We start from the raw sequence: 60,001 nt of genomic DNA on the forward strand, positions 1-60,001 counted from the left end.
AATAATAACTACTACTACTACTTGTGAGGTTACACAAAATACGTTTTAAAAAGCCTGCCCCCCTTAAGTCTGGTCATTATAGGCAAGTTGTTACTTAGGAAAGGGATTGCTCTGGGCTACTGAGGTGCCCTTGAGCGAGACACTCAACAGTCTCCTGCTCCAACTATGGCTGTAGGCCGTAACAGTGTGAGTCAGTGTCAGTATTCCTGTAAGGAGCAGTTGTGCCCAGCAATTTAGTATATAGGACACTGGACTTTAACTTAGTTTTTGACTGATGAACCAGCGTGTGCAAAAGGTTAACAAGTACTTGTCAACCCCCCGACATTTCACATACGCACTCTGTCATAAAGAGTGAGCGCATCATATTTTGAGATGAGTAATAACCCATTCGATCACCAGAGGGCAGCAAAGCTCAGCATTTATTGCCAAACTATAGGCTACGCTTTTCCAGGGTTGTAGGCCTACATATTTCATGAGGATACAAATTTGGGCCATTACCTAATAAGGATGTTTTGTGGCTTAACTCAGTGGTTAAGGGATAAATTAAAGACTAATAACGGCTAAAGAGACTTAGGCTACGTACAGGCTTATTATCGGCTCATGTATAAGCGACTGCCATTTGAATGTTGTGCTTGCCTAATACATCCACTTCGTGCTTTCATAATGAGGAGGTTGAAAAATATTGTATTTCCGGGTGAAATCACTGCTCAGAAGTTTTATGCCGGTGGTATGTGGTTGTTGGAAGAAAGCGACTGCCCTCCACGCCTCAACCGGAGAACTGCAACAAATTCCAATCAGCTTCAGATAGACAGAATAAAACCAGAGGGAAAGAGATGTGGCCTTCACAATAAAAGCCCCATGGGGTCACTTTGGAACGGCAGACCTGGTTTCAGTCAAGTGTTATCAGTTTTTTTGAAAACCGTAATAAATGCAATGTTATTTTATTGTGAATTTCCATGACTATATAGCCCTATGCTATGCTGATAGTAATTTATACGGGTAAAACACTGGACAAAAAAATAAAGACAAAACAGTAATTTGCTAATGCTGTTCTTTAATATTGTACAGTTCTGTTTTGATTTTTGATTGGAACGAGCAGACTGACAGGCTGCACTGCAGTGATGCTGTAATCTGGGAAAAAAAACCCTGGAGCGACTTCTTCTGATTCAAACACAGAAGTTGTATTTACATATAGTGCTAGAGTCAGCAAAACAAATTTGGGATTTGTATGGTGAAATGTACAGTGTTATGTAGCCTACATGGGCAGTGGAATGCGACACATAATAATTGCCTACTAGAAATACAGTCAGACAAAATCATATAGGAACTATTTTATATTGTGTTGACTTGTAGAATGTTTCAGTGTTGTACTCTCTAGATGACTATTTTAACTGTACTCAGAGTGGTGTGTATCTGTATGTGCAGTGTGCATCTGTAGCTGAAATATTACCACCTTATGACTTTAGTGTGTCATCTATTCTTGGCATGACTTTTATGTCTAAACTAAACTAAAGATCCCAGTCCAAACAATATCTACCTACAGAGTCACACCAATTCAGTGTCAATGAACCAACTCCAAAAATTGTAATGTGATGACATTATCATTTCACGTTTTTACGCTCTAACTCCCATACAGTAGTACTGACTTCGTTGTCAAAATTCTGCGTCAAAATTCTCATTCTCATTCTCATTATAGTCTCACGGAGACTATAATGAGGGTTTTTATTTTGAACATTCTGAGCGGAAGTCCTGTTTTTCTATTACTTTCTCAGACTCGACACTGGTGGGAGTGGAGGAAGAGCTGGCGGAGGAAAAAGCAGCGCTGGTGGTTCACCTTATGAAACAAACAGGAAGCAAGCAGGCAAGCGCTCCTGTCCACCTGCGTAGAGAGACTGCCGGGCTGTGGGTCGTATGTCACACAGATCTCTTGCGTGTGAAACTGCTCTGCCGTGAAGACATAACAGCAATATTAACTTTCAGCTGTTTGTTCGTCCGGTACATTTTTCAACGACCTCACACCAGAGAGTGACTAAAGGTAAGTCCCTACTTGTTCTTTTTATGTGATTGATTTCAGCCGCGTAGGCTACTTTTCAATTGCCTAATGAGGAGCTCACGCCAAACTCCGTTTAGCAATTTTGTCAATTGAATGTCGCATTGCTTAGACTGGTATCCATACAAAAATAATTCCTCTACCTCGGAGAACATAACGTTAACTTAAGAACTTCTGAGAATCTATAGCAACCACATTTTAATTCGACATTAAACCAGCAAACTAGTTTAGCAGCCATTATTTAGATAACATGAATCTGTTGGAATTGTTTTATCGGTTATTGCCATAAAGCAACGTTCACTAAAATGGATTGAGATGGGCGGCGGTAGCAACTACAGTTTTTAAGTTGTAGTTTCATGAATATCAAGTGTTGTTCCCGGGTAAAAGTAGGCTATATGCCGAATATAACAGGAGACCTTGTGGATGTGTTAAGGATAAAAAATTAGTTTGGAGAGTTGTTTACTTCAGCCGCCTACCGAGAGTCATTATACCTCAACCGAGGTGAATCTGATAAGTGCTTGCATTGTAACCGTATTGTTGCGTTTTTGGGAACTTGTATCACTCACTCTCTTAGGAGAGTGAGTGATATAAGTTCCCATTTGACAACAATGACAGAAGCACGTTTAGCTATTTTAGCCAGCTTCATCACAGGTCCCAGCCTCTAAACATGGACTTTGCTGTAGAGTCAAGTTAGTGTCATTGCATATTATGTCTCCTCTAAGAAGTTTTCATGTGACAAACGCCTAGCTACAATTAGGTAGTTTGCATTCTCTTTTTGCGATTATTTACTTTGAACTGTAGGGAGATCAACCTTTCAACTATTATTTTTCTCATTCTGATAGAGCTCCTTTTGATCATGTTCAGTGACCCCTGGGCATTGGTCCCCATTTCAGATCAACACTGATCTATGAAACCAAAAGTAGTCCAAGGGATCATTGGGACACACTACTTACTCTAAGCTGTCTCACAGATGTGTCTGTTTTATTGTTGGGAAATGTACAGACAACAGAGACAAATAAAGAGGATATGAAACTATGTAGAGTATTTCATTTAGTCAGCTTTTCTGCCATATCCATATTAAGCTTTTGGTTTTATTTCATTCAGAGACAGAAGTCAGTAGAGGCTAAATATCTTGGTTTGGTTATATGATCCCCCTGATGTAGTTTAACTCAAGCTGATTCATAAAAACCTTCATGAATCAACAGTTGTGCATTCATATTACTTAGTTTGGGCACAGTGTCTGTCCCAACCAGTCATATTAACTTTAATTGTTGTAGGCGAGCTTGGAATGGGCAATAAAGCATACCTGAAAGATGTATAAGGAGCCTGTTTTAAGTATTTGACAAATAATGGGTGACTTGACAGTTAGGCTACTTCTTTAGAATTGTCGTTATTTTGATTCAGGTTTCGGCATGTCTTGTAACGCAGCCATCTTCATAGTTCCCACGGGTCCATGAAATTGTGAATTTGAATTTGAGGGGGAAAAATAAAGGCCTTGAAAGTTTTTAAACATAAATAGACATGGGTCATTGAAAGTGCCCGAATTTAGGCTATATATTTTGTGCTTGAATAGAAATTGAAGTTCTTTTGATATGTTTTTACTTAACATCAGTAAATAGGTTACGTTCTGCCACATAATCAAGCCTCTCTCTCTTTAACTGTTGTCTGCGAGCTTCTGTAAAGCTAGTTCTCATTATGAAAAATCTCAGTGTTGTAAAAGTAATTAACCTTGATCCGTGTCTCAAACTATGCCGTGTTGGGTCCTTGAATTTGAGGTAATTGGGATTGGAAAGTCATTGAAAAGTCCTTGAATTTAATGTTTAAGAAGGTGTGGGAACCCTGCATACTCTTTCTCTGTAAACAAAAAAGATCGATGCCAACTGTATTGCACGTTTCATACCTGTACACGTGGAAATGACTGTGACTGCTTTTGTTTGCTTACATGTTTGTGTTACACAAGCGACAGTCCTTACACATCCTCAGGCTGAGTTTTCCTAAAAGGGCCCTTCTGCTCTTCATTCACGTTTAGTTTGAGCTTGTGTGTGTGTGTGTGTGTGTGTGTGTGTGTGTGTGTGTGTGTGTGTGTGTGTGTGTGTGTGTACACATGGGTGCCCTCATGTGCACTTACAGTATGTATTCAGCAAGCCTGAGCATTATAACGTTGTATGATGTGAGAGATCTTTCAACCAGTAGTAAAAAAACAGGTATTCCATCTGGTTATTTTATCTATAAATAGTTTATCAGTTTAATTTCCAAATTTGCTTTATCACAATATATATCACTATCATGATTATAAATTGAGATTAAACAGTACCATGACAGAGGACTTCATCCGTATCACCGAAACCTAACCTAGCCTGAGGCCCACGTGTTCCAGGTAGGCAGTGGGGCAGCAATTGTGGCTAGAGTCATGTCATGTGAGTCTCAATCAGACATTTCATGTTTGATCCACAAACATACATAACCTTAAAGATGATTTGACTGTTCAGTAGTCTTAATTTAAAAGCATCTTTACAACAGTTCATGCACATTTCCACCTGTGCTGTCCCACACAGTTGATTACTCAAACTTGGATTGATGCTTGCAGAGAGAAAATCTTAGCGCCACACAGCATGTTACAAAAGAGAAGAATTTCCCAAGAGAATTAGCCAATATTTGCTGTTAATTTAGTATGTATTGGTACAGCACTACCACTTTCTGAAATATTGTTGCCTAGTTGATGTGTTCAAGTATGTTATTTCGATCAGGCAATGGTCCTGTCTGCCCTTTGTTGGGTGGGGTCTGTTGTCAGGCCCCCTCTGAGGTAAAGTTAGGGAACACTGATAAGACTAACTGACGTCATGCACAGACATCAGCCAACAATGCAGCTATTTATTCCAAGCCAGATTTATTCCCAAAGCAGGCCTCTCCCGAGCAACTGGGCACAAAAGCAGAATTCTAAATAAGTGTGCCACAAAAAAAACGTTTTGCAACTGTGGTGACATCCATGTCCTGGATCACTGGCCTTACAGAGTTGAACAGTACTGTAAAGAGAGGTCATTTTCTGTGGGAGGCTTCTGATTTGTATTGTGGTTTAGGACTGAGCTACCTGAACGATACAGGGTGTTTGGGGCTGAATTAACAGAGAGAAAGAGAAAGGTGGACTGCAAATGAAGAAAAAGTGTGTTTCAGGTGAAAGAGGTGAAATTACAAGCTAAAGCTTAGAGCAAGAAGGTCTGTGGCTAATAGACTTACTTTATGTACAGCAGTGTGTTTGGTGTCAGTAATCAGAACAATAATACATTTTATTGGTGACGCATGCTTCACTGTGCTCAAAGAATCTTCATGTCTTACAATAAAGCACATCAAAACATCATGGTGTAATGGCATATTGCAGCATGGTATAACTAAACATACACTGCAGTCTGTAAGTATTTGGACAGTGATATGTTTTTCATTGTTTTGGATCTATTCCACCATGTTGGATTCCAAATGAAACAATGACTATGAGGTGAAAATGCTGACTTTGAACTTTAACTTTAAGGTTGTTCACATCCATACTGGGTGAACCTTGTGGTAAAGCTTTAAGTCAACACTTTAATGTTTTAGTCATTGTTTCATTTAGAATCCAGTGTGCTGGAATACACTGTCTTCATATTTACAGACTGCACTGTATATAAAACTAAAGATACTAAAATAACAGTAGTAAATCCGAATGTTTAGGCTATAAATCCAAATACAGGATAAGAGATGGAAAACAAATTAGACAAAGTGGATTTCAAAGGCTTAATATGGAGAATAATTACTAGCAATGTGTTTGTGTACAGTGTCAGACAGGTTCTGTGTGTTTTGAGCCAATAGTTCTTGACCAGCTGATTTTTGTCTGACAAGTATCATCCCTGCGTCTGAGCTTCTGTCTCACTGATGGCTTGCTGTGTTCGAATACTGTAAAATTTAGCTGGAGCTCTGAAAGGCAGCATTATTTAACTGCATAGAGAGTGAGCAGTGGAGTAGCATAAAAGAAAAGGCTGTGTTTTCCTATGGATTTGTTATAACGACACATTCATATGAAACTTCTTTTTTAAGAGACACACTTTTGCAACCTGTATTGTAAATTCTGTTGTCAGTGTCTTTGTTTGAAGTGAAACACCCGTGTATCTTGCAACTGCTGTCACTTATTATTTGTACTATCCCCATTATCTTTTTTCTCCCTCTCTGTCCCTGTATCTCTCCCCTCTTACTTCTTACACTCATTCACACTTCCTGCTGTGATACTTTTAAAGTAATCACCCCTCATGACAGTGAAAGGCTTGCGTAACATCCTCTCAAAGAGTAGTATGAAAGGGAGATGTTTGTTTTTTTTATATTTGAATGAGTGTGGGCAAGCTAGCTTTCACAATTTGCTTGCTAGCTTACATGATCACAATTGTCTTTTTTGAGCCCCACAATCTCAGTACTGACCAAGGAAAGGGAACAATCAGTTTTCACCTAAATTGAGTGAAAACTGTACCTTATTGCTTATTCTAAACTATACATGGCAATGGAAATTGCCATAGCAAGAAATGTGTGACTGTGAGAGGAGAGCTGCTGGAATTCTCCACTTTGCTGCTCAGCAGGCCAGGACCTGCCAAAGAATGCAGGGAAGACAGCAGGAGAGAGATAGAGGGAGACATAATGTACAGAGAGAGAAATGCCAGAGAAGATACAGTGTACAGTGGAAATCTTAAATGAGATGTCTAAAGTGAGAGTCTACACAGTAACATAATAAACTAATGGCTCCCTTTCATTCATTCTCAGTGATTAATTTCCACACAGAGCAGAGTCTTGTATGGTGTGGTGCTGGTGTGAAGGTGTGACATCTTTCCTGTCAGAAAATCAATGACAAACTATAAAAGGGAATGTTGAGAAAACAATAGTGTATTTTTAGTGTCTTCTTGCATTAAAAACGTTGCTGTTCAGCTGTCAGCTCCCGGTTTTAGCCCATTATCTTCTCCGACTTGCCCATTCTTTGACATCACAGTGAAAATGAGTCATGAAGCCATTCTGACAGTGAGACAATCAGTGATGATGATATTTAGATTATCAGCATTACAGATGATGAATATCTGAGAAGCATGTTATACAAGGTACAATGTCCAGTTAACCAACAAACACTCGTTCAGGCAGGAGAAGTCATTGAGTTAATTATACATAAAGACAACTACAGACATTGTTAAAACAATTACTGACTGTGCCTTAAACGATGTGCACTCATTCCTAACTTTCCTGTAAAAACAAGTTTGATATTGGGATAGTGTGTATGACAGCTGATCCCAGATCAGCTGTGGAGCACATTCTTGGCTAGACACTGCCTGTATTAAAACATGGGGGAATCTAGGCTATCACTCAGCTACATTTGATTTACACATCTGTGTCATGTGGGCTACTTGACCGCTAAATCAACAGAATTTACATGACTGTATTTTTATTGATTAATAGAAGTAAAACAAGTCATAGCTTTCATAATAAGGCTTCATTTTATTAACACAATTCACAAGCTGTATTTTCTCACGGTCTATATTTGCAGCACATCTAATAAGAGGAGCATCGATATTGTATATTCAAGTATCTGTTATCACATTTCATATTTCTATCTATAGGTGGGATACTGACTATAATATTGATTTTTGTCACATGAGACTACATATTGTCTGGGATTTTAGTCATGATAATGTGGGTATAAAGACAGGATTAATATATTTAAAGGTATATATGGGGCTATGGAGGTTTAGATTGTCCATTACGACAGCTTAGTGTCTTGGGTTGCTGTGATGTGTAAAGCAAAGATAAATAACCTTTTCTCAAAGAAAAGCATGAGCCTATATGATAATTCCCTGTTAATCAGAAATACTTCATTGATCCCCGAGGGGAAAATCCACATAAATCATCAAAGGCCAACAAATATTTATGTTTACCCTTTTTATATGTTCTATTTATTTGTAAGTGAATTTTTAAGAAACCAGAATATGATTATGATGTCCCATAATTCATAAAAATAATTGCGAAAGCATTTTGTAACAGGTGTAACCTACTTCAGGCCAGGGACATTAGAAAATGATGTTACAACTAAAGTGTTGTTGTCTGATGCACAATGGGGTTGTTGTTTTTTTTTTTTTTTTTACCCACATCACCTTCATCTACCCTTATTTCTATTGCCGGTGGCACAAGCTATGACGAATGGGAACTGACAACTTAAACACACAACACATGTTCCAGATAGTCTTTTAGTTGTTTTTTATATAGGTACTAGCTTACATGTTCAAATAAACACTCAAAATCCCAGTGTGTTAGTCTTATGTTATTCTGTATCTGAGCCAAGATGGACTTGGCTTTCCGGCTAATGAATAAGCACTTTAAATAAGAGAACAAAAAGTTGTAATGATTGGTTCATCATTCAGATTATTCTTAACATATCAAACAAAAATGTTAAAATAATCAGGCATCTATGGTACGACACCTGTGGTTGCTGTGGTTGGTTGTTGTCTCTTTTCAGATACAGTCGCTTGATGCGGTAACTGCAGCAGCCCTAGATGTATAGATAGCGTCGGGTTATACTGCCACCCTAGGGTGCTCCAGCCTCCACTCTGTAACCTGAGCGGACAAAACCTCAGCTTCATATTTCTATGGCAACGATTTCTCACGGCACAGGTCCCTGTCTGCAACTGCTGATGACACAAGCATACTCTGTCCCACACACACTCTGTTTATAGCACATGTAGCCCTATGTACACACATAGCCCTATGGTTAAATGTGCATGTTACATACATACATACATACATACATACATACATACATAACATACAGAGGTGGGTTCACATGCTGCCATCTTACCAACATTCCTCCACCCACATATCCACACTGAAATCCCAACTGGAAACTGGTTACATTTTTCTGTATATAAATATGTTGATTTGAGTGTTGAGTGTTTAGAGACTGCACAAGATGACTGGGATGTGATACGGTATAGTGAGCATTTGGAATAATAATAGTAAATTAAACTTTGTCTCTCTGAAAACTTTTCAGAAAATGAACTGAACAGGTGTAGATGTGTCCTCATAATAAGCTAGACAGCATTCAGTATGCACAGAGTTTAGCACCATTGCCCCCCTATTTCTGGCTTGTTTAGTGCAGAATACCTTTTGAGAAAGGGATGATCACATTTGTCTTGAACTGCATTAAATTGCAATTGTGTGTTGTCCAGCTTCACGCTGTCCTCATGATGTCACTGCGTCATTAAGTCCACAAGTCTGAACAGTGTTAAGAGTTTATCGCTCTCTCTCACTTCTATTGTACCTTCCTCCTGTAAAACTATATGACCTATAACTGATCTCAGCCAACTACATCATTGTGTGTCTGTCTGTGGTGTAATTATGGTGTGACAGTTTTGTCTTGGAGTGTGTGTCTTGTGAGCGATTAGCGGTGCTATACCCCAGGCTAAAACGGACCTTTGCTCAGTCAGGCAGCCGGAGGGTAACTGATTTACAGCATCCGAGGGGAACTTTTCAGAATACACACACTCACACTCCACCCACCTAAGGACAGCCTCACAATAGCACCTAAAAATAGAGATTGAAGCAAGTAGCTAAATAAAGGGAGATAGGGGGAAGAAGTGGGTAAAGGCCATGGGTAGACACAGATACCACAAAGTGATGCATTGATTGAAAGACTTCATACAAAATACTTCTAACTTTACTTTGATGATAGTAAAACCCATCTGTGTTTTTCTCATGTTTCTCTGTGAGATAGGGTTATAAACAACCCACTGTACTAATGAGTGGGTGTGTTTTGTTTTTAGAAATGGACAGTGCTCTTTTGTTTATGGTGAGGTAGTGATGACGCATGGTTAAATGTAATGGTCCTTCAGACCACACTTGTTTTGGGGAGTGCATGAAATGTGTGTAGGGTTGCCACTAACGACTATTTTTCTATCGATTTAATCTATCGACTATTTTACCGATTAAAAGCGTCCATGTCAGGCCACCAGTATTAATCTAAACATTTCATTTTCCTCCAAAACAATCTGATTTGAGTTCATTTTATTTTGACAGACTGCATGTCATTGTACAATGCAGTACAAATCTACATGTAAACAAAGGTTTACATATTAAAGTGCAAAACCGTAGGTTGCACTCCAACATTATAAAAAATACACAGCCACACTGGCACCATCATCAGCGTCAAATAAGCCCAGATTCTAACCTAAAAATTTTCTCAAACACTTTTTAGCATTCAGTGGAATTTCTAAGGTAGCAGGCAGACGACTTTATGGCTTTATATTAGTCAAGTTTATTCATATAGCACATTTCATATGACTGATGTGCTTCAAAATAAAAGAAAGCAAGCAAAATAGGCAAAAATCATGCATGACAAAAACATATAACAACATAAAATAAGGAGGTATTACATATAAGGAAACATAAGATAAAAAGGTATTACAATAAAAATGGAATAAGAAGCTATTATTATAATACTGATTCTATGATTAAAAAAATTTACCCGTTAATCACACACTTTGAACCTAACTAGAAATTGGCGAAAAAAAGATGTGTTTTTAGCCCGCTATTGAAGGAAGACACTGTTGTAGCAGGCCTTAGTTCATGTTGTAGAGAATTCCAGTGAGTAGGACCATATTAAACAGCTACAAGGACAAAAGATATTAAAAAGCTCTCCTTACTAATGAATAGACAACACTATGGTTTCAGAAACACAACCCAACATCATGCTGCGGTGGCCAATCCAGCGATCAGACCGGTCACACTGCTCCACAGTCAGTAAACCAGCTCATGGACCAAACTATGAAACACTCCCAGCCGTGTCCTCGCTTGGTTTATTTCGTGTACCCAGCTTCGACGTTTGTGTCTGGCTTGCAGTCTATGCTGAAAAATAGCGATACCAAGAAGCTTCCTTTCTTGTGTTCATTTGTTTGAGAGAGAGCGAGAGACAGCTGTGGTCGAACAACATAGCAATTGTATAAGGAGAGGGAGCGCCAGTAGGAGAGTGCCGTTGAGTCCGAAAAATAAAACGTTATTTTATAATTTCACATCAGTTACGTTCTAAAGCACAAATAAAGACGCCTACACCGCCACGCTGTCGTCATGATGCAGCAATTACTTAGTGATATTGAAGAAAAACATAGAAAAACCATGTGTTGGTTAAAAATATTGATGTCAACGCATTTTCAGCGTCGATGTCATCAATTACGTCGACTACTCGCGGCAGCCCTAAATGTGTGTACTGGTGCATTCCTCTTGCATTCCTTTTGAGCTCATTACCTAAATCGTCTTAACTTGACAATATCCAGAGACTTAAAACTTATTTGAGAACCATCACAGTGTGCATATTTCTCAATTGTTTTTAATAGTTTGTTGACATCTTGTGCTATATTTATAAGCTTGTCAAAAACAATTTCACTGTACAGGTGCTCTTTTTATTGTGTCCAGCTCTTATATATCCACGCTATATTTGCTTATGTTTAGGCCCCCGGGGTTAAGTCATTGCTGGGTACAGTAATAAGACAATGGTGCAGTCTCAGGACAGGGCCCTTCAGGAGATTTGGTTTATTATGCAACCCTTCAGGGCCAGAAAAAACACCTGTTCACAATAGGCACTCTCACTGCCCTCCATGGCCTAAGGGTTGTAAGAAAATTAAGGATATTTATGAGAATGGTAAGAAGTTAAAGCATGCTTCCCCAGTGACTGACCCACATGACCAACGCAATGAGAAATAGAGGGCAAATTGGCAGACAAGATGAGGGAGAGTGAGAGACTTGGCTGCTGATGAAGCCCAGTCATTTTGCATTTGCATTATTGCATTCCTCACATTCCTGTACCAGAGGATGGGTGGAGGAGAGGAAGGGTGGGTGTGTGTGTGTGTGTGTGGGGTGGGTTATGTGGGGAGAAAGAAAGTCATATCAACGGTAGATTCTCACTGTGGTGTTTGTACAATGATAAGAGTGACAACAATCTGAGGGGGAGGCTCTGAGTTTGTGTGTGTGATGTTGATCAGTTAGTCCTTCAGCACAGAGTAGAGTGTATGTACATTAGCCTAATTCCTTTTGCATTAGAAACCACAATAGATACACATAACACTTGAAGCTAACGTCACTATCCACTACTTTGTGCACTGTGCTGGAAATTGTTTTCCCTGTGCTATTATCCCTCAGAATAATTGGAATTTAGTGAATGGTCTTGCTGCTTTAACAAACTTGTTGTAGTGGTCATCCCTGGCTGCCTAGAGATTACTCTGAAGCTTACTCTGAATGTAGCTAACATAACCGATGATAACTTAATTCTTCACTTAGAGCAATGCTACCACTGAGCGCAAAGTAAGTTAACTCATTTAAGGCTACTTCAAACATACATTTAAACAAACATTTCAATAATTTAAAAATATGACTACAAGAACATTTAACTGCACAATAATAATTTCTTGTAAATAAAGAACAGGGCAGAAATGTCCAAGAATCTATCATTTTCAACACTAGTGCTCCTTTGCAATGGTTCAAGACTACAGTGTATACTTGAAGTGCTTTGCATTTTAATATGCCCTTAAAAACGTACAGTGACACCAGAAGTACTAATAATTTCTCATAACATGCTTGAGTTAGTCAGTTACTATAATGGAGGAAATCCTTTTTAGTCACAAATCTCAGAGGAGAGTTGGCTTTTTGAGCCAAGAATGTTTTTCATTTGTAAATTTTGAAATAAAGACTAAGAAACTTTAAGGCAGCTGTAAGTACGCTAGCTCTAACTTTAAATAAACTAGAACACAACACTTTCATGATTTTAAATAGTTAACAGATGGCCAATAGCCACAGAAACTGAGCTGCTGGGTTTGTCACAAAATGATTGAACCATTGAAGCCTCTAAACTCTTGCACTTGTGCTGTATTCAGTAATAATATTTCACAGGAGTGTAACATTTTTATAGTTTTCCTAATTGTAGCTTTTCAATTGCAATTTAAAATAGGCTTGTGTAGGAATACAATCTTTGTCGTACATCAGTGTAGCATTAGCTTTTCACAAGTTGCATTTATGCTTTTTGCAATTTGTAAAACTACCATTATGTCAAATTAATCTCACAAAACAAAGATATGAATACATGTTAAACTTATTCTGAATCAGATGCACTTCAATAAAAGCCAGTAGATTAAATATGAATATTTTCATATGAAGTTAGGATCATTCTAGCTATTGTCATGTGTTCTTGCTTGGAATTAAAATGATTGTCCATAAATGGGAAATTAAGGCTTAAATAGAAGAATACCGTATTTGGATTTTCTTGTTCTTGAAAAAGTAAGTAATGGAAAACCAAAACTTGAGTCTTCAAAGAAAGCCATTTAGAGATCTGTGGGGAATGTCACAGGCAATTTTTACAATCTATCATTAAACACAGGTTATTTTCTGCATCAGCCCAAAAGCAAACCCAAAAGCCATTGATGTTACAGTGAAGTTTTTTTCCAGAAAACGGATTGCCCTCCAGCAAAAATGTCATCACTGAACCACTCTATAGTGAACGCTGTGTCTGTCTTGCTCTCTTGTCTTTCTATGGATCATGTGATGCTTTGAGCTAAATCCAGTCGGGGAGTTAAACATTGACTGTCTCTGGCCTGAGATTTTATCATTTTGTTAAACAGTGCACTTCCTGGAACTTGTCGTCCCAGTTGGGTGTTGCGTGGGTTTTTACTGTAGTAGTGCATGGAGACAAAAAAAAAAAAAAATGTCACAGCCCATTTTCTCGGGAAACCCAGAGTCTTGCATCTTTCAAATTTAACCCCAACCACGTTGTAAGGGTAGAAATATTAAATTAAATACTGTGCTTGAACATAAAACATCTCCAACTCGCACACACGCTCACCACAGTTGTTTTTGTGAACCTCTCTGTGTCACACCCTGGTAAACAAGATAGAGCATCTCAACCACTGGGGAAAAACAGGAAGTTTACTGGCCCCAATCAGAGTGTGTGCATTGCGTGTCATCAGCGTGTATGGCCTCACTGTGTGTTTTTGCCCACAGTATGTTTGTCTACCATATCGCTCAGTTCACATCCATAGTCGCAGCTCTTTGACCTGTAGGCAGATGGTACTGATGGAGAGGCCTATGGTCATGTCCGTGGCTTCCTGTTTCATATCTTAACTCTTCAGTTTTTAGGTTTACTAGATAAGACTTTTGAGAAGCTCAATGCACCAAACCCAAATTTGAATGGGGTTACACTTAAAACCGCAAAAGTTCCCAATGAAATGACTCAACGACTAATGATGTTTTCACTGACTCTGTCAGAGTCAGAAATGGAAGTGAATACCTGACATTGTACAAGAGTAATTGCATTGCAGCTATGAAAAGGGCTGTATGCTGACTTGTTTTTCATTTTACTTTTTTAAAAACTTTTACTGCTAGACAATTAACAATAATTCTTAAAAAAAGATATTTTAATTTTGGTGTTATGGCTGCAACCAATATTTTCTTTATCAACCAATCTGATGATTATTTTCTTTGATTAATCGATACATTATATTTGTCTATAAAATGTCTGAAAATAGTGAAAAATGCCCAGGATGACGTCTTGAAATTCCTTGTTTTATCTCACCATCAGTCCAAAGATATTCAGTTTTCCATCATATATGACAAAAAGCAGCAAATTCTCACATTTGAGAGTGTTTTTGTTTGGAAAAAGACAATGAATAGATAATCAAAATGGGTGCCAATACATTTTCTTTAAGGTTCAGTTTGTTTCATGAGTTTAAGCTTGAGTTCATTTCATCTATACAGGTAACAGCTAGTGAAATATTAAAGCAGGGAAAGCATAAACATTAACATACAAATAGTAATAAATTGTTCTGATATATTTTGCTGAAGTTAATACATTAACAATAAATTCAGCTGGATGCTCATACTAGTTTGGATCCCAGATTTCCACTTGACTGCAACATTCATTGCAGGGAATTCCTTTTGCCACTACAGATTGTATCTGTAAGACGTATTTTGAGTGCTAAAAGTATTCAACACCTTTCAGATGTGACTCAGATTGGTAATTTGTTTTCACCAAGAGGCCTTTTGCTTCCACTCTCACTGAAAAATAAATTTTCTTTATTTGGCTTTTCAACCACTTCAGGCTACAGTGAATATGTCCCTGTCAGCGGTTGTTACATTCAGTAATTGTCCTTGTTAGAACTGATAAACATGACTAAAAATGGAAAATGTGGCTTTGAGTGCTCTGTACTTTCTCTTGTCTTATCTTGAATAACTGGGCAGCTGGAGCCTCTTTGAGTGTGTGGGAGTTTACATCAGTGATGCAAAACCCGTCTTGTTGTGTTTCTACCATTAAATCAATCACTCTTCACCACTTCGCATTTACGTACTCGCTCTTAAACTTGTTCTTTAAGATTCTCACCTTCTTACATACAGTATGAACACACACACACTTAAAGAAACAGTTCCCAGCCATCTGCCACATTTTGTGGTTTTCTCCCTCTCCTAACCATCAGTTTGTTCTGTCCTCTCGTCCATCAGATGCTGTGTCCCAGCTGCTATCCAGACACCCCCAGCAAGGAGCAGAGACACAGGAAATAAGATACTTTAGAAAACAGCAGGTAAAACCTCTGTCTGTGTGTGTGTGTGTGTGTGCTATATCTTGTAATTATCTTGACCTACTTTACCTGTGATGCTGCTCTGCGTGTGTGTGTGTGTGTGTGTGTGTGTGTGTGTGTGTGGGAGAGGAGGAATGGAGCGCTGACTTGGCTGGAATCTGGGAGAGTAGGCGTCGTCTTGACAGGCGGGGAATGCGTGGACATGGTTTGCTTTCATGTCAGAGATTAGTGTTACACCACCTCAGTACACTCTCAATGCATCATTTTTGATATATCCTCCTACATGGCAGAATTACTATGGAAGTTGTCTGGACAGTACAACAAAATAGGTCTTGTGTTTATTTATTTTTGGGTTTTTTTCCCCATGTCACTACAGCTAGGCTCCTGGCTTTAGTCAACATTGTAAAGTCTTAAGTGTTTCATCTGATTTGACTTGTTGCTGCACTTGGCAGTCATTTCCTCGTCACAAGTATTGGACCTTGTGCCATCTTTAGCCAGTCTTTGGATTGTTATATATGAGAGCTGCAACTAACAATTATTTTCATTATCAATTAATTTGCCAATTATTTTCATGATTAATTGTTTAGTGTTAACTACAATTGTGAAAAATATATAGCTGATGAGCAGGCCCTTTTTTAGAACAGATCTTGTGATTGGATGAATGGCAGTGTAAAATTAACCATTAAAACTGTGGCACTCTCAGTACTACTGACCCAATTTGTCGATCCAACCCTGGTTGTCACAAGTGGAGTGTAAGAATCTGATGCTTACCAAGTGCAGAATAGTTCAGTACAGTTTGGCTATCATCTGTGATAGTAAACTGAATACCTTTTGGGATTTGGACTGTTGGTTAGATAAAACAAGCAATGTTTCATTGTTTTCTAACACTTTATAGGCCAATTGATTAATAAAGAAAATAATCAACAGATTAATCTAATGGAAATAATCATTAGTTGCAGGTGTATGTATAGGCATATTGCAGTTTTATTTCTTGCTGTTCTTCACCATGATGGCATGTGTGCCAGCTGCAGAAACCCACAGAGTAAACACTGTCTTAACTTCCTCCTCCTCTCAGATGTAATGCTTTATAAATGCTGTAGTACAGGTGCAATTTTAACATCCATCGGCATAAAAATCACATTTCCTTCTGTCAATCAGTGCCGGTGGCCAATAATCAGTACAGAGGCCTCGCACCTGCGCTCTCTGTTTGTCTCCCCCTTTCCTTCACTCCTACACAAATGTGGAAAAATAGCTTGATCCAATTACTCATGCTATGTTCTGTCTCCGGCACTGGCACTGCAAGATCATCACATAACTTCTCATAAGACAAATGAGGAACTTCTGGGCTGACTGTTTTTTTCCCCAGAAATGATCCCTTGAGTGTTCTATTTCTTGCTTTTAGTATTAACATCAAGCAGTGTTTTGAAACCCTTTGACTCACACAATCCTAGGAAGCCCTGCCCTTGGGCTCAGTGTGTTTGGGTGGCATTATCCTTATGATACTGACCTTGCCACCCGAAGTATTACAGAAGTTGTGTATTGTTAGACTAGCCTGTGTTTTCAGCTGGACAATGAAACATGTACTGCTACAGTTAACTAATTATAGATGGAGAGTAGAAAAGGGCATTGCACTTGCATACTACATTATATTCTGCAGTAACAATATTATGTTATATTAACAATGTATTTGTCTGTCTCTGTAGATAACCAAAAATATGTGTGTGTGTGTGTATATATATATATATATATCTATTATTTTTTATTTATTTGGCATTGATCCTTGTGGATAACATTGGCTTGTGTGCGCTATATTATTAATAGTTAAGCAGAAAGGGATGCTGTGGCAGGGCAGTGTGTGTAGAGTCGGGCAGCTCAGACAGATGGATGGATATATTAACTGGAGAGGCGAACATCAGCGTGTCATTTACGACAGCTAAGTGTTCCCAGCAACCCAGTCACTTCTGTAGCGAGATGACAGCCGGAGCCAAGAAATGTCTCCCATTTCCAGGCTTGTCTGTGTGTGTGTCATTCAGTGCCAATGTGTGGCCCTTTTGTTTATGAGGGAGATAAATGGTGGTTTGGCAAGATGCTGGGAGACCAATACTGAAAAATCTGCAGTGTGTGTGGGAGCCATCCCCGCTACATTCACGGCAGCTCAGTGTTATTTTTGTCCATTTCTTTCCAGTCTGGCAATGACCTTAAACAACCTCTCAATCGGCTCTGTTGTTCTTTTGCTGAACTTGTTTTTCACATAGTTCTATCAGACTCCTCTTTTGTGATTGTAAATGGTGGTACTGCCTCTATGCAGAATAGTAGCCTTGTCATTAAAATATTGCCAAAATTGATTATTTTCTTGAGCTGAAACAATTAGACCAGTGAGGTGCGCCTCCCGGGGGGGGGGGGGTCTTATTCAAAGATACTCCCTGAGATTAAAGAGACAGGTGCATGCCAGTTTTCTAAAAACAACAGGAAGTTAGTTATTGTAGTTTGGCCCGATAATTTGGCATGCAGCTCATGGAGGCAGTTAAGGTACTTTAAACCTTTAGCGCAGATTCCCCCAATTTGCTTCAAAAATTTTACTTCTTGTAGTCATAATTCAGTCAAATATGAACACACAGACATGATACACATATTTTTAGATTCAGTGTGACTTATACTTTCCGAGAATATTATCATTATTACCGATGTCCATATAATAAATGAATAAACATCCATAAATCTGCTTAGAAAAAAGACACTCCTTATAACTCCAGGACTTGCCAGGAAATCATCACGTTTTTAACTTTTCTTCAGTATCAAAGTAATCCTGTTGTAGTTGTGTGTACATCTATGGGTATTTTGCAAACATGAACTGCTAATAGCTAACTCAGCATACTTTTAATGGTGCCAATTTGTCAAAAAATGTAAACAAATATAGACTAAAAATCCAGAGCCCAAACCTCCTCATCATCAGTACAAATGGCAGAAAATTCACTTGTTTCAGCTTATCAAATGTGAATCTTTCTGGTTTTCTAAGTCTTCTATGACAGTAAGCTGAATATGTTTGGGTTTCGGGCTGTTAGTAGAACAAAAAAGCAATATTAATATGTCTACTTGGGCTTTGGGAAATTGTGATGGGCATTTGTTTTACTATTTTCTGACATTTTGTGAATCAGTGGATTAATCAAGAAAATAATCTGTAGTTGCACCAGTAATCATAAATTTTTACTCTATTGTTGTCAGCTTTTTCAGTGTTTGTGACATCTTTTGATTGAACTGGTGACACATTTTATTTCCAGTTCTTAAGCAGCTGTAGTCATAATAAAGCTTAATGGAAAAATATTGACCTTGAGAAAACAAAAAACACATCCGCAACATGTTTACTCCTTAATGATAGCTGTTCATTGTTTCCTCTTTGTCAGAGTTTCCAATGAAGAAGCTGTTGTGTCAAATGGAACAAAAGCTAATCCTTTTGTCACCCTCATAGAGCAGCTGACGAACCATACTGGCCACCTCCGGTCAGCCTGCATATCATCTGTGATCATTGGATGCTGAGGCAAAGGAAGATGGAGTTCAGCCCCCAACTCTCCAGTTATTGAAAAATACCTTTTTATATAGAAGATTCAAGGAAGTATCTACTCTACTAATCTACTAATATACTACTCATAATAGATCTTCTGCTTTTGTTTTGATGACATCAAGTGTATTTATAGAAGAGTAGGATTTATTTTTGTAAAAATCTTCCAAGAAATTGTCTTGTCTATGTTTGATTCATTGTCAAGAGCAGACAAGTCAAGGAAGAAGACATTAGTAGTCTGTGTGTGGATATGCCTGTGCATTTATTTTCGTCATTTCCCATTTCACAGAATCAGATTGCCAAGTCAAACTTTGCATATGTGGGGTTTTTTCCCCTGCAAGGCGTCCTTGTGTGTGTGTGTGTGTGTGTGTGTGTGTGTGTGTGTTGGAGCTTGCTTTGAATAATGATTTGTGGTTGTGATTAGAGTTTGCATAGCCTTTTTAGCTTTTCAGTAAAGGTATGGTAAACATCAGCTGTGTTTGGGTGCTTTGTTTGCATGTCTGTCAAGAAAGCTGGTGTGTATTTAATGTAGCATGGGCTTTAATCAGTAGTGCTTAGACTAAAAAAGCAGCTTATTTACATGTGCTTAGGTACTGACCCTTGTGGTCGTGTGTATGGAAGGTACTGAAGGTGTGAGTAAGCTGCCTAATGCTACAGATCCCACACTGCAAAATACAGTAAATCATGTGAGTGTCATTGTTTATTGTAGGGGGGCACTGTGTGACCATCACCATGTGACCCTGTTGCCCCCACCCGGTTTTGTGTGTGTGTATATGTGTGTGAGAGAGAGAGAGAGAGAAATGTTGTAAGGGGGGGTTGGTTGTGAGGGTTGATCAGGGCAAGGGCAACACAAGGGCAGTGTTTGTGCAGGGCACGGGACTGTCCTCGCTGGCACGCACGTACACATACAAACATGCACACACACTTGCCAAAAACAGAGGCTTATTGTGGACACACAGCCAGTTTGGTCCACGCACTACAGTCACACATTGTATCCCACTTTGCTTCTCTTTCTTTCTCTTATCTTTCGCTCTCATTATCTATCACAAATTACTATCTCTGTCTGATTTTCTTCCTCTCGGTCACTTCCTGCCACACTATTTTCATTCTTGTTTCTTGTTTTTATTCATGACCTCACATTCATACTTCACCAGTATGTTAATTCATCAGTCTCTCATTTGCTTCCCTTGTTCGCTTCTTGAAGGCTGTCAATATCTTTCAACCACCCCTTCTTCATGACAGGCTCCTTCTTCAATCATCTTGAATGGTCCTCCCATTCCCTCTTTCATTCTCACCTCTGAGGGAGGTGTGAAAAGTCTGACAGTTGAGTCATGGAGAGATGCATGCTAGCGCTGCTTATATTTGTCTCTGTGTGTAGCCTCCTCACTGTGTCTGTGAAGTGAATCAGGCTCTGTGGAACATCACACTTGCACATCTGATTTAACCTCCACCCCCACCCCCACCCCCACTCTCTCAGCCCTCTCTACACATACACACTGACAGAGATGTAAGCTAATAAAATCTTTAGTCTTTATTATGCAGACTATCTGCATACCAATTAAAATCCTCATCATATCAAATTACTCTTGAATTATCAACACTGTGATTATGACTTCTTAATGCTAATCATTGTACTTGCGCCTTATATTTTGCAATATTTTACTGTAATTTTCTCTAGATGTGAGCTAATTTCTTATTCTTTATAAGAAATTAGGCACGTTACCATGGCCATTAATGCAACAGTATTGTTAACGTCTCATTTAGCCATTCACTCCTCTTTTGCTCCCTCAATTCCTAGCCCTCTCCTCACCTTAACTTGTAAATAACACACACTATGTTTTTGTTGCACCACTATCCCAATATGGTCTCTTGCGACACTGAGGCATCATTATATTCTTCCTTTACTACAGATGTAACTCTTACTGCTCTCTGGCAGTTCAGCATCTGCCAGTTTATCGCCTGCTGACACTTGATTGATGGCTCACGTGTACACATTGTTAGTGCGTGTGTATTAAATAGACAGATGAGTACACATACAGTATGCACATCAACAAAGTACAAGGCATATTCAGCTCAAAGAAAGTTGAAGAAGAGCCTGCACATCAAAAGTCCATTCACTTCTTTATTAAACATCAAACATTATTTCAATAATGGCTTTTCATGAGGTCAGACTTCACAATGTTATTTGATGTTCAAAATTATTTTTATTTAGCATACACTAAGTGATTTAAATTAGGTGGACAAAATAATAGAAGCCCCTGTCCGCATAACGCAGTACAATTCAACAGCACCACAAACTACATCCTCCAACATGATCATACAGTAGAATCAATACTTCTCTAAAACAGTTTCAAAAACTGAGCATTTTAACTTCCATGAAGGTAGGATTTATTGCAGGACTGTTGCATTAGTTTTAGCGAGGTGTACCTAATAAACTGGCAACTGAGTGTATATACCATGATTGAAGATTTTATTCATATAACCCAATGACTCTGTAACATGACTGCTGTTATTACCACACACTTCCGTTCAATGTGGACAATGTGTTTTAGTCAGGTTCAAACTAATGCGGCCTTTATGTGGAACTTGTGAGATCATGTTTTCGACATGGGAAGTTTGGTACATAATATGCTTGGTGTTCAAGTGGTTTCAATCAAGAGAACACAGTTGCTAGGCAACTGGTGTGAAAATGAATGTTGCTTAGTTCTCTTTTCAAAAGCGGTAAATTTTCTGCATTTCAATGCACCGTTGAATGCATATTCTGTTCACACCAGTCAGTGATGTCACAGCAGGTGTTTTCTATCAGCAGTGAGAGGCACAACTCCTGCTGTAACATAATTATGTGGGCTTCCCAGCCACAGAGATCAGCTTTGGGCAGTAGAACATACATCCATCCATCCATCCATCTTCTTCCGCTTATCCGGGGCCGGGTCGCGGGGGCAGCAGTCTAAGCAGGGACTCCCAGACTTCCTTCGCCCCAGACACTTCCTCCAGCTCCTCCGGGGGGATCCCGAGGCGTTCCCAGGCCAGCCGAGAGACATAGTCCCTCCAGCGTGTCCTGGGTCTTCCCCGGGGCCGCCTCCCGGTGGGACATGCCCAGAACACCTCCCGAGGGAGGCGTCCAGGAGGCATCCGGATCAGATGCCCTAGCCACCTCAGCTGGCTCCTCTCGGCGTGGAGGAGCAGCGGCTCTACTCCGAGCTCCCCGTGTGACTGAGCTCCTCACCCTATCTCTAAGGGAGCGCCCAGCCACTCAGCGGAGGAAGCCCATTTCGGCCGCTTGTATCCGCGATCTTGTCCTTTCGGTCACTACCCAAAGCTCATGACCATAGGTGAGGGCAGGAGCGTAGATTGACCGGTAAATCGAGAGCTTTGTCTTTGACTCAGCTCCTTCTTTACCACAACGGTCCGATACAGCGCCCGCATCACTGCAGGCGCTGCACCGATCCGCCTGTCAATCTCACGCTCCATCCGTCCCTCACTCGTGAACAAGACCCCGAGATACTTAAACTCCTCCACTTGGGGCAAGGACTCCCCACCCACGCGAAGAGAGCAAACCACCTTTTTCCGGTCAAGAACCATGGCCTCAGATTTGGAAGAGCTGATTCTCATCCCAGCTGCTTCACACTCGGCTGCAAACCGTCCCAGTGCATGCTGCAGGTCCTGGTTTGAAGAAGCCATCAGAACGACATCATCTGCAAACAGCAGAGATGAGATCCTGTGGTTCCCAAACCGGACACCCTCCGGCCCCTGACTGCGCCTAGAAATTCTGTCCATATAAATTATGAACAGAACCGGTGACAAAGGGCAGCCCTGGCGGAGTCCAACATGCACCGGGAACAGGTCTGACTTACTGCCGGCAATGCGAACACAGCTCCTGCTCCGGTTATACAGGGACCGGACAGCCCTTAGCAAAGGGCCCCGGACCCCATACTCCCAGAGCACTCCCCACAAAGCGCCCGGGGCACACGGTCGAATGCCTTCTCCAGATCCACAAAGCACATGTGGACTGGTTGGGCAAACTCCCATGAACCCTCGAGCACCCGATGGAGAGTATAGAGCTGGTCCAGTGTTCCACGACCGGGACGAAAACCACTCTGCTCCTCCTGAATCCGAGGTTCGACTATCGGACGAATTCTCCTCTCCAGTACCCTGGAATAGACCTTACCGGGAGGCTGAGAAGTGTGATCCCTCTGTGATTGGAACACACCCTCCGGTCCCCTTCTTATACAGAGGGACCACCACCCCGGTCTGCCAGTCCAGAGGCACTGTCCCAGACCGCCACGCGATGTTGCAGAGACGTGTCAGCCAAGACAGTCCCACAACATCCAGAGAGCTTAAGATACTCAGGGACGGATCTCATCCACCCCGAAGCCTTGCCACCAAGGAGCTTGCCAACAACCTCAGTGACTTGGCCAGGGTGATGGATGAGTCCGCCTCCGCTTCCTCTTCGGAAGACGTGACAGCGGGATTGAGGAGATCCTCAAAGTATTCCTTCCACCGTCCGACAACATCCCCAGTCGAGGTCAACAGCTCTCCACCCGCACCGCATACAAGGTGTTGGTGAAGCACTGCTTCCCCCTCCTGAGCCGTCGGACGGTTTGCCAGAATTTCTTTGAGGCCGACCGATAGTCCTCCTCCATGGCCTCTCCGAACCTCTCCCAGTCCTGAGTTTTTGCCTCTGTGACCGCACGGGCTGCAGCACGCTTAGCCTGCCGGTACCTGTCAGCTGCCTCGGGAGTCCCACGAGCCAACAAGGCCCGATAGGACTCCTTCTTCAGCCTGACGGCATCCCTTACTTCCGGCGTCCACCACCGTGTTCGGGATTGCCGCCGCGACAGGCACCAGAAACCTTGCGACCACAGCTACGAGCCGCCGCGATCGACAATGGAGGTGGAAAACATGGTCCACTCGGACTCAATGTCCCCAACCTCCCCGGGATCTGGGAGAAGCTCTCCGGAGGTGTGAGTTGTAGACCCTGCTGACAGAGGGCTCCGCCAGACGCGTTCCCAGCAGACCCTCACGATACGCTTGGGCCTGCCAAGTCTGTCCGGCTTCCTCCCCACCAGCGGATCCAACTCACCACCAGGTGGTGATCGGTTGACAGCTCCGCCCCTCTCTTCACCCGAGTGTCCAAGACACGCGGCGGAGGTCAGATGATACGACCACAAAGTCGATCATCGACCTCCCGCCTAGGGTGTCCTGGTGCCACGATGCACTGATGGACACCCTTGTGCTTGAACATGGTGTTAGTTATGGACAAACTGTAACTAGCACAGAAGTCCAACAACTGAACACCGCTCGGGTTCAGATCAGGGGGCCGTTCCTTCCGATTACCCCTCTCCAGCTGTCACTGTCGTTGCCCACGTGGGCGTTGAAGTCCCCAGTAGAACAACGGAGTCCCGGGTGGTGCACTGTCTAGTACCCCTCCCAGGGACTCCAAGAAGGCCTGGTACTCTGCACTGCTGTTCGGCCCGTAGGCCGCCACAACAGTGAGAGACCTGTCCCCACCCGGAGGCGGAGGGACGCGACCCTCTCGCTCGCTGGGGTAAACTCCAACATGTGACGGCTGAGCTGTGGGGCTATGAGCAGGCCCACACCAGCCCGCCGCCTCTCCCCGCCCGGCAACGCCAGAGAAATGGAGCGTCCAGCCCTCTCGAGGAGACGGGTTCCAGAGCCCAGGCTGTGCGTGGAGGCGAGGCCGACTATATCTAGCCGGTAACGCTCAACCTCCCGCACAAGCTCAGGCTCCTTTCCCCAGCGAAGTGACATTCCATGTCCCTAGAGCCAGTTTCTGTGTCCGGAGATCTGGTCGCGAAGCCCCTGCCTTCGACTGCCGCCCAGATCTCTCTGCACCGCCCCACGGATCCTCCTGCGGGTGGTGGGTCCACGGGAGGACGGCCCCACGCCGCTCCTTCGGGCTGTGCCCGGCCGGGCCCGTGGGGAAAGGCCCGGCCACCAGGCGCTCGCCGTCGGGCACCCACCCCAGGCCTGGCTCCAGGGTGGGGCCCCGGTAGCGCCAATCCGGGCGACGTAACTGGCCTTGATTTTAAATAATCCATAAGGGTCTTCTGAACCGCTCTTGGTCTGACCCGTCACCCTGGACCTGTTTGCCATGGGTGACCCTACCAGGGGCATACAGCCCCAGGCAACATAGCTCCCAGGGTCATTCGGGTACTCAAACCCCTCCACCACGTTAAGGTGGCGGTTCAAGTTTATCATTAAGTTTAGTGGTTTATCACACCTGAGTTCAATTTCTCTAGCCACACCCTTCCCAGGAGTGGCTGGCCAACCAAAATGACCCCAAGAGTGCAGCAACGACTCATCCAAGAGGTCACAAAAGGCCTCACAACAACATCCAAAAAACTGCAGGCCTCACTTGCCTCAGTTAAGGTCAGTGTTTATGACTCCACCATAAGAAAGAGACTAGGCAAAAATGACCTGCATGGCAGAGTTCCAAGACGAAAACCACTGCTGAGCAAAAATAACATTAAGGCTCTTCTCATTGTTGCCAGAAAACACCTTGATGATCCCCAAGACTTGCCAAGGCAATCACTATTTCACACAGGGCCATGTAGGTTTGGATTTTGTTTTCCCTTACTAATAACAACCTTCATTTAAAAACTGCATTTTGTGGTTACTTGTGTTATCTTTGACTAATATTTAAATTTGTTTGATGATCTGAAACATTTAAGTGTGATAAACATGCAAAAAAAATAAGAAATCAGGAAGGGGGCAAACACTTTTGCACACCACTGTATGCACAGGGAAGTTACTATAGTAAACACTATAGAATTTGTTTTGATACAGTAATTGGTCCCACAGATGTCGTATTCGTCCCAGCTGGAATTAGAGGAGTTAGATGACCCCTTGACACTTCCACAAGCAAATTGCATAATGCAAATACTTGCATCAATATGATGAGCAAGATGAGTTTTTGGAGATATGCAGTTGAACAGCAGCAATTATATGAATTGATGGGTTAAATAACAGAATAATTTAAGAGCACATTTGGGGGGGAAACTTGTGGCGTCACACATCGGCCAGTTGCATCATTCTAATTCTGCATATTGGAACAATGAAGCTGTTGTATAAATTAACAAAATCAAACATTCATACATACAAAAATTAGATGATTTTGTCTTGAGTCTCACTATCACAGTTCATTCACGCAAACTGCACACACAGACAAACATTGTGTCTTTTTTACCATTAGTGAGCACTGATGGAGGGATTATGCAGTGCTCTAAGAGCATTCTGCGGTGTGCATGAAAAGGATCTGTTCCCATTGCTCTTTCTCTCCTGATCCCCCTCTGTCTGTCTCACTCCATCCCTACTCCACTCAGTTGATGGCTGCACCAACTGAGTGACCTGTTCCTCCTGATGCAGAAATAGATGACAAGGAGTCCACATTAGACACCCTAATGTCATTCAAACTTGATATAGTCACAATGCAGACTTGTGACACTGACTGTCTGGCAGAGTGACTCATCATGATGTCACGGATAGAGGTACTTTGATGTGTTAATGCACAGTTGTCACAAAAGATTTATGATGATATGTGATCTTCTTTCCTCCCTATGATGTAACAATAGGCAATGGATTGGATATGGTTAGTGTCACAGTGGATTAATGGTCATGTAACAAATGTCACTTTGATCATAGGTGAATTGTAAGCATCTACATTATGATAAAGTAGTAAGTTTGGACTTGCTTAGAACAAAATGGCTCAGCGAAAACATAATGTCATACAGTAATCTATTATTCAGGGTGCATGATAAAATCATGATTGTGATGTCAGTGATGCTGGGTGAAACTTGAGTACATCTTCCCCTCTGCCATCTGCCTAATAACAGTGAGATGGTCGGGCTGGTTAGCTGTATCGAGTCATCCTTCAGCCTGGAATGGAGATTACTGGCATACTAGGGAGATGAGCATAGGCGAGGGCTAGCACCCAGTCAGGAGAACAAAGAACATTCCTGAAGGAAAAATAGTTGAAAATGTAGATAGGAGGGGACACAATAGGCATTAGAGGTTGGAAAGAGCTTCCTGCACCTGTATTCACATTCTGCAAATTTTCACCTTGTGTTGTTTCACAGAAATTTGACTGTATTTTAACATTTCCTGTTTATTAACTGGAAATAGCCAATGTATTACTCTACAGATGTTAGCTGCAGCTAGTTGAAACATTTTAAACGTCAAGATGCCTACATTTCTGCTGCCCAGGGCAAATTTGCGTCTTTTTGTGTCCACTGCCATCCTTGCATTCACTTTACGTGCTGTCCTACCTCCTCTAAAACTTAGTTCAGTCTGAACACAGTAATCAACAATATTTTATCTTCTTATACTCTTTTATCGTCTTATACTATATTTGATAAGATCATGTTGATTAGACTAGAATATAGTAAACAACATTGAAAATAACTCTTCAGGAATAAGAATAACAGCTCAGCCTCTGATTCAGCATCCATCAGCTTTTTATGAATGACTGGTAGGGACTTTTGCTCTTGGTTTGTCACATATTTCCTGTCTAGTGTCATTGCTTCCTGACTGAGAAGCGGGCATGTACCACTGTGTCACTGGAGGTGGTTAGTGCGATAGAGTACTGTTCACTCATACACACACTCCCACACTTCATTCATGTTTCCTCTCAGATACAGTATGTACGAAGACAGTTTGGTCTTTAGTGGCTGTGAGAATATTTTTACAGAGGAATTGTTTTCAAGACACTTCCTCATTTCTAGTTCCGAGCATGATGTATCTCTGTTTCCTGTAGGAAACAGCACTTAGATGATGATTTGATTGGTAACATCAGATGAAACTGATCCCTGTGGAGGAACTAAGGCATTGAAGCAAGAAATAGTTGTAGGATGCAGCAGAGGTCTAAAAATCAAAGCATTAAAAGGTGTGGATTACATAATGAAGGGAATTTAAAAAGTAGAAGCCGCAGCAGAAAAACTTGAAGCAAAAAATGTCAATATGAGAGGTTCAACTTGTAAGTACTTAATGTAAACATACTGCAGTCACTTTGGACAAACATATATTCATACATGAACATGCACAAACATGTCTAGTCACTGACCCACAGTGTGTCAGAGTTAGAATGACTGTTGCACCTGATTGTGTGTTTACTGTCTACAGCCTCCACCAACATCCACTCCTAAATACAGTAAGTGGTAGTACTGCTCAACTGATGACTCACATACACACACACCCTAGCTGACCGCTTATCCGCACGCCACCCAGACAAACACATACTGTTGAGCTTAACAGCTTTTCTGTTAACCTACACACACACACACATGGGCCAACAAACATTAATATTCAGCCAGATTTGAACACAGTAAGTATACAGTATTGTGCACAAAACAACAAGCACTGTTCATCATTCATCTCTACCACTCAGACAGCTTACACCTTAATGAATGGATCGTGTGCTGTTTCTGGGATAAATTTCAGTGTCTGTCTTTGCTTCTTGTGATTTAAAAACCTTTAGTCTACAGACTGTGTGGGTACAGTAGCATCTAGCTTTGATGTGTTACAGCTTCATAAACAATGTGTATCATTCCGTGCCATTGTGGTTTGTGGCTGAAAGTGAAACAAGTACTAACATGCCAAGTAGGTCAATTGATTGTTAATTTCAATGTCATGTAACCATAACAAATGGGCTGCAACTATTGATTGATTTTCAGTATTGATTATTCTGTAGATTTCTTTTTTTCAATTAATTGGTTTATTGTTTAGTTTAGAAAATGTCAGAAAACTATGAAAAATACTCATCAAAACTTCCCAGAGCCCAAAGTGACAACCTTTTTTAAATTGCTGTTTGGTCCAACCAGGAGTCCAAAACCCAAAGATATTCAATTTACAGTTACATAAAACAGAGAAAAGTAATAAATCCTCACAATTTTATAAGAACTTTATTTTTAGCACAGTGTGGACAAAAATGTGTCACAGGGCCCTTAATCATCAGGCATGACCTTTTTACACACACACACACACACACACACACACACACACATGCCATTTATGTTAGCCCTTCTTTTTCAGTCAGTCACACCCAGAGACGCGTGGACACACACTCCATTGTAGAGCGCCTCACAGGCCTCTTACTGTCAGACAGAGAGCGCTTTAGAAAGAGAGTGCTGAGTAACTACAGTGTTTAAATAACCATAAATGCATCTGGGCACGAAAGCCTTCACAACATGTCACTGTCACTGGTTCAGAGGAACTACAAGAAAAGATTTGCTTCGTCTGTATTATCTGAGGTATGATTTTGTGGCTGACTTGGTTGCAGTGTGCTGTAAGTTGGAGGTTATATTGTTCTGTCTTCTCATCTACCTATGGAAGTCACTGGCATTTTCACAAAACCAGAGTTTGTCTCTCAGGTACGCTTCCCTCTGACCTTCCCTCGGATCTTTCCTTTGATTTACCGACACAGCCCTTCCCAGTGCATTTGCAGATATTTGATCAGACATGAAGATTCAAAGAGGTGAACAGATGACCGTTCTCTTTTTCATCTCAGACAGTATTTTGAGTTTGTGAAAGGAAACAAGCAAAGGCACATTTTGAAGAATAATGAATCCTGCATAAATATAATTTAGACACAAAATAACAATTAATGCATTGAATTACAGTTGTTTTTGTAACTGATACATAAATTAAAAAATCTGCCTTGGTTTGCACAGAAAACAGGCAAAGCACATGTAAGCGGAATCATATTTCTGCACCTTCAAACACAAATGGTCATCAAAGTGTGCCTGGGGAGCTGTGGACTGGAGGCTCCAAAGTGATACATAGTTTCCTTCTGCTAATGTTTGCTAACTGAACGGATCCCTTCAGGCTCTTCTGTTTGTTGTCACATGAAACTCTCTCTTTCTCCCTGATCTTGCAAACCCACTTGTTCTCCTCTGATCCACCGGCTGAAACCTGACCTCGTAGCAGACCTCTGGCTGTCTGCCACACATCCTCAATAACCCTGCTTTTTGTGTGTGTGTGTGTGTGTGTGTGAGGAGAGAGAGAGAGAGAACATCACAGCAGGATGAGACACTATTCAAGCTGTCTGGTGTGAAAACGTCATTCTTGAAGCCCATAATTAATGAGACAAGTATATGCATAGACGCCACATGCATGCACTTGTTCATCCATCCCTGATCACTCAGTGTTGTCAATGCATCTGACGGACATGCTGGGTGTCATATTACTTTTCAAGTCTGTAACTATGCACCTTTGTGACGTTACAGGCTCACCATTGTCTGCCCTCTAACTGTTCATTTGAATGGTTTCTTGTGTTGTGTATTATCTTGTTGCCGCTTGGAAGTGTGTCTGTGTCAGTGAGTAAAACGGTTTCTTGTGTATGTAGGAGTTATTTCCTACATAAAGATTCCTGTGTGGCATGATATGTGTGGTTGTGTCTGTTGGGTTTAACTGATTTTGTCCGTCACCCCTTATCACATACAGTAACTGCAAAGTCCCTTTTCAGACAGCAATCTACAGTTTGAACAGCACATAGAAAGACACACAAGATTGTTTCCATTTGCATTTGTGGCTGATAATGTTAAGTGGCTGAGATCGTGGCTCCAAATGCACCACAGATATTGCACCATCCTCAGGCCCGTGGCGAAACAACAGCTCATCTCCTGGTAGCTGGAGCACTTAACTTAGAGGGGAAAGACCATTAGAGGCAATCAGAGCTGTCATTTTTAATGGCCAGAAATGGAGGCCTAGTGGAAGAGTTAATGTACTAGGCCATTTGAGGACTAGGTAATGAGAAAAAGACAGGTGGAAGTGGTGTGATGGTACAGCTGTGGTTGAGGCACAAGTCCAAATGGAAACCAGGCTGTGGCCTGTTTACACCAGCAGGTGGAAAGCCACTTACTGCAGCTCAGTGGTACTCGCTGCAGTTAACATGCATGTGTTTGTGTCCACATGTGTGCATTTGTTTTTTGTCCTTGAATTGCATCTTTACACTGTTGTGCTCAGAATTTTGGGATTTGAGTCTTCTGCGTGTCTCGTTGGAAGACAGAAATAGCCTTTCTCAGCCAGTACTTTTGAACATGTAGAGAGGAACTTTGGCAGGCTAACCCCCTCCTGCCTTACTTGATAATTACCTTAGCAGCAGCCGCTCTATGTTTTTGTGTGTGTCTTAGGGACAGCATGCATGGTGCATATGTTTTTACTTGCAGTTTTATGCATGCATTCTGTCTATAAGTGTGAGTGTTTTTTGTGTGTGTGCTCTGCCGGGGGGACCAGATTGTCAGATAAGGGGAGGGCAGACTGACCTTTTGTCCTGTTTGCTTAGTGGGCATTCCTCTGAGCACTGGCCCTCACCCAACTTAAAGCCACCGGGCCTCCGTCTGAACTCAGCACAGTGCTGCCCCCACAGGGACACAGCAACACTGAATAATATGTGCCTGCCAGCTTGTTGTTAATAAAAAGGATCATAGAAAGAGCCTGCATGTGGGTTAAAAAAACAGCACAATAGTGGTATAAATATATGAATGAAATGTTGAATGATTTAAAGTGTGCTTTTTTTATATTGCTGGATTGTTTGAATGGCATCAGATGCTGAGACAGTCTTTTTAGAGCTTTTTCAGTTTTGACTTTTTTGACTAATTATTGACAAGGTTTCCATTTGTGCTGGAGACATATGTTTGCATAGCCACAATTTTATTTGTGCAAATCTTTCCTTCTTGAAAAGCCTTAAAAAATGTCTGCTTTTCGAGCTTCTTTATTTAAGTTATGTGTCTTTTTTACGCTGAATTAATGTAATCTGTGTTTGACATCTCAGGTCTGTGACTTAACTCCACATACAAAAGTTTATCTTGGTTTAAACCAGGCTCAAATTAGCCTAAACAATTTAGCTTTGAGGAATGGCCTAATGACTTTCCGGAATACCACCCTGAGCTGCAGGAAAGTGTTATAAGTTATGACAACATGGGATTGTAAAGTGTTCACATGAAGACATGTGAAGGATGAATGACTAATTTTGCTTTCTAGTAGTTCTAAAGTTATTTTGTAAGCTTTTTAACCCCACCTATCTTCTCCTCTGTAATTAAGTCTTTAAAGGCTGATTTGTAGTTATCCCACACCTACACCCTTCAATCATCAGTGACCTATTGAGAACAAATATATAAATGGGAAATAAAGCTTTCAATAAACGTCTCCTTTTTACAATACAATACACTCATTAAAACCATGAATCTCAGTCTAAAATGTGTTATTTGTTTCCCCCATCTGTCCCTCCAGGTCCTTATGGTTGAGGTGGTGTGTGGTGCCCCTTGCCATGCCTCCTGCCATGACAGACCTCCTGGACATATGGGCGGCCCACTCACCCCTGGCCGGCCATGCTCTGGACCAGATCACTGTGGACTTTCTGCTGCCCACCGGTATCTACATCCAGATGGACGTTCCACGCGAGGCCACCATTCAGCACATCAAACTGGTGAGTGGCACTGGGTGGGTGACAGCATGGGTTTGGTCTAAAATGGGATTTCTACACATCAGTTGTACTTAAAGCCATATTTTGCTGTTGAAGTGGGGTCATTTCACCTATGATGTTAATAGATTCTAATAAAATCAACTTTCAACACACTTTAAGGAGATAAAATGATTTTTTTTGCTTGTGTGTCCTGACATTGTTATTGTCCTTACATGCCTCTTGGCCTATTGTCCTAATACACAACACAGTCTACAGCCCACACACATATACTTACAAGTACTCACATACAGTCACACATAATGTATCTATTTGTGGCTATGTAAGATTAATAACTGTAATATGATGATTGTTTTAGTACCGTTCATACCCCTAGGTTACAAGCCTACAACTAACCACTACTAACCGAACTACTGATTCGGTCTTCATAACAACAAGCCAACAGCAAGATATAGCTCAGTAGCAAGGCCAACATAAAATGTTACGTTATAAGCCAGTTGTATTAATAGTAATGTCCACTGTGACCTATACGTCCATGGACTGTACACAGCCAAATAAAATACATATATATATTACATACCTGTCTAGCTAGAAAGAGGGCCAATTCAGGATCGGTTTTGAAATCCACAAATCTCTCCATCTGTTGAATGGCTGACCACATGTTTTCGCCTGTGCTCTATCACTGTCCCTTTTCAACTTTTCTTTTCTTTTTTTTGTCTCTTTGCTGATCCTGCCCTAGTATCAGCCATAACCACAAAAATATAACAGCAAAAATAAAATTCTCTAAAGAAAAATCTTCTCCTGCTTCCTTTTTAACTGGCTAACGTACTACTCACTGTGAAACCTTGCCTGGGAAAATGTAAACAGGCTCTTCCAGTCTGCGTGGTGCGTGCCGTAAATCATTACGTCTGATTTCACGGAGAATGAGACAGGCGTTTAGAATACATAAATAGAAATAGCTTTTCTTGCTGATGGTCTCGTTTGCTTATGTAGGTCATATAGAGGCATCAGTATTAAATTGAGACTGTTTATTAACCAGTTAAAAACTCCTTGTAGTTGCTTTAACAATGTGACAAATGCTGATAGCATGGCAATAATTTTCTAAAGCAGGTTTGTTAGGTAATTAATTTCTAAGAACATCAAAGAGTTAAATCCCTTTGGCATGTGGTTTGTGGAGAGATTTGATCAACATAACATAAAATCACAAGTGTTCTGGTAGAAGAAGATATATTGGTTGGGAAGGGCAAATGTGCTGCAGCGCAGCTCTATAACCTCAGACAAACACGCACAACTTAACACCCAACCCTGTGATCATGCTGTGGGGCCACAGGGACATGAATCACGCCAGGATTGGCTGGTGGACATTATTCACATCCTGGGCGGTTCACCCAGAAGCTGTCATGTTGCTATGAGTCATGTTTGTCTCTGATCATGAAACATACACTTTTGTCAATATATTACACCATTATGATATGTTGTTCTTATTAGTTTTAAGGCATCAAAAAACAAATGCTCTTGGGGAAACCAACATTTTACTACTATTTATAGTTCAACTCCATCAAAGCACTGTGATGGTCCTGTATGGGTTAAGAAGATGCTATGACCCTGGCTTTATCAAACCCTTTCAAAAACCACTAGATAATCTCATGTGTACATGACCATTAAGCCAAAAACAAGGATGCTGTTTATTCTGGTTTCACATATTCTAAGTAGGATTTATTTAATTGATTCTAATGGCGACGATAGAAACACTCCTATAGTGTTTAATTAGTCTCAAAACCCACGCACATAAAAACCAGGCGCATCGCAAGATACGAGCGCACAGAATAGTACCTGCAGAGGAAAACCATCCTTGTGAGGGAGCATTTCTGCTCCGTGTGCACAAACGCAGTCCCGCGAGCACGGGCTGTGACGAGCACTCGCTCGCTCTACCCTCCCTACGCTCTCGCAACTGCTCAACATTTGCTCGCTCGGCAAGTTGACTTTTGAGACTTTGGAGGCGGGGATTCAACTGTCTTCTGATTGGCTGGCGGGGGCCTCTTGTCTCGTCTACCTACTGCATTCAAGGATTACAGCTAGTCATGGCTGCGCACAGATCCCGCTGTTGTAGGTGAGTCTGGGTGGTTTTGGCAGAGGCGCCAACTCATGAGGAAGACTCTGTTTATGTAAATATACAGCTTATAGCTTGAGAGCCATATAGTGATTTCCCAGGACGAAAAAGCGAAATATGCTAGCATATGTAGCTAACATTTGCCTTGCTATGCAGTGTGTCCAAGCTTCATAACTTAAACACTTGCAGATGCAGCCACTGCACAGTTTGAAATAAAAAAAACAGTCAGATTGTAGAAATTAGACAATTACTGTAAAATTGATTAGCTGAGAAGCCCCCTCCCCAGCCCAGGTAAATGCATACTGTGAGTCAGGTGGAATTGGTGTTACACATGTCTAAATCTTTCTGTTTAGATGCTCCAGCAGCTTATTGATGTATGATCTGAGCTGTTGAATTAAAATGCCTCTTTTCCCTCACATGTCTCCTGTAGTGATGCTGTTGTCATCCTGCTCCCTGGCTGTGCAGCTGACCCCTTGCAGATCCTCTTATCTCAACTCAGGACATCCTTCAACACTCCTCTGCAACAAACACTCAGCATATACAACTGTCTTTATAAACATGTTTCAGTACAAGTTTGTCCATCATTTAGCCAATGTATTGTAGCAAAGTAGACCCATCCTTTGTCCTTTACAGTGTCTGGCAGACACAGCCTTTGATTTTGTACAGTCTCAAGCCTTTTCTTTCATCCTGTTCTGAGCCTGGTTCAAAAGCAGTTACTGTAACAAGTTAAATTAGAAAAATTTAACAGCATTCAGTTTACGCAAACGTGTGTGTGTGTATATATATATATATATATATATATATATATGACTGATATTCTCACTTTCTTGGTGGCTCGAGTATATTGTCCTGTGCGTTCGCAGAGCAGAAATGCTTCCTCTCAAGGATGGTTTTCCTCTGCAGGTACTGTTCTGTGTGCTTGTATCTCGTGCACGCACCTGGTTTTTATGTGTGTGGGTTTTGATGCTAATTAAACGCCATACACTCCCTGTGGTTTTGTAGTGCAAAAACACTTCAATGAAACCCCAATTCTTTTTCTCCCTTCTAGCTCTTATGGAAGCATGCTCAGTCATTCCCCTTGTTTCCCGCCCTGGGCGAGATGGAGAGCCACATGTTCGAGTGTGTCAACCAGGCAGCCGTGCACGAAGAACTGGAGGACGAAACTCGCAGGCTGTGCGACGTTCGCCCTTTCCTGCCAGTCCTCAAGCTGGTGATGCGTAACTGCGGCCGAGCAGAGCGCCTGCTGGACTCCAAAATCGGCGTGCTCATTGGCAAGGGTAAGACAGCATGTCTTTTAAGACATTCCTCAATTTTAAAGGGGCAGATTATCATGCGAGCTCTCCCTGATTGATTTGTTTACTGTCCCAGTTTGACATTCCCAATAAAGAAAAGCACTTAAGAGTTGGTAAGTGGGACAGTAAATCTTGCCCCGCACACATCAAGCCTTAAGCACCTCCTCCAGTACACTAAGTAGCTCTCCTACTCAGCACATTCACCCCAGCCATCAGACCTGAGGCCCATCTGCAGCTGGCTCCTATCAGTGGCTCTGCTGTCTGATAGAGAAGCGTGAGGATTGACTGGACATGTTCCTGACATGTCTTCCATCACCTGTCACTTTGTATTATCCCTGCTGAAGATTAGGCCTTTTAGAGGAGCAGAGGGGATCGATCAGTACTGTAGAAAAGCCCAGTCCTCTGAGGCGATTAAACATTTGTTGAAACACAGATTCAGTGACATAATATTTATTAATGCACAAGAGGAAAAAATACTTTTAGTCGACAACGATTAATTGATTAATCAAGAAAATAATTGGCAGATTTATGGATAATGAAAATAATCGTTTGTTGCTGCCCCACTAGCTATAGTTGCATAAAATCTAATCAAACAGTGACATACAAATGCATAAAAACACACCATTATAAAGAACCACCTATTTCCTCTTGCTCTTTAACAACTGAAGTCACACACAAACGCACACATTGAGCCTTATGACCGAGATATCCGGGATTATGGAAGTGCTTAGGTCACTGCAGACCTCTTCAGAGGAGGAACGGCAAAGAGGGAGAGGCTCTGAGTCAAATTGAAGGAGCCTCAGACGATATTGATATTCTCCCCACCCAGCTCCACTTTGGTCTGACATGATCTTTTAAAGGCTTTTGTCAGAGTAAAGTGGTGTTTTCAAAAGGAACCCCACAGGCATGTCTGGATAGTCCCCCCACACACACACCTAACCTCGTGCAGTGCACAGTAACAAACTATTACACACTCACACGGCCAACCATGTTTTTTTTTTCCCAGAAATACAGTCACACAAACCAGCTCGCACACTCACACAATGCAGCTAATGTGGTCCAGAGCACTTCTTTGAATGATGAGGGTCATATGAATGTTAAATGGCTTTAAATGTCAACATGTTGTTTTCATTACCAAGAGAGTATTGTGCAGCACTGCTTCGATAAAAACAGAGACAAAAGCTCAACAGGGAGCAGAGAGATAAAGTATGATCAGCCAAACAGCAGTTCATACAGCTGGCATTTGGTACTAGTGTGAATATTTGGAGGTTCTGCTTTAATCCCATGAGAAACTGCTGTTTGTAATCCTTTTTACTCATTCAGTATTTCTAGGTGCATATGCCTGACATCAAGTGTTGCACAGGTGTTTGTGCGTTTTTAATGAATGTTGAAGCCTGTGCATTTAAACATGTTAGCCTAAAATATACAGTTTCCTCCTTGACAGCTCTTTGAACTTCACAAGCTTCATGCTGAGTTCACATTTAATATAACTTAGGGTCTATGAAAAAGCATGCCTATAACTTTTTTTATTCAATATATTTTATTTTGAAATTGACACCATGCATCAATGGCGTAAAAAGTGTTTCAGTGGAACTCAATATAGGTCCAAAAAACCATTTACCAAAACATTTGCTAAGAGTAAATGGTATGAATACACATAAAGCTATTCAAGTGCAAATTATATCATAATTTTAAATAAAACATACAAAATAAGGCGGAATCTACCTAGGCAGAATATAACCTTTGGCGCATAAAGTCCACTGGAGTGGACAGATGTATTTTCAGTCCCAGAACAAAATGTACAAGAAAAATATTATTAAAATCTAGAGGAAAGTATTTCTAACATCTTATTTAGTTGAAAAATATTTGTTTACCTGTCTGGTTTTCTGAGAATAAAAGGATTTAACAGTTATTCCTGAGGAAATGCATGAGGTGCATCTTCTCTTTTGCTATTTTGAATGTATGATGCAATATCTCAATGACAAAGAGATACAAAGATAATAATCAAATGGAATTGTAGACAATGCTTTGGGGTCCACCATGTGGTGGTTGGGATATGGTACTATAACTTAAATGGTTCATTATCAGAGATATTGTTACAAAATATTGCTGTAATCTAATCTGTCCACTTTATTTAAAATCATGAGATATCCTGCTTTATAGTGTATTGCTGTAATGGTGTCTTTTCCATACCACCACTAGGTCTCCATGAATTCGATGCTATAAATGACCAGGAGGTGAAGGACTTTCGCAGTAAGATGTTTCGTATGAGTGAAGAAAGGATGCAGCGAGTCCAGATGATGACATGCACAGAGTGGCTGCAGGCCTGCTTCTCCCCACAGCTGGAGCCCGCAGCAGGGGCGGCCATCACCGATGGGCTCAATGACCGGCTAGCCGACCTGAAAGTCATTATCCACTTTGACCAGTCTCAGGTGAGAGTCTTTGGTCCAGTGCTTGAAATGTTGAAAACGATGGACTGTTGAATAGGTTTTTTGCCTTTAATTCTATCATTAATTTGCCCTTGATTACATTCAAAGTGAAATTGGACAGTGGTGACGGCCTGCACAGGAAATCCCCCTAAACAAAGTTTCATTAAACATTTTATTGAAGCTCAGTCTTCACTGGTGATAATAATCTAACAACGATATTGTCTCTCTCCCTAGTTGTAGCACCCGTACCAGTTGTCAGATTGGATGGAAATCATCATTATTTTGTCAATACAAGAACCCAACCTCATAGACATAAAATGTGATTGGTTATTTTTAACATTACCCCAGAATGGGTACCATGTAGTGTATTGGCAAAGCCATCTAAAATTTACAGGTCAACTGCTTATTACAGACATCCAGGACAATTATTCTACCTAGAAACTTGCCAAAAAAAAGATCCCTATAGGACGGGACGCAGGAGGATTTCTCTTTTCAGTCCTTGATTTTATTAAATTGCAGTGATGTTGGGAAGATCAATTAGAAACATTTTAGTTTAATGGTAGAGAATATAAATAAATATGAAACATGAATAAATATATAATAAGAACTAATGCATTTCACAACAGTTCATTTTAAATTATCTTGTACCTTCTCTTAGGCCTCAGGGGCCTCTGAGGTTATACCTATTTTCCTTACAGTAAATTGTACAAACACAAAAAACTCTTTAAAATGAATTAAAAATAATAGGTCTATATGTTTATTGAAGTAAAGTTTAATTCTACAGTAAGGGGCACTTTGATTGGTTACATTATGCTGGGAGGGATATTTGTGCTTCTTGGTAGAAAGCTAGCAGTTACTAAGATTAAAGGCCAATTCATGTGCTTGTCTATATTTTTTGTGGTCTATCATTTTTCTAATTGAACTATAAAAAAAACCATAACGTGCTGGCTGTACAACAACTCTGCATACATTATGAATTCAGAATAACTGTGTGACTTACTGCACCACTACAGCAGACAAAACCACCTTGTCTGAGTAGCAAAAGTAACCATGTGACAACACTAAGTGGGTCAAAACCATCAGCGAAATTATGCCATCCTCCCGGACACACGAATTAGCATGGCAGCTCAAGGGACACAAGCACTGATTAAAATGATCTCTTTCCCTCTCCTTCTCTGAACTCTCTGACTGTCTCCTTCCATCTGTCTTTGTCTCTCGGTGTCTTTCTCTTTGCTTCTGTTATAGAAATAATGTTATTAAATAATAGAACAGATGGTCAGGTCCCTCCAGACCTGTGTGTATCAGCTTTGATCAACATCAGACACACACATGCACATACACAAAGATAGGCCATCTGTAGCACTGCGCTCAGGTGGACATTGGCAGGAAGTGTTTTGGGAGGTCGGAAACAATAAGCCACATTATAGACAGGAAGTGTGGTGGTGTGGTTTATTGTTCTGAAGTGAATATGTCCAAGCATCGGTGTGAACCTTGCTTTTAGTGATATCATTAGGATTACAGGGTATTAAGTGGTTAACGTTGGTCTTGTTCTCTTAGGCCCTCACTGCATTAACATCAAAATCTTATCTAACCTCAACTCTTAAATAATGTTCAAACAATTGAAAGAAATGTTCTAAAATGCTAAAATACTTTCAGGATGGCTCAGTGCTGTTGGCTTTGTAGTTCCACCATAAGCCATGGCCATTTTTTGTTGTTAATTATTAATGGATGGCATTTTTATTAAACTCCAGGAAATTATAATTCCATCTCAGGTATCAGATCAATGCTGTGCTATAAATAGGATGAAGCAGTTAGCCTCAGTGTGGCACTCAGAACATATTAGACTGGCTGTGGCAATGTGTGGAGGTCTCACATGCATGTTTACGCATTTAGTGCACAGTCTGTTGCTGCATGAGTTCATTCAGCTACGAACACACACATGTCCAAGTGATCATTTGTACATGAACTCAGTGACTGTGTGTGTGTGTGTTGCTTGCACACATGAAAATTCAGAGAGGCTTTAGAGTGTGAGCAGCCTCTCTGTATTTGATTGCACGCTAAGCCCTTTGTTCATGTCCATCAATCTCTTACTCTTTCCTTTTCTCTATTTATCACATCTACACATCTTTGTGTAAACAACTGTGAATGTCTGTATGTAAGAAGTAGTGGAGATCATGTTTCGCTATCTTAACATCCCTCTTCACTGTCTGATATGAACCTGCAGCAAGGCCTTCAGCAGGTCATCAAGAGTTTGTGCATTCTCATGTTTCTTTCCTTTTGTTTTGACATCTTTTAGTTCAGTTTTGACCAAAGAAGTACACACAAAAAATATTTTTTAGGAACAGCAACATCTGCCTGGCTATTATTTCTCAAGGGTTACAGTTTGACCTTCGAGCACTAGTAAACAGTTGAATCAATCTCTCTGTCTCTGCTTTCCTGTCTTGTCTTGCAGGACTCAGCCAGTCTGAAGGTGCCATCGTCCTGCACTCCTGCGGAGCTGATGGAGCTGGCCGTGAGGAAGTGGCTGACCACCCACGGGCCTGAGGAGGAGGCATGGAGGGGTCAGTACGTTCTGAGGGTCAGCCATTGTCTGGAGTTCCTCTGTGGAGACCACCCCCTGATTCAGTACAAGGTCAGTGGCTACACCGTAACTCGGTCAGGAGTCTGTCAGTGACTGATGGACATAAATCCATGACTTAAATGTGTCACCTCTTGTGTCAGTATCATGTCCAGAGATAGTCCTCATAAATAGCGATGAGCTTTTTTTATTGTTGTATTCTAAATATCTACAGCATGGTTAGCACAATTGTTCTATGTCTGAGAAAATCATATAGTGTTACATTAGTGTGACAGTAACAGCCCAAAGCCTGTTTTTATGATTCCAAGAAGAGATGTTGTCAGATCTGACTGGGGAACGTTTAGGTATAAACTAAAATTAATAGGCTTGAACCACGCAGCTGATGGCACAACAGTAATATTTTTGGTAGCGGTGCCAGTGGTGGATTGTGTGTTTACAGTGTGCATGTTTATGTGTAACTTGTTTTTAACTGTTTCAGAAAAGAAACAAAAAACGTCCCTCAGTCAGCTCATGCCAGATGCTGGCCCTTACTTTCTTATTACTATCTCTGAGTGTTGTGTTGTTTTTGTTTTCACTCTCTTATCTCACTGTTTGGTTCACCAATTCTGCCTTTTCTTTGTGGGACAATGTCTTGTCTCATGGCAAGTATAGGGTATAGGGTTGTATAGGTTTTGCAGCTTCAGCAGGTAAATCTGTATGTATGTATGTATGTGAAGTTCAGCAGGCTTAATTTGCTTGGTTACATGTCTTGTTTGTTTTTTGTTTCTTTTACATAAGATTTAAATCAATTATAATACCAAGGTATTTGACATTGGATGGGTTCTTGTCTGTGTGCACCATTAATTTGTTCGTCTGTTGACGAGTTGAGCATCAATTTCACTTGTTATGGCTTGTTTATCTCTCTGTCCTAAAAGTACTTGCTGATTCTTTATGAAAAGCAGTTCCACTTTCATTTCTAATACAGCAGTGCTTTTGCACACTTGACTGTTAATGTTTGTGCCCCACATTGCAGTGTCCTGATTTAAGTGAACAAAATGCAAGTTGAACTTTAACATATAGCACACTATTAAAAACGGGATCTAGAGTTTTTTGTGTGTGCAGATAGCTAAAAAGGTTTCCTGTCCTCTCTTCTTTGCAGTACATCCGCACATGCATGCAAGCCAAGGAGTCTCCACACCTCACCCTGGTCCACACCAGCACCGTCAAGGACATGTTTGACAAGGAAATCTCTGCCATCGGAGCAGTGGTTTGCCGCAAGTCCTCCAACCCACCTTTACCACTACCTCCCAAGAGAAGGGTTCCCACGGTCAGTTCAGTAACGTGTGCTGTGTGAATACTTCTCACCTCTGTGTTGTGGTGGATTTGTCTATTTAACATCTGCTGTTGTTTTCAGAGAAACAGTACTTTACAAACAGCACAATATGCTGGTCAACTGATTGTTTTGAGTCTTCAGTGCAAACAAATTTTGTCTTTTCTGCTTGTTGGAATTCTTTTCATATACTATTATTAATGTGGCTGAATTCATTGTCAGTCACTGGTGTGTGTAACTTATGTGTGCAAATTTGATTGGTAATTATGTGGTGTTGCCAGGACTAAAACTGAGGGTGTGATGCACATATGAAAATGTTCTCATGTACTCTAGATAACAACCGCTTAATATCGGCCACTGTTTACCCAGTAGTGTTCTTGCTTCACCAAAATAGTGAAAGCTCCACAATTTGATTGATTCACCTGCACTGAACGAGGCAGGTGTGGAGGTTTACGAAGTAAACATGTACTTGGCAGCTGCCACCTGTCTTTTATGAGGCAGTGTTCTGAGTGCGTCAGATTAAGCCTGTACTGCCCTGACAGCATTTGCCACGTTGTCAGAAAAAATTGCTAGCTCCTCGATGCTGCTGCCAGGTGCACAGTGATATCACTCCTCCATGTGTGCATCCACATTTTAAATGTCAGGTTAAATTTAATTGGCCTTTGTTAGTGAGTGTCCTGGTGTTTTAATTGCCTGATGCCATGCTGACTGTAGATGCCCAGTGATGTGTGGTTTGGAAAGTCTGTAAATATTACAGATGTAATCATCATATTAGTACATTATATTTATCACATATAATCATAACAGCGTTAGAACAGTTATTTTATAACTTTATCTTACTGTTCCCAATTTATAATTAAACATTTTTATTGGTTTACAGTAAAAACAGACACCAATTTCACCTCACTTCCAGTACATATATACTTACTGGACAATATGACTCAAGGAATTACAAAGTGTCACAATTATTATGTACCATGATTTATGATAAATTACCCAATGAAGCCCTGGCTAAATGGAAATAATGTCCAGATAGGTGGTTAGGGCTGAAACTAATAATTATTTTCATTACCAATTTAATCTGCTGATTATTTTCTCGATTTAATCAATGAGTTCTTTAGTCAAAAATATACATAACAATTTCCCAGAGTCCAAGGTCACACCTTAAAGTGTCTTGTTTTGTCGGACCAATATTCCAAAACCCAAAAATATTCATTTTACTGTCCTAGAAGACTAAGAAAGTCAGCGAATATTCACATTTAAGAAGATGGATTCATTGAATTTTTAGTACTGAGAACTTAAAACATTAATCGCTTATCAAAATTGTTGCCAATTATTTTCTTTTGATTAATCAATTAATTGACTAATTATTTCAGCTGTAAACTTGGTCTACTTTCTGTTTCTGTAACCATCTTGTTTTCATCAGCACAGAAATATTTCAGACTACACCTTTTTCTCTCCACATCACACTAAGAAACGTATTCAAGCCTTCATCGCCTCCTGACTAGACCACTGTAAGGTTCTGCCTCTTCTGGTGAATGTCTCTTCTGTTTACAGCTCGCTCAAAATTCACCTGCCCAAGGTATAAGAAACAGGACATGTTTCAACAAATCTGGAATCCCTTTAGTGGTTACCTATTGATCTTAGAATTGATTAGAACATTGATAACTGATCACTTTAAAAGCTAGGATGGGCCTTGCTCTATGGTATATTTCCAACTTTCTATTGCCCTCTGTTTCTGAGACTCTCTGATGGGTTTCTTCCAAGATCTATGTTTAGACACAAAGATGAAAGCCTCTGCTGTTAGGATTCCCAGACCACAGTATGCATTGCTTGAGAAGACCAGGGCCACAAAGGCTGTTTCTTTTTGTTAAATCACCCATTTCTTTTCTGTGATTTCTTGATTATTAGCTGTTTTGGCTATCCTAATTTAATCTCATTATGTATTTCTAATGCTGTATTTATTTTGTTAATCACTGTAACTGTTAAATGGTATATAAATACATTTTATAGCAGCGCAATGCAATGGAGGGAGACTGAAGGAGACAGAAGCAGACGGAGATTCTCGTCAGACTCTAATAAGCTTACCATAGAAGTGTGGTTGTCTATGACAGGAAGTGAGATTTATTTTTCAAGAGAGGAACCTGTTGTTTGGATGCTCTGCTGTTGTGCGGTAGGAACCCTGACTGATAATTGGTCAAAACAAAGCCAGAGAACAGAAGGACGTGATGATACAGTTCATGGTGCTCTTGTTTCTTTGTTAGACTCTAGGTGTCATGTGATGCTGTTTTTCCTGCAGACTGCTGACCCTTGCAAATCCACTTGGCTGGACATCAGAATGACCTGTCTGACCTCCCACATTGTTTGTGTTTTTGTGTGTGTGTGTGCACAGGGAACTGGTGGGTGTGAAGAAGCAGCCTGTGGGAGTACATACATTTACTGTACATTATGCTAATACTGCTCACTCATTGCAAGTCTCTTTCTCCTCTCATTTTCCCTCCGCAGCAAGTACAGACGTGTGTGTGGGACGTGTCTATCCCGTTTAAGATAGTTCTAGTGAAAGGCAGCAAGGTGAACGCGGAAGAGACTGCCAAGGTAAACTCTTGCTTTGTCCACATCCATAAATATCAGTAATGTATGTTCCTGTTTATGTCATTGCGCACACAGAACCTTTTGTACAGTTGTGCCATGTCTCCAGCACAGTTTCACATTTACGGTAGTAAAACACACGGACATTGTCAATCAGTTAGGTAATGTAAAGATGTCATGAAAGGTTGAGCTTTGGCTTGAGTGTGAAGCTACTGTGAAATACTTGTTAATATGCATGTTGTGATGCTTTTTGTTTTCATGAGGCTGAGCCACAAAGCAAGTTGGGGAGAAAGGATAAGTTTGGTGATACTCAATTTTTATCGTATTGTTAATGAAATGCCATGAAAACACCAAACTCAACCATGAATAGATCCTACTAACAAGTATTGTCTGTGTTGCATAAATCTGATATATCTTATTCCTCTGTGCCATAGAGCTCCATTGTTGTCCAAAAACTATTAAACACATCAATGAACCACACTGTCTAATATGTTCCTTCATTACCATGAACACACACACTAGTGTATTTTGTGTTATTCCCGCAAATACCATTCTGCTGCCAGAATACTCACTAGAGCACCAAATGTGGATTAATAGTCCCCCCCAAAAAAAAATTTGTAATGTTGCTAAAAACTACAGTGCCCAGCTTTTTAAAACTGAATATTTGTGACCTATTTTTAAGATTTACATCTTCAGAAGGAATAAATATGTTTAGGGTTGAGATCCACAGACAGGCAACAGGTGTCAGACTATGTGGAGAGACGGACTAATGCACTGTTGGTTTTGGTATTTTCATTGGATTTGGTAGAAATATGAAAAATATAAAAGAACATCAGACTTATCCTTTAATTATGGACCCAAACTTATTTCTTATTAAAGGTTTCTGGTTGGAAAAGTTTGAAGCAAGCTGGCTTGTAAATAAATATCAAATGAAACCCCTCTGCCTCTCTACATGCCAATCCCTCCCTCCCACCCAGGTCCAGGTGAGGGCGGGGCTCTTCCACGGCACAGAGCTGCTGTGCAAGCCGGCGGTGAGCAGCGAGAGCAGCGGACGCTCAGACCACACCTGGAAAGACAGCACGCTGGAGTTTGACCTCTCCGTCTGTGACCTGCCACGCATGACCCGCCTCTGCTTTGCTATCTATGCTGTCATGGATAAGGTCAAGAAGCAGAAGTCCACCAAAAATGCTCATATAAACAAGTACCAGACCATCCGCAAAGCAGGGAAAGTGGTAAGAAACAGGATTTTACATGAACATACACTGTTTATAGTTTGCAGTGGGTAAAATAAAGGCCTAAAAAATAATAAAAGTATCCATGACTAATAGTTAATTGCACTATTTTTTTTTCCTCTGTGTGGTCCAGCACTACCCCATTGCTTGGGTCAACACCATGGTGTTTGACTATAAAGGCCAGCTGAAGACTGGAGACATCATCCTGCACTGCTGGTCTTCCTTTCCTGGTATACACACACAAACACACTCATGCTTACTTTATATCTACTAATACAATTAAACTAGGGTTAAATGAGATGATTGCCACCATGCAATAAATGCATGTCATTTCACGTGTATCTGTGTGTGTCTTCCCCAGATGAACTTGAAGAGATGCTGAACCCAATAGGAACCATTCAGACAAACCCGTACACTGAGAACGCTACAGCACTGCACATCCACTTCCCAGAGTACTCGTCACACCCCATCATCTTCCCTCCCTTCGACAAGGTCAGACAGCTGTCAGTCATTATACTCAGTCCCAATTATAGAAAGACTATGTCTGAACTTAGACTCTGTGGCCTTTTTTAAAGAATTGACTACAGTTGTATTTATCATCGCAGTGGCTTAGTGCTCTTCATAATGGTACCTAGTGATTATGATGAAGTGGTGGCTGATGACAGGATCAGGACATGCTCGGCCTGCCTAATGCGCTGTATCAGTGTGTGTTTTCACTCATACGGTGCTCGCTTACTTTTTTGCAGATACTGGAAAAAGCTGCAGAGATTGCCAGAGCAAGTGATTGCGTACCCACGGTGAGTTGATGTACAGCAGGACAAATTGTATGAACATGGCTAAATATTTGAATGCATCCAGAATACATAGAAGGGCAGACCAGGTGAAAATAAAGTGACATTTGTTTCAAGTTGGCCTGTAACAAATACACATGCTACATAATTTCTCACTATCTCTCTCCCTCACACACACTCTTAACAGACACACACCACAAGAATAACCTCTCAAACAGGCACGCACTGCTAGTTTCCTTGGAAACCCATTGTTATCACTCTGGCAGAGTGTAGCAGCAAAAATACTTCAATCCCCTTCAAAACTAGAGACTCTAATCAGATTACTTGCATGTTTTTCTGTCTCACCACCCCTCAACTAAAAACCCACTCCTGGGCATGTTACAGCCAGTTACATAATCCTGTGTTATGTAGAGGGCATGCCTGAACACACCCCTTTTTAATGTGAGGTGTGTGTGAGAAACTATGGATTAACGCAGACTGCAATTCAGTGTTTATTCTTAAGTGTATGTCAATTTGTGCGTCAGTTTACAGATCAACACAGTTCCTCTAATATTATTCTTCTGTAATTTAAAGTTTGACCTGCCATTGGTTTTATTTTAGCATATCATTATGAAGTTTGCATTTAAATAATTCGCTGTTTAAAGCATGTGTGTCCCTTTTGAATCAGACAGCATACAACTTGTTTTAAACAGGCAATTCAGTCATAGTCCATGATTTGTGGATTGTGATGAATTTCATTTCATGCAGTTGATGAGAAATTTCTGGATACTTTGATACACTCCTGCCATCTTGTGGTTCTTTACAGTCACTGCTGCTACTCATTGTCATCCTCTCATTTCCTTTCACGTCCTGGCTCCTCTTCTAATTTTCCTTCCTCCTCTCACCCTTTCTCTCCTCTACATCTTCTTCATATTCTCTTTCCCCAATTCCACAACCCAACCGACCATTCTTCCTTCCTCTTCATTTCTCTCAGAGTCGTGGGGTTAAGAAGTTCCACATAGAGCTGAAGGAGATAATGGAGCGTGACCCACTCTCCCAGCTGTGTGAAAACGAGAAGGATTTAATCTGGACACTACGCTACGACTGTTGTGATAATTTCCCTCAGTCTCTGCCCAAGCTGCTACTCTCCGTCAAGTGGAGCAAACATGAGGACATGGCCCAGGTTAGCCAGCGAGCGTATCCACTTTGTGCATTTTAAAAGGAAAAAGTCAGTTCTTTTCAATGTACAATTTGTTGACACCATAAATAAATAGATAAATAAAAAGTAGTTTTTAACATTGCAACAAGCCAAAAACAAAAGAAACTAATTTGGTTCACAACTGTGTACTTTGGATGTGAGGACAGTGCTTATGAGTTTTATAGTTAAGTCACTCCCCTCCATGCAGTTCTTTAAGTAGGTAATTTGCTTTTAAATTATATTAATTTAAGACAAGTATTTTTGAAACTATTATACTTTATATAAATACTAAATACTTTCAGTCATGCTGTGTAACTATTTACATGTTTTCAAATGTAAAATGTCTCTAAAAATTGTATTTTGTATTGGTTGGGGCTGCACTTTCGGCAAAAATTAGACTATTATTTTGTTCAATATTAACATGATTGTTATACAGCCATCTTTGCGAACTGAATCATTTTATTACCCTCACTATCAGATTTTATAATCAGCTGTAGAATTTAAAAAAAAATATATATATATATACACACACACTCACTCAAAAGTTTGGAGTCATCTTTTATATTGATGTTTCTTCTTTCCTTCAATAATGGCTATTTTAACATGGATAAAGACAGTATAATTATATAACAAATGTATTATTTAAATGTATTATTATTATTATTATTATTATTGTTATAAGAGTTTTAGATTAAAACGATGATTAAATGATTAAAACTTCCGTTTTGTCGATGTCCCCACAGTGTTGCATGACAGGGGAGAATACTGTTGTAACCATTTTTTCCCCCAAATACTCAATCAATTTTTGTTTTCCAGTCCAGAAAAGTGTAAGTGACCCTAGTCCATTTTTGAACCACAACGTGCAATTGGGCTTTAAATATTTTGGTCCCTCTGCAGTCTACTCAGTGGTTAGATTGAATAGGTTTAAATTGAAGATTAATTGTGCAGCCATGTGGGTGATCTCAAGGCTAATCAAACATAATAATTTAATTTATAATAAACATTTTATTCACTCATTATATCTATGTAATGAGTAAGTGTCTGTGTATCAGTTTCTGAGTATCTGTGTGTGTGTGTGTCTCAGCTCCAGGCACTGCTTCAGATCTGGCCCAAGCTGTGTCCCAGAGATGCTCTGGAGCTTCTGGACTTCAACTACCCTGATCAATATGTCAGAGAATATGCTGTGGGCTGTCTGCGTAATATGAGGTAAACATGTATCCACCCACATACATTTTTATATAATACAGTGGCATTTTTCTTTGTCTCATATTCAAGCGTCTACATTCATATCATCATGTTACATGTCCCCTGCTCCCGGCTGTTTTATTATAAATGACTATATGCATGAAATACTGTAACTTGATAGTGCTGTGTGTTGTCTGTTTTCCTAAAGAGAGACACAGGCTCATAATCATTTAAAATCCAACAAAAAGTTTAAAAATGAACGAAAGGTAAAAGCTAGAAAACGTCCTTTCAGAAAACCTCCTCTCATGCTTCTCTCTCTGTTCCTTTCTCCTCTCCCCCCTCACCAGTAATGAGGAGCTGTCGCAGTATTTGCTACAGTTGGTGCAGGTGTTGCGTTATGAGCCTTACTATGACTGCGCCCTCACCCACTTCCTGCTGGAGCGTGCCCAGGGGAACCGCAAGATAGGACACTTCCTCTTCTGGCACCTACGGTGTGTACGGACTTGTGTGCCTGTGTGTACATGTGTGTACATACACAGTTGCACATTAGAAAGACAGGGAAGGAGATTGTATGTTTGTGAAAAAGAACAACAGTTGAGTCTTGAGAGGTTTCACTTCTGACTGTGGCTGTTCTGCTGCCCTCTACAGGTCAGAGATCCACATGCCAGCTGTTTCAGTCCAGTTTGCCCTCATCCTGGAAGCCTACTGTAGAGGCAGCATCCCTCATATTGAGGTTCTAAAGAAACAGGTAGGACACACACACACACACACACACACACACTCAATCAATCAATCAATCAATCAATCAATCTCTTTTATTTCTTGTCTCATGCACACACAGTTTGTTTCTATTTCATTTTTGCTTACTCTACTTACTCTGCTAGTCCTATCTCAAGAACTAGAATAGCTGTAGTCTGTTGTCAACCCCGGCAGAACTAGATTTATGGTATTTTTAGCTCATCAAAGCAACAACAGCGTCACCCTCCCCTGCCCTCTACAGTGTTGATTCTGACAATCACTCCTGTGGAAGCTTCCTCCTACTTCCTCATCAGCACAGTCATTTATCTTGCCACTTTCCTGTTTGGAAGAGCATGCATACTGGCTTGGGATCAGAGTGCTGACATAGTCTGTTTAAGGAGAATGAGCTCAGTTGTCTCTAACAGCGATGAATCATGCAAAGGGTTTTTTGGCTGGTTTCAGTCAAACAAATTTAAATATTGTTCCAACATTTGCAGCTGTAACATGTTCCGTCTTTTGACTGTACCAGGTGGAAGCCCTGAGTAAGCTTAAGTCAGTGAATGAACTAATTAAGCTGGGAACCATCAAGAATGCTCGGAGTAAGACCAAGGAGGCAATGTTGACCAAGGAGGCCATGATGACTTGTCTGAGGCAGAGCGGCTACTCAGAGACTCTATCAGACCTGCATTCCCCTCTGAACCCCAATGTCCTTCTGTCTGGTATCAAGTAAGACAACACTATTTTGATCATAGGTCTTCAGTTTCAGATCAGGTTGAACTTTTTCTCCTCTATTTCACAATGCATCATTCCCCGTCTCCCTGTCATTGTCCCATCAGTGTGGAGAAGTGTCGGTACATGGACTCCAAGATGAAGCCACTCTGGATTGTTTACAACAACAAGCTGCTGGGGGGAGACACCCTGGGAATTATCTTCAAGAATGGAGATGGTAGGAGGGATCAAAGAAATAAGGGTGGGAGGAAGAGGGGTAGAGATACTGCAAGGTCATGATGATAATGATGGATTGAATCACTTTCCATCTTTCAAGTAAACTCTACTTTTGCTTTTAAAAGCACAATATTTTCTTTTGAAATTAAGAAAACTTTTCTCTTTTCTTCCCCACTTACTCTCTTTTCTTAGACCTAAGGCAAGACATGTTAACCCTCCAGATTTTAAGGTTAATGGATCTGCTATGGAAGGAGGCTAATCTGGACCTCAGGTGAGTTTTGTGTGTGTGTGTGTGTGTGTGTGTGTGTGTGTGTTAAACGGACAGACTTTGTCGAGCTTGTTTGTTCCTGCTCTTTGTAGGGAAGGGGAAGCTCTGGTGGGGTGCAGCAGAGGAGGGGAGACACTAAATTACCCCCTGTCTAGTTTGACCTCCAGCCCCTTTACACCCTAGACATACACACACTCACAGACATACAATATATGCATTACATCCTAATCAAATCCACACCTTCGCACTTTTACAAGCCCTTTTTCTCCCTGCATCATGCACTGACACATCTGGAGGTCAGCAGTGGAGGGGGTTGTTTTGACAGTTGAGTTTGAGGACGGTGTTTCAGGTTACAGGGACATGGGTTCAGAGTTCGAACACAGTGATGGGACTTTGTGAATGAAGGGAGGGACAATGTAATGAAACCACTATGATGTGGTGGATGTGAGTTTGTTCTGTGATTTCTTGCTGATGTGTTTTACCCCACATATCTTTACTTGTTGGCTGTCTGTAGTCGTTTTTCTCATTTATTTAAACTCAACACCCATTGAGTTGAGTAAGAAATGCCTTGAAGGCATTTGGTCTCCATTAAACCTCTGTCAAACTGCAAATTAAATCTAAAAATTTAGTCTGCTTTGAGCATTGGGTCATGGCTGTCTGATGTATAAGACTTGGGGCCACTATGTCAGTAAATTATTACAGAAAAGGAAGTATTCTGGGGAAGAATTGCCCAGGTCACATAATTCTACATCCTACAAAATGAAGACCTACTGCCATCTAGTGGAAAGAAAGAAAAAAATTAAAGGGAATGAAGAAGAATATGTATCATCATCTTGCTGGTGTGCATGCCATCACATAATTACCATACGTTCTTCACTGTATGTTCCCATCTGTCCTGTCTCAGCTCAGAGTAAACAGCATGATATTGTATTACTGTCTGACAGAGTGAATTGCACCCAGGGGAGTGCTATATGAATGAACTTTCATATCCAATATTTATTACAGTACGTATATGCAATGAGTGTTTCAAGTGTAAACAAAATCAGAAATTGGGCATTTGTCATAAACAAGTAGTTTTGATTGGTGTTTTCCAGGCTTACTATTTTCCTTTGGAAAATGTAATTGATATCATTAAGCTCTTTGCTTCTCTTTCTCTACATATCTTGCAGAATCGTACCATATGGTTGCCTAGCAACAGGTGACCGGGCAGGGCTGATCGAGGTAGTCTCATCAGCAGACACGATTGCCAACATCCAGCTGACCAGCAGCAACGTGGCAGCAGCTGCCGCCTTCAACAAGGACGCTTTGCTCAACTGGCTCAAAGAAAGAAACTCTGGGTAAGCTGCTGCCTGGTGATGAAATTAACCTTTATGTAACTGTATTTTGAGAATCTGCAATACAGGATGTGTTACAGGTGGCAGTGACCACTGTGAGTTGCTTAGAAGAGAATCCAGAAACAAAATCTGCTTACATGTATCCTGTGTATATTTTCTATTGACAGCGATGCTCTTGATCGGGCCATTGAGGAGTTCACTCTGTCATGTGCAGGCTACTGTGTAGCCACCTACGTCCTGGGCATCGGAGACCGCCACAGTGACAACATCATGGTCCGCAGCACTGGACAGGTTGGAAAGTTTGTTGTATCTGTAGAAATGATCCAGACTCCATTTGTTTTTGTTTTTCCTGCCTCCACAGTGCTTACTGATTGGCCTTCTTGTTTGTCAGCTCTTCCACATAGACTTCGGCCACATCCTGGGCAACTTCAAGTCCAAATTTGGCATCAAGAGGGAGCGTGTACCATTTATCCTCACACACGACTTCATCCACGTCATACAGCAGGGCAAGACGGGATACACAGAAAAATTTGGCAGGTTTGTTCCACTTAGTTTAACCTTTTATCTTTAGCCTGCCACAAAACTGCCACCTTTCGTCATAGAGTTCAATTGGGCTGTTAGAAATGTTAGAATAATTTCACACAGTTGATTGTGTTGCTATTAACAGGCCTGTCACTCATATTTGTATTGCATAGAATGGTCAGACTGATGGATTGTTGGATTTAGATGTCTTTGTTTGGACTATAAAAGAGGCAGCCAACATAATTTAAAGGGACAGTTCACCCCAAAAATCAAAAATACATAGTTTTCCTCTTACCTGTATTTATCCATCTAGATTGTTTTGGTGTTAGTTGCCAAGTTTTGGAGATATCGGCCATAGGAACTATCGGTAGAAAGAAAATAGTTCCTACATGAAACTGCTCACAGCAAAACTGTGGGTTATCTTGAGCAACCGGTTCATGATTTCTGGAAAGAGACGTTGCTGTTGAGTTTTAAAAAAATTAAAAATTTGGGTGCTTTGAGCACCACAAGCCGAGTGCCACACAGTCCCATTATATTCAAAAAATGCAGACATCTCTACGGTCAATATCTCCAAAACTGGAGATAAATGGATAAATAGCACTACAGGTAACAGGAAAACTATATATTTTTGATTTTGGCGCAAACTGTCCCTTTAATGCCCCCCCATCAACATCTGTGTTTTCTGTCAGCTGAATATAAACAGGCCTATAGTAGAGATCCATTGTGAAACAGCTACCCTCCTGTGTTTTTGAGCATCACAGTAGCCTGTTAGCCAGTGTTTTGTGAGCGTTGTCCCAGCCATGCCACACTGAGATTGAGATGGCAGAGTGCTGCATTGTTAACACTGGAATAAAGTCTGTGACCATAAAATATCATCACTAATGGTCTGAAGGGGTTGGCCAAGTCATTAAATTTTTAATTGCACTGACTGATAATACTCAGTATGCCTACGTGACATTTAAACAGCCTAGTTATCCAACACAGCTTCACAGCTGGCTGTTGGTGAAGAGCAGCCTACAGGGGCTCAATCTTAAATATATCCTGCCTGACATGAGACAATGACTTACAAAATGATCTGTCCTCAAAAATGTTTTTGTAAAAAGAGAAGAACAGTTGTGGTGCACTGCTGCATCAGCAAATGTGGTATGTGAAGGTTCAAGAAATAGAACATTGTGTACCAGATCAGATGGAGAACACATACACAAATAATTTTGTGAAAGCTGAAATACCCTGGTGGAAACATGCCCTCTGTATGATGACCTACAGTGTATTGAAAACGCTACCAGAGTGGAAGTGTTGAAAAATTTCCTTTTTATACCTGGGTATTAAAGCAAATGTCTAAATTTGATTTTCAGCGCCTCTTAAATTGCTTTGATCCTAAACTAGAGGTTTAAATTACTTCTGAAATAACTTCTGAAACTGTTTAGAATTGCACTACAGCAACTGCTGTTTATAGAAGCATACACATTGTGATCATTTAGGTTTGGTAGAAAAAGATCAGGTCTTGAACATCAGCGTGTAATGAGCATTTTGAAACCACCTCCTATGCTGACACAAAGTCAGTATGCAGTCAGTCACTGGATGGTTGGCCTAAAACATAAAGTGTTTGTCACCTATTCTGAACCTCATGTAGCTCAGCCATAGATCTGCACATACAGTGGTGTGCAAAAGTGTTTGCCCCCTTCCTGATTTCTTATTTTATCTGATACCTTTGAAAGAAAATAACAGCAATGGCAATCATTAGGTGTGGGTTACAATAATCGTATGCATACAGGGAATCAAGATTTTTACTTTTTTATTTTTTTTATTTACTTTTAAGATTTTTTATTTTTATTTTAAGTCGGTTACAATATGACGGAACATTACATGCCTGTAATCAAATGGGTTTAGCAGATCTTTCTGTGAGCTGTCAATAGCCACCAGTCTCTGCTGACTGTAAAGAAAAATTTCTGTTGATGGCGTTCCTTTGGAAATCTGAATTCTTTGCCGGTGGACAGCATGTTGTATACACTTGTGCAGCGCCCATTCGACCAGGCTATTTCCGGGAACAAAGGGTTCATTCCGAAAGTTACATCACTGATGCTTGAAGTATTTGAGTTTAGTTAAACAAAATGGCAAACTTACAAGAGTTTGCTACAATGTAACATCTCCAGCCTCTCCGGTCTCTCTTTCTTCATCTGTTGTTGAATGTACTGTAGCAAGCGACGGAGAGCAAGCTGTACCCAACATGCCGATCAGTGGTGTAACTGTTAATAGGTGTCCCGTCTCAATACTTCTGGCCGTAGTAACGCAATAATAATATGTCCCGTAGATCGCAAGAGCTCGCACTCAAGTTAATTCCACTCTATGCTCAGGACCTGTGCTGAGGTTAAAATGGAACTGGCTTCTGAAGGTGGCACTGCACTCCCTCGGGTCCCCAGCAATACACCCACCAAGTGTGAAGTCGATCGAATGAACCGTTGTCAAGAAAATCTAAGGACAAATGGACAGAAACTCCTTCCATTTTAGTTAGATACAAAACAGCATAATTCAGTACAAAAGCTAATCTCGCACTGAGGACATACTGTGTGCGTACAGGGGATACTGAAAGAGAACACTTACACAAGAGCCATCATCATTAAAATAATTGTTGAAACTGTACTGTATATGTCAAAAATAATGAACTGTGTATGTGTGTCTATGTTGGTCATGTAGTTTCCGTCAGTACTGTGAGGAAGCCTATCTAATCTTGAGGAAGAACGGGAACCTCTTCATCACATTGTTTGCCCTCATGCTAACTGCTGGACTGCCTGAGCTCACCTCAGTCAAAGACATCCAGTACTTAAAGGTATTACACACGCACACACAGCAGTTTTTAAACATAGAAAGTAGTGTGAAAGAAAACAGATATTCAGTGTCTCACGTAAAAAACTACACCTTGTAAAAACTGATGATTTCTCAGCAACAGTTAGAATTTACCAGAGAAGTTTGTGCATCTCTTCAGCTTCATCCCTTTTCACAAGTTGTCAATTCTGCAAAGAGAGAAGATGTGGGGGTTATTAATAGCAATGAAGTGCACTTAAACAAGATAGAAAACTCAGTTTGTTAAACCTCATGTGAGATGACATACCAGGTAGACTTATTAACAAAGCTGCTCCAAGTCAACTGATGGAGTAGTGGAAAGATTTCTCAGTAAAACGTAGTCCAGATTCACTAAAATGTAGGTTAGATTAGTATCCTCCATTTTTTTTTTTTTCTTTTTGACATTCTTTCTGTTAATTTTGTTAGCCAACATTTGAAAAGTGACAGTAAATGAGGTGAAAGCGAGGAAGGACCAGGCACGTTGTAATTGCATGGTTGGTCTGAAACCTCTAGGCCACCAGGGCACCATTTTTAACCGATCGATTTGTTCATCACTAAGCATTCATACATGGCTGACATACATGTCACACTTTGGTGTCAAAATGTTTTTTTTTTAAAGTCCCCCTCCACTCAAAAATGTGCTTTGCTTGTAGTTTTTTCACTTGGACATTTGAGCTTCACTGTGCAGAATGTATTGACACTAGAAGGCTGTTGATGTGGACGTACCAGCATGATTTTGTGACATCACGACTAGTTTGGAACCAGTCATGGTCCGATATGCATCTTACACAAGTGTGGATGTGGAAACCTGAAACCTCAAGTGCACACACACTGAGAAAGGATTTTACAGTGAAGTAGGGGACATCTTGTGTCTAATAGTTAAACTTTTGAAATGAACAATACTGTATATGCATATTCATAGATTCTGGAATTTTCAATGAGGGAGGAGGAGTAGATGCAATTTCAAGAATTCCTAACAGGGTAATTTAACTTTTTTTGTGGGGGGGGGGACACATCAGACACAAATTATTATTCAAAGTAGAATATTTTTATGTCTTAAAACATGGGATCTTTAAACTGTCGAACATTATATACATAGTCACTAAATTAATACTGTAGGTTATTTGAGTAAGTACTTGAGTATTTTTTAAACAATCCAGTAGTTCATCGCCAAGCAGTGACATAGTTGATGCACCTCTCAAATATATATGGTGTTATATGATGTCTTTTATACAACCAACAATTATGGCTAGAAATTCTGTGGACATAATCAGTTCCAGAGCGAAAAATGCCCAGCAGTGCATGGAAAAGCAGATATGTATCTATAACAGTTTCCATAACTGTTTTCTATAGATCTCAACATATCAACAGGTTGCTTGGGAGATACTGTATATTTGTATATTTTTTTAAATAATATTTTATTATTAGTTAGCTGCAAATATTAACTCATTCTGTGTCCATTTCATCAACTTCGTCAACCATCCTCCTGCCCTCACGACTAATCCTTCTCCTTTCCTACAATCCCTCCCTGCTCAGGACTCTCTGGCTCTGGGTAAAACAGACGAGGAGGCGCTGAAGCAGTTCCGCCAGAAGTTTGACGAGGCCCTGAGAGAAAGCTGGACAACCAAAGTCAACTGGATGGCCCACAATGTGGCCAAAGACAACCGCTCCTAGTGCAGCTGAGACCCCTCAAAGGCCAGGGGTCAGGGGCCAAGAGGACACAGTGAAGGAGTGTTCGAGTGTGCAGGAGGGGGAAGGTGTGCCAAGAGACAGGGTGACAACCACCCTTATTTAAAGAAGGGAATCTAGCAGAATATCCCAAACATGAGCAGGTTCACCCCCATATACTGTACATACTGAGTAAACCTGCTCTCCAAAACAGCTGAGTTACCCTGCACCCTTACTTACTGTATCCCTCCTCGCCTTGCATCACTCTGGCGTGGTGCCTCCTGAAAATCCAAATTCATGGTCTTGTGAGATTTCTGTGGAATCATGCTGAGTAAAGTTGTTGCAAGTTTTGCACAGGCACAACAGCTGATGGAGCACACAGCCAAAGGAAGGGAACTGAAGCACCCACTCTGCCCACACTAAAGATGAAATGTCCCTACGGAGCGGGCTGATAACAAAAATCATGTTTTGGAGTGGTTGAATTTTGTTAGACGGACTTTAAACTCGCCTTGTATGGACTCTGAAGGGACACACGGTTTGACCACATCCCCGAACTGTTTTAAGTACAACGGAGATAACAGATGGGTGTGGGAGGGGCAGAATCGAAAAAGACAAAAATGTCTGACCCCCATGTCTTAAAACAATGTGCACAACGCCCACAGGAAGTGCATTTTAACTGTCTTGCTCCCGCTGCCTCAAAGTATGCCTCAAAGTATGCCTCAAAACTGCGGGAAGATTGTATTTTTTATGAGTTTTCTTTTACTTTTGCCATTTAAGAAATTATCATGAGATGTTTATGTGCCAGACTACTTTACTAGTCTACAGAGAAAACTTGTGTTAGGGAAATGATGAAAGAGAAGGATTGATTAGAGAAAAAGATGCCCTGAGCCTTTTGCTCCACTATTTGAATCTCAGTTCATTTGGACCATTGTTGAACACTGGAATGTTTTCAGAAAGACATATATGAGAATTTTCAAATAGTCTTTTAATGAACTAAACACTTTATTTTGTAGTGTCCTTTATGTTGAAATGACAATGTGCATCATTTCTTTCAAAACATTTGAAATCAAGAGCATTATTGGACAAAGTGTTATCACCTATGAGTTATCATTAGTCAACTTGTCTTAAAGTCTAAAAGGATGTCAGCCTTTTAAAGCGCCATCCCATTCATGCTAGCAACCATGATAAATAAACTCAGTGAGGAATAACTGTTAGGACCAAAACAAATTTTACGTAATTTCATTGTTCATACTGTTTTTAATTATCTGTTTCTGAATTGAATGTGAAAATATGTGCCGCGCTCTTTTTAAGTGTATTTGTTTTTATACGAGCAGGTGTGGGCGGAGTTTGGGGCCTGTGTGGGCGGGGTTTATCAGTAGGGACATTACACTGCGATACAAAGCTACTTCCTCGTTGCGACATACGGTGCTCCTCGGCATCTGCATCTGTCTTTGATTTTCGTGCAATATCCGAGTATATGAACCATATCCTATCATATTAAACCTTAAGCCCAGGCCTATAATGGTTTTTCTCTGTTGGTGTATGTGTGATGCAGCTGTATTTCGCACCACTGGCCTTCAAAAGTCTCAGACACTGGATATTGTCAAATGTACAGGCTTTTATTGTTTTGCTGTTTTTTTGTTTTCATAGGAGTTTTATTAAAGTTATTTTCCACTGCAATGCATTTATGCCTGTAGGCTGTTTCCTTCTTCTAGATGTGGGTTGTGTGACTGCACCCACTAAGGGCAGCACCATGGATTATGTTTCTCTGTTTTGAGAGCTTTGATGAATACTTATTGATTCTTGACCAGAAATATATTCAAACCTATTTTTGCATTGCTTTATGTGCAAGAGCAAATAAGAAAAGAAAGTAGCTTCATTGCCAAATAGAAGAAAGTCATATAAATACATATGCTTTATTTTTCATACGTCCAGAGTCAAGTGTAAATTAGCTTAGAGCTATAAATTTAATATTCCCTGCATATAGGCTAAAATGATAACTTACACTAATGACAAAATCTAGACCCAAGGTAACTATGCTTTTAGTCTCAGGAGGTAAACTTGAGATGCAAAAATGAACATCAATAAATGGTGCTGTATCTGCACATACTGACCTTCTCTTCAATGTCTTTCCAGTTATTTCAGGTCATACTGCCTCTGTTCGCCTCAGTGGCTCAGTTAGGGGGTGCACAATATTAAACAAGTGAGAACATACTGAGGACTTTATGTGAAGATATTAGACACTCACTAGCAGCTGAAAAAGATCCAGTCAATACACCACCATTACTCTCCAAGCAACCAGGCCCACTGCAAGGAGGCATTTAAGGGCAGGTTTTTGGCTTCTC

The 60,001-nt window shown here is 40.8% G+C and overlaps 1 protein-coding gene across 3 annotated transcripts; it reads left to right on the forward strand.

The window, feature by feature from the left end:
* Positions 1-1,756: 1,756 nt before the first annotated feature.
* Positions 1,757-59,774, forward strand: pik3cb (phosphatidylinositol-4,5-bisphosphate 3-kinase, catalytic subunit beta). 3 transcript variants are annotated; one of them, XM_044201276.1, is made up of 24 exons: positions 1,758-2,035; positions 15,578-15,657; positions 32,459-32,654; positions 35,807-36,035; positions 38,253-38,482; positions 40,932-41,111; positions 42,196-42,363; positions 44,872-44,961; positions 45,933-46,187; positions 46,321-46,417; positions 46,549-46,679; positions 46,934-46,984; positions 47,952-48,140; positions 49,240-49,361; positions 49,688-49,831; positions 49,989-50,088; positions 50,608-50,804; positions 50,915-51,024; positions 51,216-51,294; positions 52,461-52,628; positions 52,793-52,916; positions 53,017-53,162; positions 55,842-55,974; positions 57,525-59,774. In XM_044201276.1, the coding sequence occupies exons 3-24, from the start codon at positions 32,496-32,498 to the stop codon at positions 57,660-57,662; spliced, it is 3,240 nt and encodes a 1,079-aa protein (XP_044057211.1). In that variant the 5' UTR covers positions 1,758-2,035; positions 15,578-15,657; positions 32,459-32,495; the 3' UTR covers positions 57,663-59,774. The 3 variants fall into 3 exon arrangements, with proteins under 3 accessions (XP_044057212.1, XP_044057211.1, XP_044057213.1); XM_044201277.1 differs by lacking the exon at positions 15,578-15,657 and having other exon boundaries at positions 1,757-2,035; XM_044201278.1 differs by lacking the exons at positions 1,758-2,035; positions 15,578-15,657; positions 32,459-32,654 and adding an exon at positions 35,643-35,661.
* Positions 59,775-60,001: the final 227 nt, after the last annotated feature.

Source organism: Siniperca chuatsi, linkage group LG7 (assembly GCF_020085105.1).
Source record: "Siniperca chuatsi isolate FFG_IHB_CAS linkage group LG7, ASM2008510v1, whole genome shotgun sequence".
In the NCBI taxonomy this organism is placed as follows: Eukaryota; Metazoa; Chordata; class Actinopteri; order Centrarchiformes; family Sinipercidae; genus Siniperca; species Siniperca chuatsi.

Bases quoted from the DNA above. Each gene is read 5' to 3' on its own strand.
- pik3cb (XM_044201277.1), top strand. From the start codon at position 32,496: ATGCCTCCTGCCATGACAGACCTCCTGGACATATGGGCGGCCCACTCA. The intron at 42,364-44,871 runs GTCAGTTCAGTA...TTCCCTCCGCAG, and splicing joins CCAAGAGAAGGGTTCCCACG to CAAGTACAGACGTGTGTGTG. The intron at 46,985-47,951 runs GTGAGTTGATGT...CATTTCTCTCAG, and splicing joins CAAGTGATTGCGTACCCACG to AGTCGTGGGGTTAAGAAGTT.